At 48.1% G+C, this 72,089-nt stretch overlaps 1 protein-coding gene across 2 annotated transcripts; it reads right to left on the minus strand.

The window, feature by feature from the left end:
- Positions 1-4,441: 4,441 nt before the first annotated feature.
- LOC142311118 (uncharacterized) lies at positions 4,442-35,320 on the minus strand. 2 transcript variants are annotated; one of them, XM_075349244.1, is made up of 8 exons: positions 35,224-35,320; positions 32,558-32,681; positions 30,785-30,952; positions 30,624-30,705; positions 29,390-29,475; positions 29,166-29,283; positions 10,855-11,373; positions 4,442-6,959 (listed from the first exon to the last, which is right to left on the minus strand). In XM_075349244.1, the coding sequence occupies exons 2-8, from the start codon at positions 32,633-32,635 to the stop codon at positions 6,283-6,285; spliced, it is 1,728 nt and encodes a 575-aa protein (XP_075205359.1). In that variant the 5' UTR covers positions 32,636-32,681; positions 35,224-35,320; the 3' UTR covers positions 4,442-6,282. The 2 variants fall into 2 exon arrangements, with proteins under 2 accessions (XP_075205359.1, XP_075205358.1); XM_075349243.1 differs by having other exon boundaries at positions 35,217-35,319.
- Between the last annotated feature and the right edge of the window lie 36,769 nt (positions 35,321-72,089).

Genomic DNA, 72,089 nt, shown 5'->3' on the forward strand with positions numbered 1-72,089 from the left:
GAAGGGAGGACTCTGTCTGAGTCCAAGTCCCCTGAGCCCTGTGGTGGAGAAAGACCGCTCCCCACCCTGACAGGCTCGTGTCCGTCGTGACCACCGCCCAGGATGGGGGCAGGAAGGATTTCCCCTTCGACAGAGAAGTGGGGAGGAGCCACCACTGAAGGGAAGCTTTGGCTGCCCGAGAAAGGGAGACGTTCCTGTCGAGGGACGTCGACTTCCTGTCCCATTTGCGGAGAATGTCCCATTGAAGAGGGCGCAGATGAAACTGCGCAAAAGGAACTGCCTCCATTGCTGCCACCATCTTCCCTAGGAAGTGCATGAGGCGCCTCAGGGGGTGTGACTGACCATGAAGGAGAGATTGCACCCCTGTCTGTAGTGAACGCTGTTTGTTCAGCGGAAGCTTCACTATCGCTGAGAGAGTATGAAACTCCATGCCAAGATATGTCAGTGATTGGGCCGGTGTCAGATTTGACTTTGGAAAATTGATGATCCACCCGAAACTCTGGAGAGATTCCAGAGCAATGTTCAGGCTGTGTTGGCATGCCCCTTGAGAGGGTGCCTTGACAAGGAGATCGTCTAAGTAAGGGATCACCGAGTGTCCCTGAGAGTGTAGGATTGCCACCACTGTTGCCATGACCTTGGTGAAGACCCGTGGGGCTGTCGCCAGGCCAAAAGGCAGTGCCACGAACTGAAGGTGTTCGTCCCCTATGGCGAAGCGCAGGAAGCGCTGATGCTCTGGTGCAATCGGTACGTGGAGATAAGCATCTTTGATGTCTATTGATGCCAGGAAATCTCCTTGGGACATTGAGGCGATGACGGAGCGGAGCGATTCCATCCGGAACCGCCTGGTTTTCACATGCTTGTTGAGCAGTTTTAGGTCCAGAACGGGACGGAAGGATCCGTCCTTTTTTGGCACCACGAACAAGTTGGAGTAAAAACCGTGACCCCGTTGCTGAAGAGGAACAGGGATCACCACTCCTTCCGCCTTCAGGGTGCCCACCGCCTGCATAAGAGCCTCGGCTCTGTCGGGGGGCGGAGGTGTTCTGAAGAAACGAATCGGAGGACGAGAGCTGAACTCTATCCTGTAACCGTGAGATAGAATGTCTCTCACCCATCGGTCTTTTACTTGTGGCAGCCAGGTGTCGCAAAAGCGGGAGAGCCTGCCACCGACCGAGGATGCGGTTTGAGGAGGCCGAAAGTCATGAGGAGGCCGCTTTGGGAGCGGTTCCTCCGGCGGTCTTTTTAGGACGTGACTTAGACCGCCATGCATCGGAGTTCCTCTGACCTTTCTGAGGCCTTTTGGGCGAGGAAAATTGAGACCTGCCCGCGGTCCGAAAGGACCGAAACCTCGATTGTACCTTCCGTGGTTGAGGTCTGTTTGGTTTGGACTGGGGTAAGGATGAATCCTTTCCCTTGGATTGTTTAATGATTTCATCCAATCGCTCACCAAACAAGCGGTCGCCAGACAATGGCAAACCGGTTAAGAACTTTTTGGAAGCAGAGTCTGCCTTCCATTCACGTAGCCACATGGCCCTGCGGAGTACCACCGAATTGGCGGATGCCACCGCCGTACGGCTCACCGAGTCCAGGATAGCATTAATGGCGTAGGACGCAAACGCCGACGCCTGATTGGTTAAGGACACCACTTGCGGGGCAGATGTACGTGTTACAGCATTAATCTGCGCCTGACAAGCTGAGATAGCTTGGAGCGCCCATACGGCTGCGAATGCTGGAGCAAAAGACGCGCCTATAGCTTCATAGATGGATTTCAACCATAGTTCCATCTGTCTGTCAGTGGCATCTTTGAGTGAAGCCCCATCTTCCACTGCAACTATGGATCTAGCCGCCAGTCTGGAGATTGGAGGATCCACCTTAGGACACTGAGTCCAGCCCTTAACAACCTCGGGGGGGGGGAAGGGATAACGTGTGTCCTTAAGGCGCTTGGAAAAACGCTTGTCTGGACAGTCTCGGTTTTTCTGGATTGCCTCTCTGAAGTCAGAGTGATCCAGAAACATATTTAATGTACGCTTTGGAAACCTGAAACGGAATTTCTCCTGAGAAGCAGACTCCTCAATTGGGGGAGCTGGGGGAGAAATATCCAACACCTGATTGATGGTCGCTATAAGGTCATTCACTACTGCGTCACCTTCAGGTGTATCTAGGTTGAGAGCGGCTTCAGGATCAGAATCCTGATCTGATACCTCCGCTTCATCCTCCAGAGAGTCCCCCTGCTGGGACCCTGAACAGTGTGATGAAGTGGAGGGAATTTCCCAGCGACCCCGCTTGGGCGGCCTGGGACTGCGGTCCGTGTCAGAGACCTCACCCTGTGACCTATGGGTTACCCCAGGGGCACTTTGCTGTTCCAAATGAGGGGGACCAGGGGTCAAGGATTGGACAGTGCCCGGGGCCTGAATCACCGGTCTGGACTGCAATGCTTCCAGTATTTTAGCAGACCATTTATCCATACTCTCAGACAGTTTGTCAGCAAAGGCTGCAAACTCCGTCCCTGTCACCTGGACAGTGGTAGCAGGTGGTTCCACCTGGGCCACCTGTAGCAGAGGCTCCGGCTGAGTAAGTGCCACAGGGGCCGAGCATTGCACACAATGAGGGTCAGTGGAACCTGCCGGTAGTACAGCTGTACAAGAGGTACAGGTTGCAAAGTACGCCTGTGCTTTGGCACCCTTGCTTTTTGCGGATGACATGTTGTCTCCTCTGAGAACAACCAGGAGGGTATATAGCCAAAAATAAACAGAGCGACCGTACAGTGCAAATGTATAGCCTATAAGCCTATATATATATATATATATATATATATATATATATATATATATATATATATATATATATATATATATATATATATATATATATATATATATATATATATATATATACACACTTCGGTACTCAGTGGGGCCAGCACCAGAGGTGCTGCTTACCGACCGCTGAGAGCGGTTGTGTGATCACCAGATTCCCTGCCTGGGTCTCCCTGTGTTGTCTCTCCTCTCCAGCATCTGAATCGCTGACAGGAATGGCTGCCGGCGTTCTGTGGGGAGGAGGGGACCGTGGGCGTGCCCAAGAAAAGTGCGGGAATCTAGTGCCCCAGTGTACTGAGTGAGGAGGGAGGAGGATACAAATGTATGCTCCAGCCCTCGGCGCTGGCGATCTGTGTAGCGTCCCGCCCTTCCCCTGACTGGCAGGCCTGTGGGCGGGAATAAACGACACTAGGCCGCAGAAGCCGGGGACTAAAGTTATAAGCGCGGCCGGCAATAAGCGCGGCCGCGCGGTAGTCCCCCGGCGCACTAACACCTCCAGCAGTGCTGGAAAGTGTCTGGCACAAGCACTCCATGTCCGGCGCACTAACACACCCAGCCGTGCTGGAAAGTGTCTGGCCCAAGCGCTCCATGCCCGGCGCACTAACACACCCAGCAGTGCTGGAAAGTGTCTGGCACAAGCGCTCCATGTCCGGCGCACTAACACACCCAGCCGAGCTGGAAAGTGTATGGCACAAGCGCTCCATGCGCGATAGTCCCCGGCGCACTAACACACCCAGCAGTGCTGCAATGTGTGTGGCACCAGCGCTCCATGCGCTGTCCCCACGGAGACACAGAGTACCTCACAGTAGCAGGGCCTTGTCCCTGACGATACCCGTCTCCTATCCAGCAGATTCCCAGGGGCTGCGGAGGGAGCACGGTCCCAGTGCCTGGAGACCGATCCAAGCCCACTTCACCCAGAGCCCATTAAGGGATGGGGAAGGAAAACAGCATGTGGCTCCTGCCTGTGTACCCGCAATGGGTACCTCAACCTTAACAACACCGCCGACAAAGTGGGGTGAGAAGGGAGCATGCTGGGGGCCCTGTTATGGGCCCTCTTTTCTTCCATCCGACCTAGTCAGCAGCTGCTGCTGACTAAGCTGTGGAGCTATGCGTGGATGTCTGCCTCCTTCGCACAAAGCATAAAAACTGAGGAGCCCGTGAGCACGGGGGGTGTATAGGCAGAAGGGGAGGGGCTTTACACTTTTAGTGTAATACTTTGTGTGGCCTCCGGAGGCATAGCTATACACCCAATTGTCTGGGTCTCCCAATGGAGCGACAAAGAAAGTTGATTTTTTCCAAAAAGGTATAAATGTAATCAGTATTACAGCCATATCTTTACATTACAAAATTTTGCTGACAGGTTCTGTTTAAATGCCACTGTCAGATATTACCACTGCTGGCCCGGTCATTAACTGCTCTATTCTGTGACGGAACACATTCATCATAAAGAAAACAGTACTTGGTTCTTACAAAAAGCAAAGTTCTGTCTGTATAATGTACAAATGTGCTCCGGAGAGATGGACCACTCACCCTGCTGACCAATAGAGGACCACCCTAAACAACAAACCCCCACTTTATTGCTTCAGAATTCCCTCATAGTAAGCTTACTAAAGCACACACCCACACTATTGTATTAATAAACGTTTATTGAATATATGTGTATGTATATCATGTCTCCCATTAAGTATACATACAAAACACTATTTCTCGTCAATGCACTAAACATATTTAAAACATCATATTATAGTCAATACTAACTTATGCTGCTTCATTTTTTGTTGTGATGTGTCGAACCTGCATCGAACCTGCAATTTAATTAGCATTAAAAAAAAAAAACAATAAAAACTGCTGAAATACTAAATAAAAGGATTTTCCAGGTTTACAATATCAATGACCAAAGAAGTACATAACATCAATATCAGATCTGTGGGTGTAGTGGTCAATCTCAGGTACTGCAGCTAGTGAAGAGGATAGATAGATACATGGATAGATACATGGATGGATAGATAGATAGATAGATAGATAGAGCTGCAGGATGCAGGAATGGTTACTACACAGTGAATGGAGCCGACCTGTTTACTGTTTTCATCTGTCCAAAACAGCTCATTAATAGGTGTTCGATCTCCACTGATCTGATATTGATGACCCATCTTCAGAATCAGTCATCAATAGAATACCCCCGGAAAATCACTTTAAATGTTCCTAAAATTCTTAATAAATATTAAACACAATCAGCAGTTGAAAATCTATGATGGTAATTGGAGTGAAGAGTGAATGGAACAACTAGAAAATAAAGACAAAGTCATCTATTACATATATTTAACACATTATTGATAAAATCAGATCATTAAAGGATAGGGACATCTTTAGATGCTTTTTTTTAACCTAAAATGCATGTATTTTTGAAGAAAAATAATTTTGCAATTGGATTTTAAAAAACCTTTTAGACAATGTTCCTTCTGTAAACGCGTTGCTGTAATGTCAATGGCTGGCTGCAGAATAATTTTTCAGAGAATCCATTAGTGATCCAGCTCTTTCTTCAAAACTGCAACATACCTTCGGCATAATATTGCTTTGGTCATGTTATGACAATTTCTCCTTAAATCCCCTCTATTTTTTCCTCTGCATGCATTATTGGATTCTTTTATGATGCGATTGTGCATAAAATAACGTGTTGTAATTGCAAAATCTTGAAATCACATGATTCACTACTTGTAATAATAGCACAACTAGAAAAATAAAAAAAGGGTAATAAAATACATTATTGTTTTAGTAAAGTGTTAAACACACACACACAAAAAAAACAAAACTGCAGTAAACATACATGTAAAATGGCAGCAGTTTTTACATGCATGCATTTTGAGACCAGAGAACACTGCCAAAAAAAGAATAAACTTGATGTAATAGTTATTAATAAATAATAAAATTGCTTTGACATGGGAAAAAATGTTAGATCTCCATCAGTAAATATTAGTCTTAATAAAAAAATAAATACAAATCTAATGCCCGTCATACACATTAGCTGGCTAGGTTAGGAAGGATCATGAACTACTCTCACATATAGAAGAAAGCTCGTTCGACTGAGCGTGATTGTGTTCTCCATAAAAATAAGCCATCACCATACATGTCTGGCTCCAGGAACGCAAAGTGATTAGTAATCCAAAATCAGTCAGCTGCTGGCCCCAGACACATTAGACTGTCAACTGAACCTATCAATATTGGCGGGTTCAGGTGATAGTCTAATGTGTCTGGGGGTGTTAAAAATCATAGCTTTGTTACAGGTTTACCATGACAGTGTGTCCAGACTCTTCCCTATACTAGTGTAAATTAAAATGGCATAGTTTTCCAATAACTAATCAGATTCTGTAATCTCCGTATTATAGGATCATTTGGAAAGTAAAAGCAGTTTTTTGTTTGTCAACATCAGTAAGTCTGGCCTAAGGTGTTCCACTTGGGAATCATTTTATGCTTATTCCTGTGCTGTGCTGTTGTCGGTCCGGTTACTATGTGGTCCGCATTGTTCCTGGCTGTGAAGTTTCTGATGGCTATTAAAACCAGATCTGTGCATAAAGCGTTTCCCACATACTAAACATACAAATGGTTTTTCCCCGGTGTGGAATTTCATGTGTCTTAAAAGAGCAGAATTCTGGGTGAAACATTTGTCGCATAGAAGACAGTGAAACGGCTTCTCCCCTGTGTGAATTCGCAGGTGTTTAATGAGATCGGCTTTCCGTGTGAAGCCTTTGCTGCATTCGGAGCAGATGAACCGTTTCTCACCGGAGTGGATTCTCTCATGCTGAATAAGGTTGGATTTTTCAGTAAAGCTTTTCCCGCAGCAGGAACATGAAAATGGTTTCTCTCCTGTGTGACTTCTCTGATGAATCAAGAGTTTGGTATACTGCGTGAACGATTTATCACACTCCAAACAGGGGAATACTTTGTCACTTTTAGGAGCTCCGCTGCCAAGGAAATCTGATAGATCAGAAGAAGGGTCCTTAGAAGGATTACTATTTATATCTGTGTCCTGAAGGACTGGATGTATATTTACAAAACTGGCATTTTCTCTTGAGACAGGATTATCTTCTACTTTAGAATTTGAAGAGAACATATATAGATCTTCTGTGGTATTCTTGATCATGCGTCCATCTGCAGGGAATAAAGAGAAACAATGACAACTGGCATACATACTAAATTTATCTAGCTCCTTCAATCCTCAGCCTCTTTTCACCTTCCTGACCATCCCAAAAGATACATTTCTGACCAGTGCTATTTTAACTCTGAAAACGCTTCAACGTATCCAGTTATTCGGAGATTGTGTTATTTTGTGAAACATTTTACTTCATTTTAGTGGTAAATTTTGTTCGATATGATTTGCATTTATTTAAGATAATATAGAAAATTTAACAAAAAAAAATAAAAAATTACAGTACATTGTAGTGCCCAGGGCATGCTTCTGGAAACATAGACCCAGTAAATTAAGCAGGCTCTCATCGCTATAGAACTGACAAATATATGGACGCTATTTGGTACCATTTTCGAGCTCATAGCATTTTGGGTGGCAGAATAAACAAAAAAACAGCAATCCAGGAATTATTTATTTTTTTTAAAGGGAACCTGTCAGGTGTAATATGTACCCAGAACCACGAGCAGTTCTGGGTGTATATTGCTAATCCCTGCCTAACCGTCCCTGTATACACTGGCATAGAGAAAGGTACCTTTAGAAATAGGATTTCTAAATCTCTTTTTACTAATGAGGCCAAGGACTAGTCCCCTGGGCGTTAGTCTCCCCGGCCAGTTGCCCCTCATTAGCATGTTAGTATACTCCTCTGGGCGTGCTATCATGCTAATGAATACACAGAGTCACAGGATGATCTCACTCACCTCTCCGTCGCCATTGCGTCCGATGGGGGATTTCGGCTCAGTGCGCATAACCGCGCACTTTCAGTCATGCGCACTACTTCAGTTTGAAGCGAGGACGCGTACACCCAGCTTCATAGTGCGCATGACCGAACCTTCGGGGTCATGTGTATTGAGCCGAAATCCCCCGACTGAGGAAAAAATTAATAAAATATATATGTTTTGCGCTTTTACACAAATAAATTTTATAGAAAAAAAAAGTTGTTTTTGACTGCAATATTGTGAGAACTAGAGCTTTTATACCTCCCTGCTGACAGAGCTGTGCAGTGGCTTGTTATTTTGCACAGTATGAGAGCATTTTCAGTGGTACCATTTTTATTTACATTCAACTTTTTGAATGTGTTTTATTCTACTTTTTTCCTGCCTTATGATGAAAAAGCAGATTTTGTCCCTTTTTTACCAAATAGTTTTTATAGGTTAGCTCATTCTCTACGCGGTGATAAAGATGTGTACTTTGTTTATTGTTGTTTTTACATAAATACATTCACTTATTGGCATATTTTTTTCATTTGTTTTATTTACTAGTATTTTGGAGGGGGAGGGGGGGGGGGGGAGTTGAAATATCAACAACTTTACATTTTTATTTTTTTTACTTGGTCCTTCCATGATACTTTAACTTTTATTACTCTGATCACTGGTGTAATGCAGTGCAATGCACATGTACCTGTAACGCCTGTCAGCGATTCACTGACAGAATACCTTTTAGCTGGCCACCATCATAACTAGCAACTAGTCATTGTTTGACCTCCAGTTGCCTTGGTTACCATTGATAGCCCACAATTTAATGGCGGGGGTGCCGTCTGGGTGGAAGAGAAAGCCTCTTCCCTCTCCTAAAGGCAGCGATCGCTATTGATTGTAGCATTTAGGGGGTTAAGCAGCAGGAGGCAGTACGGGCTTCACCCTCGCTGCTGGAGCTTGGCGATCACTTGAATAGAGCTCCTGGTGGCAATGATGTGGGCACAGCTTATGTGCCCGTAAGATTGCCATGATGAAACTGGACATCAATTTGGCGGAACCCTTTCCTGATCATGGCGTACAGTTATATCTGATGTCGTAAAAGGGTTACAAAAAATATATAATGTTATAACGGTCATGGTCTCTTTCTCTGGTATGAGCAGACTTAAAGGAACAGCTCCATTCTTTCACATGTGTTGTGTCTACTATTACCAGTCAGCCTCTTTTGAATTAAGGGGAAATGGTCACAGGGCTTTTGCTGTCCCATCAGAGAGCAGCATGATGTAGTTGTAGAGACCCAGATTCCAGCAATGTATCAACTACTTTACTGGATATTGCAGTTTTTATTAAAAACAAATCAATCTGCTGCAGATCTACCAAATTTCTGAACATTGAGCTGAGTATAACCCCGCCAACACCACTGATTGTCTGCTTCCTGTGTACACGGTGCATAAGCAGAACGCAGCAGATCAGTGGTGGTGACGTGGATAGACTACTTGGCAGCAGGTTTACTAGTCCTATAGTGATAATCTCCTGTTAATAAAACAGTGATTTTATAAAAAAAAAAACTACACTAAGCAGCCCAGTAAGTGACACACAGCTGGAGTCCGGGTCTCTACCACTACATTACGCCAATCTCACATTAGGTAGAAAAAAACTCTAGTGACAGATTTTTAAGGGTAGTTGCTTTATTTTACGATTGTCTTAAACCTTATCAGAACATACAGGACGCACACACAAAGATGGTGCAAATGGAATAAAAAATGGACAAGAAAAAAAAATGCACGGTGCCCAAAAATGACAAAATAACACTTATATACAGCATTCCAGAATACTGTATATAAGAGCCCAGGTCGCACTGTATAATGTAAAAAAAAAAACCCACCTTTATTATACTCACATAGGGGGCGGTCCGGTCCAATGGGTGTCACTAGTCTCGGTCCAGCACCACCTCAATCTTGTCCGATCGCCATCCTCCTTCTGACACCCGTGTGGATGACGTGTCCTATGTCAACAACACAGACTAGCATTGCGGTACTGCGCAGAAACAGATCAAAATATGCCTGTGCAGAGTCACAGTGCTGGCCTGCGTGGATGACATAGGACACGGCATTCACACAGCCTCAGAAGGAGGACGGCGAACTGACAAGATGGACTAGGCGCTGGATCAAGACTAGCGACACCCACCAGACCGGACCCTCCTGTAAGCTTTTTTTTATGTTCTACACAGCGGCCTGGGCTCTTATATACAGCATTCCAGAATACTGTATATAAGAGCCCAGTGGTGGTGGCCGCAGATTATAAGGGAAAAACATGGTGACAGGTTCCCTTTAAATCAATATCCCATGCATGTGACTAGGGTTTCCACAACTCAGTTATGCATACTAGAAAAAAATGTGCAGAGATATAGCTACTTATTTAGATCAGATGCCACATGGAAAACACAAGTATCAGCCCTATTAATCCTGCTGTTCTCTTCGGTCAAAAATGACGGAATTTGAAGTCTAAGTTTGTTCTAAATGTTCAATATGTGGTTCTGAAACTTGTGGTTGATTGACTTTCCCTCATTTGAGGGGTTCTTTCTATTGGGTGGTATTTTTTTGTTTTTGGTTTACTTTTTTAAAAAATAACCGGAACATAAAAGTGTATAGTAAACCTGAACAGAACAGCATGGTTAAATAACACCAGGCTGAACCACGCGCAGATTCCTGGAGGTACAAACGCCAAATCTGGGGCAAGTGTCAGATTTCAATCCATCATGTAATACTCACCCAAAGTACGGCTTCAGACCTAGCTATTATTTATTTTTTTTTTTTTAAGCGTTTTTAACACCTTAATATCCACCGTACATGTATAGCAAATGTCAGGTGGGTGTGTATGGAGCAGACTTAGGGGCTACACCTGCACCATGACCGGCAAATGCTGGCTGTACTATACAGCCAGCATCTGCACCAGGATCTGATAGGAGGGTTATATAGAACAAGCAGACAGTTGTAGGTCCAATACCCTAACCTAAAAGAAATAAAAAAATGTAAGGAATTAACTCATTATAAATATAAAGATGTTTAAAAAAAATATATAGATATAGTTTGTATCATCAAAGGTCCAATCAAAATAAGAATTATGTAACCCATAGGCTCCCCATCATGGCACGGTAACAGGTTCTCACCTGAGTGGAATCTCCGATGTCTTATTAGAGCAGATATCTGGGTAAAACATCTCCCGCACGCTTTACAAGGAAAAGGCTTCTCGCCAGTGTGGATTCTCTGGTGTTTCACGAGATCAGCTTTTCGGGTAAAACTTTTCCCACAATCAGAGCAGAGGAAAGGTTTCTCCCCCGTGTGGATTTTCTGGTGCTGCATAAGGTTTGATTTCTTTTTGAAACACTTTCCACAGCTGGAGCACAGATAAGACTTCTCCTCCACATGACTTCTCTGGTGTACTAATAGCGCGTCATGCTCGCTGAAACATTTGCCACACTCCGCACAGGTGAAAATTTTGTCATCGTGAGCTGTTGCACAAGGAGGAAGAGTGGATTTATCTGAAGTCTCTTCCCCATCATCGATTTCCTGAAGTGCTGGATGTCTGTTTTGGAAAAATTGTTGTTCTGGGGAATTTTCCACATCATTGGCGTCGTCTTCTTCTTCTTCCCAATATGGAGAGGAATTCCTGATGTTGTGGGCATTGGCTGAAAATAGAAACAGCAGTTCTTAAAAATTATGAAAACTATTATATATATCCCCCGTTGCTTGCTGCTCAGAAGTATGCAAAGTAATTGGACTGAAGTGAAAGCACATAAGTATATTTATATAGCAGTAATGGAGTCTACATTTCACATACTCAATGTCTGCCTACATCCTAGTACACACAGTGGTTGCTGCTGTTTGGTTTGTATATGATACAGTCACACTGGCTTCATTGTGTTAGGGGGTGCTGATCAGTTTTTTCGTTTCTTTGCAATACACTCGGGGGTAATGACTGCCTCCTTAGTTAGCGGAGCCCTACTCCCATCAGTCTAAGGGCTCATTCATACAGTCATTTTTCATGAACGCAAAAAAAACTGTACAACTGTCATCAGTGTTTGGTCAGGGTGTGAATTCCTCCAATAAGTTTTCATCAGTGATTTTCATGTACGGAAAAATAAAATGCCAAACTTCTCCTATACATTAGAGCACATGGACTGTAAACTGTTGCCAACTGTGAGCTGTACGTGATTTTCACGGACCCATAAACTTGTATTGGTATGTTTCGTCCTTAATGACAAAAATCAGATGTCGCCATATGTGAACAGTACCATAAACCATAATAAGTTTGTGTTCTATCCCGAAAACCATAGAAACTGTACAAGAAAAATGGACATCCAAACAAGGCTTAAGGTGGGTTTAATTAGCATTAGAAGCTACATGCCCTTTAACCCCTCAATGCAATATCGTGTACAAATATAATGGTGCGTAGAGAAAGCTCAGGTTCTGATATTAAATAACCTGTATCTGTCTTGAATAACTCTGGCTGGACATGGCTGTTAACTATTTACATGCTGCTGTCAGTATGTGACCTATAAGACAATCTATGTGCAGCACTTGGAAGGAGACCAAGATTTACACTATATACTGTAGTATCTGGAATAAATAAGAGCTGGTCCAAGTCCCATGTGGGAGTTGAAAAAAAAATAATGATTTAAAAAGAAAAAGGTTTTGAAAATATAGAAATAAATAATATAAAATTCACTGTCCACCTTTCTCCCCTCATTTAAAATAAGGTGAATCTTTACCTTCTGGCAAGTCATCAGGGCCAGATGGGTATACAGGGGATTCTATAAAGACATGGCCCAACAGATAACCCCACTTTGACGAGATGGTACAACGAATTGTTGCAGGGTAACACATTGTTAGAAGGCTCTAATCTAGCTTATATTACCATAGTTTTCGGACTATAAGACACACCGGACCATAAGACGCACCCTGGTTTTAGAGGAGGAAAACAAAATTTTAAGCAAAACGTGTGATCATGACACACTGTTGTGGGGCGAGGATCTACTGCTGACACTGTTATGGGGGTAATGTCCCCAAATTCTCTACTAAGGTTCCCCAGCCTGGAAATGATCCTCCTGCCTTGTATATGATCCCCATCCTTATATACAGACCAAAAGTGTGGACACATCTCATTCAAAAAGCAAAAGTTGGCTACTTTGAAGAACCTAGAATATAAGACATATTTTCAGTTGTTTCACACTTTTTTGTTAAGTATTTCATTCCACATGTGTTAATTCATAGTTTTGATGCCTTCAATGTGAAATTACATGTCATGAAATTAAAGAAAACTCTTTGGATGAGAACGTGTGTCCAAACTTTAGGTCTGTACTGTATATTTGTCCCTCATCCTGGTATAGCCCCCATCTTGCTATATACCGCCATCCTGGTATGGCCCCCATCCTGCTACATAGCGCCATCCTGGTATATGCCCTCATCCTGCTATATACCCCATACTGGTATAAGCCCGGCATCCTGTGGTACACAAAAAAATAAACGTTTTATACTCACCTTTACTCACTGCAGCAGCATCGCTCGTCTTCCTGTCAGTGCCAGCAGCAGCGCTGCTGACCTGTGTGAAGCCGGTCACCGTTCACTGCAGCATCACGATGTCCTCCTGTCTGCCGGCCCGCTGATGTGTGTGGAGAGTGGTGCGCACAGGGATGACGTCATCGCTGTGCGCACCGCTCTCCACACACATTAGCGGGCAGGAAGACAGGAGGACATTGCGATGCTGCATTCAACGGTGACGGGTGAGTATACTTCTTCACTGCGCCCCGCACTGATAATGATGTGCGGGGGGCAGTGATTACAGCACATGATCACTCCAGGCTGTAGTTGCCAGGGGTGATCACGCGGGCCGGCTGTTAATTATGCGCACATCCCCCGCCCATCACCCCGTCTACCTGTCAGCGCCGGCTTCATCGCTGAGAGATGATGGGCGGGAGGAGGCATGCATATGAAATGAGCGGGCCCACGTGGTTACGGCAGGCGCTGCTACAGCCGATGACCCGCTCCACTGCAGCAGCCTCATTCCCCGCAGCTATGCCCTACATTCAGACTATAAGATCCCCCCCCCCCACTTTCCCCCAACATTTGGGGGGGGAGTGTATCTTATAGTCCGAAAAATACGGTAATTTACTACCAAAAGAGGGGAAAGATCCAAAAGATTCGCCGTCTTTTAGACCAATATCCCTAATTAATCAGGACATCAATATAGTCTCGAAAATCATGGCGAATCGTCTAGCGGAGGTGCTGCCCACAATAATAACCCCGGCACACGTAGGATTCATCAAACTGAGGAGTGCAGTTACCAATATCAGGCGAACGTTGCTGGCAATAGATGCTGTGAGCAAGTTAATGGGAGTGGTAGACCGGCGTTGGTGACCCTGGAGAAGGCATTCGACTACGTCAAGTGGAGGTGGATGGAACAGATGTTGGACAAGGTGGAATTGAGAGGTTCGTTTAGAAACTACTAAAATGATCTAGACTGATCCCTTTGGAAAGAATACAAATACTGGGACATTTGTCGGATGCCTTCTCACTGCAAAAGGGAACACGCCAGGGGTGCCCATTGTCACTAATGCTCTTTGACCTGGCATTGAAGCCACTGGCTCAATATTTGGAACAACACGAGTCATTTGAGGGGGTAATATAAAAGTCTGAAAGCGGCATATTTTGCTGATGACATTCTGTATACGGGAAAGTGGATCGAAACTTACCAAGGATATTGGGGATTTGAGAAATTCGGGGAATTCTAGGGGTTTGCATTGAACAAAACTAAATGTGAAATTCTCTACCTTAGGGACAGAGGTAGGCCTGGCAGTGGAGGAGACAGCCTGAATGGGATCCCAATAGCTAAAATGAGCATAAAATACTTAGGAATCAGACTAGGGCGCAGAATGGACCTGGTATATAGCTTGAATTTCCCACCGGTCATAGCAAAAATAGTGGCGGAGCTGGAAAGGTGGCAGACCCTGCCCTTAAGTCTTTTGGGTACAGTACATTTATTAAAAATGATGAGCTTTTCTAAATGATACCTCTCGAAAAAAATCCCAATGCTGCTAAAGCATATGGAGAAAACCTACAGTTTTGACCACCAATCAAAGAAAGAGACCATAGTAACAAAAGAACAACCAGGTAGTTGCTCAGTGGTAAATTAATGCCTATAAAACTACCCAGAATAAAATCCATAGGATTTTAAATCAAAATAAATCTTTATTACAAAAAATAGAAAAAAAAAATACACAAATACACAGCATTTTAGATTGTAGAAATAAGTATATGGCACATGAAAAAATTGAAAGTCATACTATTGTATGCCCTTGGAAAAAGCCCCGGCGAAACGCGCCAGTGTGTCTCATTGGTGAGGTTTTATTAGTATGTAGCAGTGTGATACTATCATCTATTGGCATTTGGCAGTTTAGCTACTTTTGTATGAGGTCTTTCCTGACATATCTATTTTTTTTTCATCTGCCATCTTATTGATTCTTACATTGTTTCACATTGCTCTCATATTATGCCTATGTCATCTTACTATGTAGGTTTCACCATTCATTTTTTTGGCACGTGTAATATCTGATATGTTCATTATTCCCACTGTTGGGTGATTGTAAATATTTTTTGCACACTGTCAACTTCCATATAATAATTACTTCTGATGGTGTAAAATTTACGCTGGCAGCTGTGCATATTGTGTGACTATCAATTTTTTTCATGTGCCATATACTTATTTCTACATTCTAAAATGCTGTGTATTTGTGTATTTTTTTTTATAAAGATTTATTTTGATTTAAAATCATTTGGATTTTCTTCTGGGTAGTTTTATAGGCATTAAAGCATATGGACATTAAAAAAGTCAACGCTGCTGTGAGAAAATGTATTTGGAAGGGAAAACGCCCTCGCAAAATCTGCAGACACTTATGATGGCCAGAGAGGAGTGGAACGAATATGCCGGATGTGCGGGGATATAACCTGGTGTGCATAGCAAGACATATAATAGACTGGCTAAAAAATATCAGTTGGTACTCAGACATGGGGCTAGAAAAAGCATTTGCCCATCCATGGGACATAATATCATTACTACATACCCCGCATGGCCTCCTCCCAAGATTAAACATACGGTGGTGTTCAGGGACACAATCACGGCCTAGAAAGAACTGAGAAGGAAGAAGGGAATTTTGTTTACTTACCGTAAATTCCTTTTCTTCTAGCTCCAATTGGGAGACCCAGACACTTGGTGTATAGCTACTGCCTCCGGAGGCCACACAAAGTATTACACTAAAAGTGTAAAGCCCCTCCCCTTCTGCCTATACACCCCCCGTGCATCACGGGCTCCTCAGTTTTGGTGCAAAAGCAAGGAGGAAAAAATTATAAATTGGTTTAAAGTAAATTCAATCCGAAGGAATATCGGAGAACTGAAACCATTCAACATGAACAACATGTGTACACAAAGAACAACAGCCCGAAGGGAACAGGGGCGGGTGCTGGGTCTCCCAATTGGAGCTAGAAGAAAAGGAATTTACGGTAAGTAAACAAAATTCCCTTCTTCTTTGTCGCTCCATTGGGAGACCCAGACACTTGGGACGTCCAAAAGCAGTCCCTGGGTGGGTAAATAATACCTCATAATAGAGCCGTAAACGGCTCCGTCCTAAAGGTGGGCAACCGCCGCCTGAAGGACACGCCTACCTAGGCTGGCATCTGCCGAAGCATAGGTATGCACCTGATAGTGTTTCGTGAAAGTGTGCAGGCTCGACCAGGTAGCCGCCTGACACACCTGCTGAGCCATAGCCTGGTGCCGCAAGGCCCAGGACGCCCCCACGGACCTGGTAGAATGGGCCCTGAGGGAACCGGAAGCCCCGAGGAACGATAAGCTTCGAGAATTGGTTCCTTGATCCACCGAGCCAGGGTTGATTTGGAAGCTTGTGACCCTTTACGCTGGCCAGCGACAAGGACAAAGAGTGCATCCGAGCGGCGCAGGGGCGCCGTACGAGAAATGTAGAATCTGAGTGCTCTCACCAGATCTAACAAGTGTAAATCCTTTTCACATTGGTGAACTGGATGAGGACAAAAAGAGGGTAAGGAGATATCCTGATTGAGATGAAAGGGGGATACCACCTTAGGGAGAAATTCCGGAACCGGACGCAGAACCACCTTGTCCTGGTGAAACACCAGGAAAGGGGCTTTGCACGACAACGCTGCTAGCTCAGACACTCTCCGAAGTGAAGTGACTGCTACTAGGAAGACCACTTTCTGCGAAAGGCGTGAGAGAGAAATATCCCTCATTGGCTCGAACGGTGGTTTCTGAAGAGCCATCAGTACCCTGTTCAGATCCCAGGGTTCTAACGGACGCTTGTAAGGAGGGACGATGTGACAAACCCCCTGCAGGAACGTGCGTACCTGTGGAAGTCTGGCTAGGCGCTTCTGAAAAAACACAGAGAGCGCAGAGACTTGTCCCTTAAGGGAGCCGAGCGACAAACCCTTTTCCAATCCGGATTGAAGGAAGGACAGAAAAGTGGGCAAGGTAAATGGCCAGGGAGAAAAACCCTGAGCAGAGCACTACGACAGGAATATCTTCCACGTCCTGTGGTAGATCTTGGCGGACGTTGGTTTCCTAGCCTGTCTCATAGTGGCAATGACCTCTTGGGATAACCCCGAAGACGCTAGGATCCAGGACTCAATGGCCACACAGTCAGGTTGAGGGCCGCAGAATTCAGATGGAAAAACGGCCCTTGAGACAGCAAGTCTGGTCGGTCTGGTAGTGCCCACGGTTGGCCGACCGTGAGATGCCACAGATCCGGGTACCACGACCTCCTCGGCCAGTCTGGAGCGACGAGGATGGCGCGGCGGCAGTCGGCCCTGATCTTGCGTAACACTCTGGGCAACAGTGCCAGAGGAGGAAACACATAAGGGAGTTGAAACTGCGACCAATCCTGAACTAAGGCGTCTGTCGCCAGAGCTCTGTGATCTTGAGACCGTGCCATGAATGCCGGGACCTTGTTGTTGTGCCGGGACGCCATTAGGTCGACGTCCGGCATGCCCCAGCGGCAACAGATCTCCTGAAACACGTCCGGGTGAAGGGACCATTCCCCTGCGTCCATGCCCTGGCGACTGAGAAAGTCTGCTTCCTAGTTTTCTACGCCCGGAATGTGAACTGCGGATATGGTGGAGGCTGTGGCTTCCACCCACAGCAGAATCCGCCGGACTTCCTGGAAGGCTTGCCGACTGCGTGTCCCGCCTTGGTGGTTGATGTATGCCATCGCTGTGGAGTTGTCCGACTGAATTCGGATCTGTTTGCCTTCCAGCCACGGCTGGAACGCCTTTAGGGCAAGATACACTGCCCTTATCTCCAGAACATTGATCTGAAGGGAGGACTCTGTCTGAGTCCAAGTACCCTGAGCCCTGTGGTGGAGAAAGACCGCTCCCCACCCTGACAGGCTCGCGTCCGTCGTGACCACCGCCCAGGATGGGGGCAGGAAGGATTTCCCCTTCGACAGAGAAGTGGGGAGAAGCCACCACTGAAGGGAAGCCTTGGCTGCCCGCGAAAGGGAGACGTTCCTGTCGAGGGACGTCGACTTCCTGTCCCATTTGCGGAGAATGTCCCATTGAAGTGGGCGCAGGTGAAACTGCGCAAAAGGAACTGCCTCCATTGCTGCTACCATCTTCCCTAGGAAGTGCATGAGGCGCCTCAGGGGGTGTGACTGGCCTTGAAGGAGTGATTGCACCCCTGTCTGTAGTGAACGCTGTTTGTTCAGCGGAAGCTTCACTATCGCTGAGAGAGTATGAAACTCCATGCCAAGATATGTCAGTGATTGGGCCGGTGTCAGATTTGACTTTGGAAAATTGATGATCCACCCGAAACTCTGGAGAGTCTCCAGAGCAATGTTCAGGCTGTGTTGGCATGCCCCTTGAGAGGGTGCCTTGACAAGCAGATCGTCTAAGTAAGGGATCACCGAGTGTCCCTGAGAGTGTAGGATTGCCACCACTGTTGCCATAACCTTGGTGAAGACCCGTGGGGCTGTCGCCAGGCCAAAAGGCAGTGCCACGAACTGAAGGTGTTCGTCCCCTATGGCGAAACGCAGGAAGCGCTGATGCTCTGGTGCAATCGGTACGTGGAGATAAGCATCTTTGATGTCGATTGATGCCAGGAAATCTCCTTGGGACATTGAGGCGATGACAGAGCGGAGCGATTCCATCCGGAACCGCCTGGTTTTCACATGCTTGTTGAGCAGTTTTAGGTCCAGAACAGGACGGAAGGATCCGTCCTTTTTCGGCACCACGAACAAGTTGGAGTAAAAACCGTGACCCCGTTGCTGAAGAGGAACAGGGATCACCACTCCTTCCGCCTTCAGAGTGCACACCGCCTGCAGAAGAGCATCGGCTCTTTCGGGGGGCGGAGATGTTCTGAAGAAACGAGTTGGAGGACGAGAGCTGAACTCTATCCTGTAACCTTGAGATAGAATGTCTCTCACCCATCGGTCTTTTACCTGTGGCAGCCAGGCGTCGCAAAAGCGGGAGAGCCTGCCACCGACCGAGGATGCGGTTTGAGGAGGCCGAAAGTCATGAGGAGGCCGCTTTGGGAGCGGTTCCCCCGGCAGTCTTTTTAGGACGTGACTTAGACCGCCATGAATCGGAGTTCCTCTGATCTTTCTGAGGCCTTTTGGATGAGGAGAATTGAGACCTGCCCGCGGTCCGAAAGGACCGAAACCTCGATTGTACCTTCCGTGGTTGAGGTCTGTTTGGTTTGGACTGGGGTAAGGATGAGTCCTTTCCCTTGGATTGTTTAATGATTTCATCCAATCGCTCGCCAAACAAGCGGTCACCAGACAATGGCAAACCGGTTAAGAACTTTTTGGAAGCAGAGTCTGCCTTCCATTCACGTAGCCACATGGCCCTGCGGACTACCACCGAATTGGCGGATGCTACCGCCGTACGGCTCGCAGAGTCCAGGATAGCATTAATGGCGTAGGACGCAAACGCCGACGCCTGAGAGGTTAAGGACACCACTTGCGGGGCAGATGTACGTGTGACTGTATTAATCTGCGCCTGACAAGCTGAGATAGCTTGGAGTGCCCATACGGCTGCGAATGCTGGAGCAAAAGACGCGCCGATAGCTTCATAGATGGATTTCAACCATAGTTCCATCTGTCTGTCAGTGGCATCTTTGAGCGAAGCCCCATCTTCCACTGCAACTATGGATCTAGCTGCCAGTCTGGAGATTGGAGGATCCACCTTAGGACACTGAGTCCAGCCCTTGACAACATCAGGGGGGAAGGGATAACGTGTATCCTTAAGGCGCTTGGAAAAACGCTTGTCTGGACAGTCTCGGTTTTTCTGGACTGCCTCTCTGAAGTCAGAGTGATCCAGAAACGTACTCAATGTACGCTTGGGACACCTGAAACGGAATTTCTCCTGAGAAGCTGACTCCTCAATTGTAGGAGCAGGGGGAGAAATATCCAACACCTGATTGATGGTCGCTATAAGGTCATTCACTACGGCGTCACCTTCAGGTGTATCAAGGTTGAGAGCGGCTTCAGGATCAGAATCCTGATCTGTTACCTCCGCTTCATCCTCCAGAGAGTCCTCCTGCTGAGACCCTGAACAGTGTGATGAGGTGGAGAGAATTTCCCAGTGACCCCGCTTGGGCGGCCTGGGACTGCGGTCCGTGTCAGAGACCTCATCCTGGGACCTATGGGTCACCCCAGGGGCACTTTGCTGTTCCAATTGAGGGGGACCAGGGGTCAAAGATTGAACAGAGCCCGGGGCCTGAATCACCGGTCTGGACTGTAAGGCTTCTAGTATTTTAGCAGACCATTTATCCATACTCTCAGACAGTTTGTCAGCAAAAGCTGCAAACTCCGTCCCTGTCACCTGGATAGCAGTGGTAGCAGGTGGTTCTACCTGGGCCACCAGTAGCAGAGGCTCCGGCTGAGTAAGTGCCACAGGGGACGAGCATTGCACACAATGAGGGTCAGTGGAACCTGCCGGTAGTATGGCTGCACATGAGGTACAGGTTGCAAAGTACGCCTGTGCTTTGGCACCCTTGCTTTTTGCAGACGGCATGCTGTTGTCTCCTCTGAGAACAATCCAGGAGGGTATATAGCCAAAAATCAACAGAGCGACCGTACAGTGCAAATGTATAGCCTATAAGCCTATATATATACACTTCGGTACTCAGTGGGGCCAGCACCACAGGTGCTGCTTACCGACCGCTCAGAGCGGTTGTGTGATCACCAGATTCCCTGCCTGGGTCTCCCTGTGTTGTCTCTCCTCTCCAGCGTCTGAATCGCTGACAGGAATGGCTGCCGGCGTTCTGTGGGGAGGAGGGGACCGTGGGCGTGCCCAAGAAAGTGCGGGAATCTAGTGCCCCAGTATACTGAGTGAGGGGGGAGGAGGATACTAATGTATGCTCCAGCCCTCAGCGCTGACGATCTGTGCAGCGTCCCGCCCTTCCCCTGGCTGGCAGGCCTGTGGGCGGGAATATGCGATACTAGGCCGCAGAAGCCGGGGACTAAAGTTATAAGCGCGGCCGGCAATAAGCGCGGCCGCGCGGTAGTCCCCGGCGCACTAACACACCCAGCAGTGCTGCAATGTGTATTGGCACAAGCGCTCCATGCACGGTCCCCACGGGGACACAGAGTACCTCACAGTAGCAGGGCCTTGTCCCTGACGATACCCAGCTCCTAGCCAGCAGATTCCCAGGGGCTGCGGAGGGAGCACGGTCCCAGTGCCTGGAGACCGATCAGGATCCCACTTCACCCAGAGCCCATTAAGGGATGGGGAAGGAAAACAGCATGTGGCTCCTGCCTGTGTACCCGCAATGGGTACCTCAACCTTAACAACACCGCCGACAAAGTGGGGTGAGAAGGGAGCATGCTGGGGGCCCTGTTATGGGCCCTCTTTTCTTCCATCCGACCTAGTCAGCAGCTGCTGCTGACTAAGCTGTGGAGCTATGCGTGGATGTCAGCCTCCTTCGCACAAAGCATAAAAACTGAGGAGCCCGTGATGCACGGGGGGTGTATAGGCAGAAGGGGAGGGGCTTTACACTTTTAGTGTAATACTTTGTGTGGCCTCCGGAGGCATAGCTATACACCAAGTGTCTGGGTCTCCCAATGGAGCGACAAAGAAACTAAGTTTGCCGTGGAGTTTCTAAATATCTGCCATTATGGGGAAGCCCAGCCTTTCCAAATATAGGAGATAATAGCCTGCTACTAGAATGGAGACGAAAGGGGATCCATAAGGTGGCGCACTTGCTACATGCAGAGGAGCACAGGTGGTTGAGAAGGGAAGAGATAATAGACTGATATGGACTAAAGCCAACAAACATTACAGAAGGGGCAGATTAAAGGGTCTATAATGTCACTATTGGTGTGGGTGGAGGAAGAGACAAGGTGTAATAGCATGGACAAATTCCTTCTCCGATCAATGGACAAATCGACGATCACATCACTTTACAGAGAAAACAGGGAGGTGTTTATTCAGAAAGAACCAGATCTGCTTTTATAGTGGATGGGTAAAGCAGTTGGGAGCTATGGGAGCGGAGATCGGAGAGAAGATACTGAGCGGGTAGAGAGTATTGAGGAAAAACGTGCTGAGCGAGGTGTGGAGAGACTCATAGTTTTGCATTATGCATAGAGCAATCATAACTTTCAATAAACCAATCTCAGCAGCTATCAGGGATAGGAAAATACACTGCCCGAAATGCAAGCTGAGGGACGCAGACCTTCTACATGGGCTCTGGGAGTGTGCGTCAGTAAGGGAACGGTGGGACAGCGTGAGACGGATGATGAATAACTTATGGAAGAGGGATCTGCCTCTGAACCCCGCTATACCTATTCCACTATGCAGAAGAGAAGAAGAAAGACTGTTAGAGATAGGAGAGTCCGTACCAATCTTGTTCCATGCTATGTGCATCATGGTCAATAGGAATATACTGAGACTCTGGCTAAAGGACCTGATTCCCAGAGTGGGAGCGATTGTGACTCAATGCTCAAGTTAGACTGGCTAGAGGCAGAACGAAATAGAGATAAGGGAATAAAGCCGTTTATAGTGAAATGGAAAGCATTTCTGCTGTGCTACAACACCGAGCAGGGAATAGTGACCTACATGAAGCCCTTTACACTGAGTGGTATCTCTTGGAGGACATAAGCGGCACACTTAGGAAACTGAAGGTGCCGGTGAGCCACTAACATATAGTAAAACCCAACACAGTGGTGAGGAGATGCAGCTGTAGGGGAAGCGTACACGCAGCAAAGCTTCTGCATAACTGTGCTATAGTATCAAGTATAAGTGCGCGGAGAGGGGCGTTTCAATGTATATACTACTACTGAGCTATGGGGCTTGGATTTGTAACGATTTATGTTTTCAAGAAGTTCCTATGTGAGGAGCCTGATCTGTAATTGCCATAATGTTTTGGTTTATAATTAAATGAATGAAAACATTTAGAAAAAATAAATAAAAAATAAACATATCTGGTATTGTCCTGTTTAGAGAGGAGCGGACCCGTGGTAGTTCGGGTTCAGCCGGGCTTTAGATAAAGTTCAAGACCCGAACCCCATTGGAAGGCACTGATTGGGCAGCTCGGCTTTCTGCATATATACAGCCAGCCATAAAACACAATGTTTACAGGGGAGGGTGGGTTTGGTTTTTATTCTTTTTCTGCATGCTACAGCCAATAACGCTGATATTACCCCAGTGGGAGCCGATCAAACACTGCAAGTGGCTGACGCTGGGCTGAGAGTACCCGAGCACTGCGATGTTCACTCAAGTGGTTTGCATATGGAAAGGACCCGAACTCGGACACTGATCTTTTTGTAAAGACTGTACAGCACAAACACATAACTTTACTGTTTAAGTCCACTTATCTCTAGTCATGTTCATAAAAATAAGATCAAAATATAACAATCTGATTTGTAAAAGCTGTATAAAAAAAATAAAAATCTCATTTCTTGAACTACATGTGGTTCGGTCACCACGCCACTAAAATGCAATAAAAGTTAATCATAACAACATTGAACAAAAATATTAAAACAGTTTTTTGTTCCCATTTTTAATGAGCTGAACGCCAAGATCTAAGACTTTTTTTTATGTCCACAAAAGGCCTTTTACTCTCAACTATTGGTCTCAAATTTGTCTAAATTTGAGTACTTCCTACTAACCAAGGCAAAAATTAAGAAACTAGAACAGAAAATGTAATAATCGAGGCCGTTGAGAACAAAGGCAGTGTATGTGGACAGAACTATCAATTACTGATCGTTCTGGGTGCATATAACTTGTGGTCTGTGTCTAAACAGGCTTTTATATGACTGCCAATCAGCAAAAACGTAGCCGCTCAACAATGGCTTAACGCCGCTGGTCAAGTAGTGTAAACATGGCCGTACCATAGGAACCACTATAATTTCACTGTCAACAGAAATGTATATATATATATATATATATATATATATATATATATATATATATATATATATATATATAATTGCCTTATTCTGTCTGTCTGTCTGTCTGTCTGTCTTGCTCCAAAATTGTGTCCTTACAGTGACACAAAGCTGATTGGCCACTGGGCTCGCCATGGCCCCGCCCCCCCGCACGGATTGGCCGCTCGCCTCGCCTCGGCTCCGCCCCCCACGGATTGGTCGCTCGCCTCGGCCTGGCCCCGCCCTCCGCATGGATTGGCTGCTCGCCCCGGCCCTCCGCACGCATCGCCAGACATAACCTTGCGCTGCTGGGATCGTGACGGAGCCGGTGAACGCTGGTAACCATTATACACATCGGGTAACTAAGGTCCCTTGGTTACCCGATGTGTATCATAGTTACCAGTGTACACCGGCTCCGTCAGGATCGCAGCAGCGCCAGACATACCCTTGCTATGCTGGGATCGTGACGGAGCCGGTGAACGCTGGTAACCATTATACACATCGGGTAACTAAGGTCCCTTAGTTACCCGATGTGTATCATAGTTACCAGTGTACACCGGCTCCGTCACGATCCCAGCAACGTCAGACATAACCTTGCGATGCTGGGATCTTGACGGAGCCGGTGAACGCTGGTAACCATTATACACATCGGGTAACTAAGGTCCCTTAGTTACCCGATGTGTATCATAGTTACCAGCATACACCGGCTCCCGGTACACATGTGCAGGGAGCCGGCATTATACTCCTCTCCCCCCAGGACTACTCCTCCTATTATAGTCCTCCTATTATACTCCTCTCTGAGTATAATAGGAGAACTATTATAGCATGGGGGATGTAGCACGATGGGGAGTGCGCAGCATGGGGGATGTAGCACGATGGGGAGTGCGCAGCATGGCGATGGAGCACGATGGGGAGTGCGCAGCATGGCGGATGGAGCACGATGGGGGGTGCGCAGCATGGGGGATATAGCACAATGGGGAGTGCGCAGCATGGCGGATGGAGCACGATGGGGAGTGCGCAGCATGGGGGATGGAGCACGATGGGGAGTGCGCAGCATGGGGGATGGAGCACGATGGGGAGTGCGCAGCATGGGGGATGGAGCACGATGGGGAGTGCGCAGCATGGAGGATGGAGCACGATGGGGAGTGCGCAGCATGGGGGATGGAGCACGATGGGGAGTGCGCAGCATGGGGGATGGAGCACGATGGGGAGTGCGCAGCATGGGGGATGGAGCACGATGGGGGGTGGGCAGCATGGGGGATGGAGCACGATGGGGAGTGCGCAGCATGGAGGATGGAGCACGATGGGGAGTGCGCAGCATGGGGGATGGAGCACGATGGGGAGTGCGCAGCATGGGGGATGGAGCACGATGGGGAGTGCGCAGCATGGGGGATGGAGCACGATGGGGAGTGCGCAGCATGGGGGATGGAGCACGATGGGGAGTGCGCAGCATGGGGGATGGAGCACGATGGGGAGTGCGCAGCATGGGGGATGGAGCACGATGGGGAGTGCGCAGCATGGGGGATGGAGCACGATGGGGAGTGCGCAGCATGGGGGATGGAGCACGATGGGGAGTGCGCAGCATGGGGGATGGAGCACGATGGGGAGTGCGCAGCATGGGGGATGGAGCACGATGGGGAGTGCGCAGCATGGGGGATGGAGCACGATGGGGAGTGCGCAGCATGGGGGATGGAGCACGATGGGGAGTGCGCAGCATGGGGGATGGAGCACGATGGGGAGTGCGCAGCATGGGGGATGGAGCACGATGGGGAGTGCGCAGCATGGGGGATGGAGCACGATGGGGAGTGCGCAGCATGGGGGATGGAGCACGATGGGGAGTGCGCAGCATGGGGGATGGAGCACGATGGGGAGTGCGCAGCATGGGGGATGGAGCACGATGGGGAGTGCGCAGCATGGGGGATGGAGCACGATGGGGAGTGCGCAGCATGGGGGATGGAGCACGATGGGGAGTGCGCAGCATGGGGGATGGAGCACGATGGGGGGTGGGCAGCATGGGGGATGGAGCACGATGGGGGGTGGGCAGCATGGGGGATGGAGCACGATGGGAGGTGCACACCTCCCCCCAACACACACACACACACACACACACACTGGGAACCACAAACACCGCCATACACAGACACCCACACACACAGACAACGCCGCACACACACACACAACACCCAACACACAAACACCGCGGCATACATAAATATACGCACATACCGCACGAAACACACATTGCACAAAACATACCTCCCCCCAAAACACACCACACCCACACAAACCGCGCAACAGACACAACGCTAGAGACACACAGCGCTCCACAAACAACGCAACACACGCAACACACATACAACACCGCTCTCACCCCCCGTCACACCCAGAACATGTACAGCGCCCTACATAAACACTTGGTAACTATACACAACAACATCTATATATATAACAAAAATCATACATGAACTACACAATACGTAAATTCTCGAATACCCGATGCGTAGAATCGGGCCATCTTCTAGTCTATATATATTTGCCCTATTCTGTCTGTCCAGGAAATGACGTCATACGCTGAAACCGCCTAAACCACGCCCACACAGCTCCAACAGACCAAACCCCCCACACACACCCACCCCTCACTCCACCTCACACAATCAGCAGCGGCCCTGTATCACATCCCCCACACCTTACTCTACCCACACCCAATCAGCAGCGACGACCACTCAATTAGGACACACCCACTCGCTGAAACCCTGACAATGCCATGACGCAGCCGGCGGACAAGTACAAGGGACACCGCCATGGAAGCTCCCTACACCCGACGCGACGGATTATAGTAAGCCCCGACCCACAGGATGCCACAAAGCGCAGGTCAGTGACCCAACTATGCCACAGAGGGACGGGGACCGGAGGAGACGCAGCTGCGGCATCGCAGGGCTTCCCCACGCCACAGAAACACATAGAGGGACGGGGACTTCCCCACGGCTTCCCCACGCCAAAGAGACACAGAGGATGGACGAGGACCGGAGGAGACGCAGCTGCGGCATCGCAGGGCTTCCCCGCCCCATAGAGACACAGAGGATGGATGAGGACCGGAGGAGACGCAGCTGCGGCATCACAGGGCTTCCCCACGCCACAGAGACACACAGAGAGACGGGGACCCAAGGAGACGCAGCTGCGGCATCGCAGGGCTTCCCCACGCCACAGAAACGCATAGAGGGACGGGGACAGGAGGAGACGCAGCTGTGGCGCACTAGGAACCCAGCACTCCGGGACGCAGCTCTCCCACTAACCAATGATAAATGCAGGGGAAGCACATGGCTACTTAAACATTAACACTGTAGTTAATGTTAAGTAGCCAGCATTCAGGAAATTAAGCCACACACACACACACACACACACACACACACACCCCCAACACAAACCACCACGCACACAGACACACACACCAACCCCGCTCATATCAAACGCGCCCCCCCCCCCCACACACACACACACACACCGCTCCACAATCACACGCCCCCACTCACACAGACAAATACACACACACACACACACCGCACAAAACACCCCCCCACAACACACACACATCGCCCCACATACGCACCGCAACACACACAACGTGCAACACAAACACAGCCCTACACAGACACCCACATACCAGGATGGGGGTCATACAAGGATGGAGACTATACCAGGATGGGACACAGACCAGGATGCTGCATACACAAGGATCCTGCCTATACCCCAATGGGGCCACATACCAGCATCAACCCACATACCAGGATGGGGGCCATACAAGGAAGGAGACTATACCCGGATGGGACACAGACCAGGATTATGCATACACAAGGATTCTGCCTATACCACGATGGGGGCACATACCAGGATGGCGGCAATCACAGGATGGGGCAACATCATAGCATCAGCCCACATACCAGGAAGGGGGCCATACCAGGATGGGGGCCATACCAGGATAGAGACTATACCAGGATGGGACACAGACCAGGATGCTGCCTGCCTACACCAGATTGTGCACTCAGAACAGGATGGGGGCACATGTCAGGATGGTGGCTACACCATGATGGGGGCACATAACAGCATGGGGCCACATCACAGCATCAGCCCACATACCAGGCCAACCTACACTTCTCAACACCACAACCTGAAACTCACCGCCGGCCACTGTGGAAAAGCAGAGCGGATGCCGCACAGGAGCGAGCAGCCGGTGGACAGGTACAAGGGACACCTTAGGAAACATTCTGGATGGTGCCTATACCGGGAGGCTGCCTACACCAGATTGCGCACACAGACCAGGATGGGGGCACATGTCAGGTTGGTGGTTGCACCACGATGGGGGTGCATACCAGCATGGGGCCAAATCAAAGAATCAGCCCACATAACAAGGATGAGGGCCAGACGAGGATGGAGACTATACCAGGATGGGCACAGACCTGGATGCTGCATACACAAGGATCCTGCCCATACCACGATGGGGGCACATACCAGGATGGCAACAATCACAGGATGGGGCCACATACTCCGTGCCATTGCCCTGACTTCTTTCTTTGACTCTACTTGATTATTTGTTAACATTTAGCCTTCCAGCCTTACAAGGGCTCCTAAAAGAAAAAACGCAACCCAGCAGCACAACAATCCAGCAGCAGGAAGAAGCCAACAACAACATCACAAGAAACACAATGCTACAAAGGAAGAGCAGACAACCACACGAGCACGAACATCCCACACAACCTCAAGAAGAAGCCACACTACAACACAAGAACTCCTTACTAACCCCGGAAGCAGAATCTCAGACACAACAGCCAGAAGAAGAGAACAAAAAATATATTGTGTCTTCCTTCAATTATTAGTCAAAAATTATACATTAACTACACAATAAATTCTAGAATACCCGATGCGTTAGAATCGGGCCACCATCTAGTATATATATTTTATATAGAAATAATACTTTTCTGTTTTCTATAAAACTATTTTCCAAACCAACAAATACTCTTTAATGTGACTTTATTACTCACTTGTAGAAATGTCTACAGGGATTTCCTCCTTCTTACACTGCACATCACTGACACCGTACAACTCCTTATTATCTTCTTCCTCCACAACTTCTACTTTAATCTGAAATGATTCTTCTTCCTGGTAAAGTTTGATGATATGTAACAAAATAAGAGTTAGTTTCTCCACACATCTACAAGTACAGCGGCATTTCAGTGTGACATTTTCAGCTGTGTGCCTCACATACCTGTTGATCACTTTGCTCTTCATCAGTATAATCTGGATAGAGAGGACTGGAAAGTCTTTGTGCTTTGTTTCTGTCACTGGATCCTTCTGTGGGGAACACACTCAAAGACTTACATTGTTTATTTGTGATGACCAGACTACTGAAAAATCTACTTCACCCTCAGGCTATGTGCCCACGCTGCGAAAAATTTGCAGAATTTGCCGCGATTTTTTCGCGGAAATTCCGTGGATTTCTCAAATCTGCAGTACAGCAAGTCCCCAGCAATTTCTAAAGCATTTTGGAAGTGCCCATGCTGCGTTTTTTTCCGCAGCGGAAATAATGCGGATTTCCCTGCGGAAACATCTGCAGCGTGCCAGTTATTCCTGCGGATTTTTCTCGCGATCCTATGCGTACCTGCCTTGTTTGAAGACACCAGAGTCACTTCCTCCGGTGCAGAGGAGCCAGGAGTAGGAGGGCAGGGCCTGCACGAGCTCCGGTCATGTGACAGCCGGAGCTAGTTCAGGCCAACCCAACTTCTCCTGCAAAGTACAGACAGACATGGCCAGAAAGTGAAGTGCTGCATGATGGATGCAGTGCCGAAGCCATGGTACTGTATCCTCAATGCAGAATGCCCGCAGCATATCCGCAGGACATTCCGCAATAAAACCGCAGCACAAAACAGACAAAGTTGTGCTGCGGATTTATGGGAGATCCTGCGGAATGTCCTGCGGATATATTCGGCCCTGTCACACACAGATAAATCTGCGACAGATCTGTGGTTGCAGTGAAATTGTGGACAATCAGTGCCAGGTTTGTGGCTGTGCACAAATGGAACAATATGTCCATGATTTCACTGCAACCACAGATCTGCCAAAGATTTATCTCTGTGTGTGACGGGGCCTTTAAGCCGGCCACACACATTAAGTTTGGCTGCTCATTCAATGCCATTATGGCCGTCTTTTCTAAGCACAGGATTACTTGTTCTGTCGAACAATGCTGTGTTCTCTATATTAAAGCCATAAACAGACATCTTGGCTTACAGCTTATCTCTTGAAGAACAAATCGATCGGCAGTCCAAAATAGGACATGCCTAATAGAGATCTCACCTGACGATCAATTGGCTGGCAACCCTGCACCCATTAGTGTTGGCTGAACCCACTGATATCTGCAGATGCAGCCAATATTGGTCTAATGTGCGTGAGGGGGGGCTTTTAAAACTGCTTTCTCCTTTCTAACAAATAAAGTCTCTCCTTACCTGGAGACGAGAAGGGCTCGTTATTCTCCATATCATCCTCATCCAGGTCTTTGGGTTCTTCTAAATATTGCTCAGTGGGAACCTGAGAAAAACCATGATACAGCCATTATCCACATACATCACCCCTTGGTATTACAGTATACACCCCCAGCAGCGCTCACCTCTCCAGTCAGCAGCTCAATGATTTTGTCTGCGAGTTCCAGGATCATCTTCTCACTGTCTCTCTCAAGCTGCCAAGATTGAGGCATCTCAATGGGGCTCTGAGGCTTGGTCCTTCTTCCTGATGCCTGGTGCAGCTCGCCATATGTTTTTTTCACTACTGTGTAATTCTGTAGATTTAGAATAAATTCATACAACATAACTATCCAGGTTTCACAGGAGACATTACTAAGAAAAGCTGAGAGTGACAACTTATGGTGTTGCATTGAGCCTCTATAAAGAGGACCAATCACCAGGATTTTCCTATATAAATTAAAGGGAACCTGTCAGCAGAAATTTCCCCTAAAACCTCACAGATTCCCCCTCTGCAGCTCCTGGGCTGCATTCTAGAAAGGTCCCTGTTAGTATTGTGCCCCCTTTCTGACCAAAAAAAAGAGTTTATAAAGAAGTACCTTTTTGGCTTCGGATTCTATAAATCTGACACGGGGGCGGGCAGCCTGATGGCCGTTATTCTGCCCCCTGGTCCTGTATGCCGCCCCCATCGCTGATTTCCATACTTTTGGACGCCGCCCACTGCTCCAGCCATCCCCGCGCATGCCCAGTGCCAGTCTCACGGGACTGAGCACTGTGACTGCTGGTGACGTGTGCGCAGGCAAGTGATTATGGGCGGGACTGTGACTGTTATCAGCAAGTACCCGCCCATAATCTCGTGAGCGCGCAAACCTCTCCAGCGTCACACTGTGCTCAGTGTAGATGCTAGACTGTATGGGCTGCTTTCAGGTATGACATCCCTTTGTCACGTGATAGTATTTTGAACACACCCCTATCACGTGACAAAGGGACGTCATCCCTGGAAGCACCCCATACAGTCTAGCATCTACACTGAGCACAGTGTGACGCTGGAGAGGTTTGCGCGCTCACGAGATTATGGGCGGGTACTTGCTGATAACAGTCACAGTCCCGCCCATAATCACTTGCCTGCGCACACGTCACCAGCAGTCACACTGCTCAGTCCCGTGAGACTGGCACTGGGCATGCGCGGGGATGGCTGGAGCAGTGGGCGGCGTCCAAAAGTATGGAAATCAGCGATGGGGGCGGCATACAGGACCAGGGGGCAGAATAACGGCCATCAGGCAGCCCGCCCCCGTGTCTGATTTATAGAATCCGAAGCCAAAAAGGTACCTCTTTATAAACTCTTTTTTTTGGTCAGAAAGGGGGCCCAATAATAACAGGGACCTTTCTAGAATGCAGCCCAGGAGCTGCAGAGGGGGAATCTGTTAGGTTTTAGGGGAAATTTCTGCTGACAGGTTCCCTTTAAAGCCAGGGCTATATTGGTCTCATCATGCTAATTCTAAATATACCTTAAGTTGTGAGATCGGATGTACACTTTCTGAAATACAGGCAAGTAAAGATTGTGAAATACACTTATTTGATGAGAGATACAATGGAATATCTAATAGGTGGGTCAGGGTTTGCTAGTAATTCCCATCCCTGGTCTGTCTTTTCCCCTGCCTCTGTTATTACATGCAGAGGAAGGACAGACAGGGGCGGGAATAACTAGCAACCCCTGACCCACCTGGGAAACTGATCAGAAACCCACAATTGTGTTACAAAGGGTGCTGGTGGCTATGAAGTGTCCGCCGCCATCTTGAAGACTTGTAAATGTGGTCATTATGCTTGACAGTGACATTTAAGAAATTAAACTGATGTGATGGAAGCTAGATCTACCCACGTCAGTTAGTGTTGGGTGCCAGCGATGTAAGAGAATCCCTCACCTCTCCGGTCAGCAGGTGGATAATCTCCAGGGTGAGCTTTAATATACTCTCAGCTTTCAGACTCTTGTCTTGATCCATCTTCAAGTGGTTAAAATAAATTGTCTATACAACACACAATGTCCTGCTACAATGCGGAGAGAGAACAGAATGTGAATACACAAAGCACTGATAAAAATCAACATACATAATGTACAGAATTACAGCCAATATACATAATGTACAGAATTACAGCCAATATACATAATGTAATAGTCTTATTATATAGGTAATGTACAGCCACAAACCCTGCTCTGTTTACACCAGATTGTGGTCCTGCAGCAAGTATAAGCAAAACACGTGTGGAATAAAAACAAGGTCACTGATTTTGGCACGGATTAGCATGTAATTTAGTTCCACGGACGTTAAATGGAACTTTACAGTGTGGTATCCATATGAACAGAGCATGGCGCAGAATATGTAATCCAGCACTCTCGCATTATTCGACACGGACTGTGTTCGGGAGCTTGTGAATGGGGTAAATAATTACAATGTCCCCGGATGTGTCCAGAATCAGACCCTGAATCCATAAGATGAACATGTCCCCAGAGTGGTTTCCTTATGAAGTATACAGTTATCGCTGGGCTCACAGATTCTTGATAGGGGGATGTTCCCACAGATTGTGGACGTAGCAGATCATCTATGCAGTACAGTACCGGCATCCTACAAACTGATCCACACGAGGGCAGAACGTGGCTGGCATTGCACCGCCACCATCTGCTGCTTGTCACTGTAAGCTCGATATTGTCACTATGAATTTCACCTTTTCAAATGCAAACAGTTGAAATCTTAAGTAAATCTCCAGCAAAATCCCCATTATGTGGTGCTAATTTTCCCAATATGTCCATGGGAAATACTAGGTTATGCGCACACGTCTTATTTAAGGTAAGATTTTCAGGAGGAAGATGCTTCAGGAAATATCTGCATTTTTTCTCCTTTCCTGAAGCATCCTTTGTGAGTACGTGCCCACGATGGACATGCTGCCTCCTGGATGTAGCATATCCTCTCCTGTGGGGGCCGCGAGTGCTCTGTGCAGGAGACCGCACCTGCCCGTGCCCATGATCAGGTTTCGGGACCCTGCAGTCTTTTTCTCTGTAACAATAAATTGACATTCGCTCGGGAAGCTGCACCATATGTTAGTTTATGCTGTGGGAAAAACAAGCACAGTGGGCATGAGATTTCTAGAACCATCCACTGTGCTTGTACTGTACACCGTGTTTTGGATGCAGTGAGAACGCTCTACGTCCAATGCCCTTTGAACCCTAATCATGGGCACGCAGCCTATGGCGGGCTTTGCACACTACGACATCGCAGGTGCGATGTCGGTCGGGTCAAATTGAAAATGACGTACTTCCGGCATTGCATGCGACATCGTAGTGTGTAAAGGCTTGATGATACGATTAACGAGCGCAAAAGCGTCGTAATCGTATCATCGGTGCAGCGTCTGCGTAATCCATAATTACGCTGACGCGACGGTCCGATGTTGTTCCTCGTTCCTGCGGCAGCACACATTGCTCTGTGTGAAGTCGCAGGAGCGAGGAACATCTCCTACCGGCATCACTGCGGTTTCCGTAGGATATGCGGAAGGAAAAAGGTGGGCGGGATGTTTACATCCCGCTCATCTCCGCCCCTCCGCTCCTATTGGCCGCCTGCCGTGTGACGTCGCAGTGACGCCATACGACCCGCCCCCTTAATAAGGAGGCGGGTCGCCGGCCAGAGCGACGGTCGCAGGGCAGGTGAGTCCATGTGAAGCTGCCGTAGCGATAATGTTCGCTACGCCAGCTATCACAAGGATATCGCAGCTGCGACGGGGGTGGGGACTATCGCGCTCGGCATCGCAGCATCGGCCTGCGATGTCGTAGTGTGCAAAGTGCCCCTATGTGTTTGGTTTTTTTGGTTGCATCTTGTATTGATATTTTTCCAGACCTTTTTTTTTTCCCAACTCTAAATCAATAATGAAGAAACCGCTAGCAATTTTTTAAAGCAAAATCCCCCGGCAAATGCTCAATAATACACCTGGACATCTTTCCTACGCCTGTCGAGCCTTGCCACTGACATCTTGTAAAGTAGAGCATCCTCTGGACAGAAAACGCCTGAAGCATGGTCAGATTACTTCATAGAACTGCCTGGAAACCTGAGCTGGCTACAACCCGCTGAAAAGACTCAACATATGAACAGCAAGCCGCTATTATAAGTGCTCCTAATGTGGAGGGTCTCTGAGCAAAACGGTGTGTGCGCAGGGGAATAGCACAGTGCCAACCATGAAGCGCCAACCATGAAGCGCCAACCATGAAGCGCCAACCATGAAGCGCTCTACACTAACGTGTAGGCATTATTAATATACACTGATCACCAGAAGCCTGCCGTCATTAGTCACCAGCACGAAAACAGGAAGACTCCAAAACCATATTATTACTAATCCAGGCTAATATTTACATATACAAGAGACACAGGCCCATATTACACCGCAGAGACAAGAATCCACTCACACACTGCTCCATAACACAGTGCTTGGACTATGTACCACAGGTCCTGTAATAACCCTGGAGAGCAGCTGTCCAGAGACCGCAGGCACAGAATCCGCACAGTGTGTATTATCCTCACCATATATCACATTTATTACCTCTCACCGAACACAGGAATAAAGAGTTTCTACATCTGCCTCACAGGAAATACAGGATTATCGGGGATTAGGGAAGTAGAACTCGTGCAGCAGGGCATTGTGGGGGCCACAACAACATGGCCGACACGCCCTATACCAGACGACCTGCTTGCTAGTGCGGATACAGTGTGGGGGCGTGGCTATGACGTAAGGTGAGTCATCTGCGCCAGATAGAGAGTCCGCAGGTGAAGCGCCTTCACATTGGCCGGCCGCGTCTGTGGTGGCGGGGACTACAAGGAGGCTGTGCTGCCGCAGTCTAGTCCTCTCACTGCAATGTCGGCTTATTTATGGGGATTGTCACTTCACAAATTCTTGTTGTCACTGCACAGTTTGTAAAATCCCCGTGCTTTACCACCATCCTCGGGTCCAGCATTGGCGCTGACGTAAGTCTATAGCTGAGCTCGATTGTGCGGCTCTCCCCTATACTGTACACGGGAGCAGGGCCGCTGAGCTCACTAGTGTCTGTGCCACCGCCAATGCTCGGCAGCGGGGGCTGGGGACGGTGCATAAAGACTTGTTTATGAAAAGGTGACAACCCCTTTAATGTCCAATGTTCCTAATTAGGGAATGTGCTACACAATGTTTCTAAGCATCAATCGTATGACCATTCTAGACACCATGTCATCCCTCCTGCGGAGACGAGAGAGTCCCCCGTGAGAGAACGCAGCCTCTGTGCCCAAGATCGGGCTTCTGGACCCAGAACGCAGCCTCTGTGCCCAAGATCGGGCTTCTGGACCCAGAACGCAGCTTCTGTGCCCAAGATCGGGCTTCTGGACCCAGAACGCAGCTTCTGTGCCCAAGATCGGGCTTCTGGACCCAGAACGCAGCCTCTGTGCCCAAGATCGGGCTTCTGGACCCAGAACGCAGCCTCTGTGCCCAAGATCGGGCTTCTGGACCCAGAACGCAGCCTCTGTGCCCAAGATCGGGCTTCTGGACCCAGAACGCAGCCTCGGTGCCCAAGATCGGGCTTCTGGACACAGAACGCAGCCTCGGTGCCCAAGATCGGGCTTCTGGACACAGATCGCAGCCTCGGTGCCCAAGATCGGGCTTCTGGACACAGATCGCAGCCTCGGTGCCCAAGATCGGGCTTCTGGACACAGAACGCAGCCTCCGTGCCCAAGATCGGGCTTCTGGACACAGAACGCAGCCTCGGTGCCCAAGATCGGGCTTCTGGACACAGAACGCAGCCTCCGTGCCCAAGATCGGGCTTCTGGACCCAGAACGCAGCCTCTGTGCCCAAGATCGGGCTTCTGGACCCAGAACGCAGCCTCGGTGCCCAAGATCGGGCTTCTGGACACAGAACGCAGCCTCGGTGCCCAAGATCGGGCTTCTGGACACAGATCGCAGCCTCGGTGCCCAAGATCGGGCTTCTGGACACAGATCGCAGCCTCGGTGCCCAAGATCGGGCTTCTGGACACAGAACGCAGCCTCCGTGCCCAAGATCGGGCTTCTGGACACAGAACGCAGCCTCCGTGCCCAAGATCGGGCTTCTGGACACAGAACGCAGCCTCCGTGCCCAAGATCGGGCTTCTGGACACAAAACGCAGCCTCCGTGCCCAAGATCGGGCTTCTGGACACAGATCGCAGCCTCGGTGCCCAAGATCGGGCTTCTGGACACAGATCGCAGCCTCGGTGCCCAAGATCGGGCTTCTGGACACAGAACGCAGCCTCGGTGCCCAAGATCGGGCTTCTGGACACAGAACGCAACCTCGGTGCCCAAGATCGGGCTTCTGGACACAGAACGCAGCCTCGGTGCCCAAGATCGGGCTTCTGGACACAGAACGCAGCCTCGGTGCCCAAGATCGGGCTTCTGGACACAGAACGCAGCCTCGGTGCCCAAGATCGGGCTTCTGGACACAGAACGCAGCCTCGGTTCCCAAGATCGGGCTTCTGGACACAGAACGCAGCCTCAGTTCCCAAGATCGGGCTTCTGGACACAGAACGCAGCCTCGGTGCCCAAGATCGGGCTTCTGGACACAGAACGCAGCCTCGGTGCCCAAGATCGGGCTTCTGGACACAGAACGCAGCCTCGGTTCCCAAGATCGGGCTTCTGGACACAGAACGCAGCCTCAGTTCCCAAGATCGGGCTTCTGGACACAGAACGCAGCCTCGGTGCCCAAGATCGGGCTTCTGGACACAGAACGCAGCCTCGGTGCCCAAGATCGGGCTTCTGGACACAGAACGCAGCCTCCGTGCCCAAGATCGGGCTTCTGGACACAGAACGCAGCCTCCGTGCCCAAGATTGGGCTTCTGGACAGTCTTTCCTGCGGGGCCGCGAGTGTTTCCCATAGGAGACCACATCAGCCCCTGCCGATCACAGTTTGGCCGCTGCAGGCTTTCGCCCTGTTCTCACACAGTTTCTATAAATCCATTCACTGTGCCAGTACAACGCAGCTTTTTGGACGCAGTGAAAATACATCCAAAACACTGCATAGACTGATCGTGTGGACGTATCTGAACACACTGACATATCAGAAGGTTAATGGTAACTTTTTTTTTTTAGTCCCCATAGGGGACTATAAGGATCATCTGTCTGATTGCTCATTCTTTTCTGTTGATCACAGCTACATAGCTGTGAACACCAGAAATAATCATCTCCTGTCTCACAGAGCACTCGGCCGTGTGAAATAGGAAGTGCGCCATGATAGCTACAGGAGTCATCACATGACCCTGTGCTACCATGGCATCCATCGGATCTATGTGATCATGTCATGTGACTTCTGATGGCGGTCGGTGAGTAAAGTTTTACCGCGATCGCCATTAAAATGGCGCTGTCACATTTTGACAGCGCCATTTAAGGGGTTAACAGGTAAGGGCGGAATGCAACTCCACTCGTGCCTGTGAGGCACACATCAGCCGATGTGTGTGGATCCCCCCGGCGGAGATTAACACTATGACCGCTAGGACATCATTTTACTGCTAATGGTCATTAAGGGGTTAAAGTTAGGTTTTGGACCTGAACTTCATTGAAGTCACTCATTGTCAGTTCGGTTCTCTGCCCACATGCAGCTAGCCATAAACAGAACACTTCCAGTGGAAGTTTGGCAGAATTATTTCCTTTTTTTTTCTTTGTTTGGTGCACACTACATCTGATCATCCTGTTGTTACCCCCAGTGTGAGCTGATGAAACACTGAAAGCCGCTCATACTGGCCAAACACTGTGCATACCCATACAAGTGGTTTGCTTTTGTAAAGCACCCAGACTCCGAATCCAAACTTTGTTTTCTTGGAAAAGTCTGAGTTCACACCAAACACCGAACTTCAGGTTCGCTCTTCTCAACTTGTCATCTCTGAAGTCAGCTCTGATGAATTTCAAAAGCTTGTCCCAGCATATTTTACTATGGTGGTCAGTGACAAATATTGGTGTTTGTATCAATCCAATATTGATAAATTTTCAGCTTTTTGAGGTATGTCGATGTCGGTCAATCTCTATCTCTGTCAGTCTATCTCTTTCTGTCTCCCTGTAGTCGGTCTCTCTCTCTCTCTGTCGGTCTATCCCTCTCCCCCCCTCTCTCATTATCACCGATCCCCGATCACGGGTGCGGCACTGCACAGCTGTCACAAAGCTTCAGCGTCTTTTCCTCTTTTGAAAAAGCCGGACACTCATTATTCTATTTAGTATTCACTGCTTTCCCTGCCCACCGGCGCCTATGATTGGTTGCAGTTAGACACGCCCCCACGCTGAGTGACAGCTGTCTCACTGCAAGCAATCACAGCTGCCGGTGGGCAGGTCTATATCGTGCAGTAAATTAAATAAATAAATCATTTTAAAAAACGGCGTGCGGTTCCCCCCAATTTTCATACCAGCCAGGGTAAAGCCATATGGCAGGAGGCTGGTATTGTCAAGATGGGGAGCGCCACGTTATGGGGAGCCCCCCAGCCTAACAATATCAGCCAGCAGCCGCCCGGAATTGCTGCATCCACTAGATCCGACAGTCCCGGGACTGTACCCGGCTCATCCCGAATTGCCCTGGTGTGGTAGCAATCGAGGTAATAAGGAGTTAATGGCAGCAGCCCATAGCTGCCACTAAGTCCTAGGTTAATCATGGCAGGCGTCTCCCCAAGATACCATCCATGATTAACCTGTAAGTTAAAGAAAATAAAGACACACACCAAAAAATCCTTTATTTGAAATAAATGACAAAAAAACCTCACCATCTTTCACCACTTTATTCAAGTCCCCAAATACCCCTCCAGGTCTGAAGTAATCCACAGAGGTCCCACGACGCTTTCAGCTCTGCTAGATTGGAAGCTGACAGAGAGCGGCCACAGACCATGACCGCTCTCTGTGAGCTCCCCGCAGCGACTGAAGTGAGACGTGCTATCAGCGATGACGTCACTCAGGTTACCGGCGGCCACAGATCTCAGCGGGAGGACTTCTGCTGTGGCCGCGGGTAGCCTCAGTGACAGCACCGCTGATCACGCAGATCACTTTTGTCACTTAGGGGATTTGCAGTAACCGGTGAGTCCTTCACCGGTGACCGAAAATCAGGCCATGACACACAGACAGAGCTGCGGGATGACAATGAAGTCGGGTGAAGTTCATCCGACTTCATTCTAATCGCAAGGCTGTGTCTGCTGTCAGCGGCCATTCAGCTCTGCTACATGGCTCTGTCTGTGGCTGCTGTCAGCGGCCATGTAGCAGAGCTGAATGGCAGATGACAGCTGCTGAGAATAAAAACGGATCACACGGATTGCACATGGACTACAATCATGAGAAAAATCACAGAATCGCATTGCAGTTGCATTGCACACGTATCAACACTCGGACAGAGCTCATGCTACTTTCTAGCATGAGACTCGGTCCGATTTTACACTCGCAAGTGTGATTCCAGACTTAATGTTATAAAATTCTGTGAAGCACCTGTGAGTTCAAGGTGCTCACTAAACATCTAGATAAGTTCCTTGAGGGGTCTCAGGTGGTCTTCAAATGTGACATGGCGTCCGCTAAAAATTGCAGACAATTTTGCACTCTAAAATTCAAATGGCGCTTGTTCCCTTCCAAGCCCTGCCGTGCACCCAAACAGTACATTTCCACCACACAAGGAGTATCAGCGTAGTCAGATGAGAAATTGCACAACAAACTGTAAGGTGCATTTTCTTCTGTTACTCTTGTGAAAATGCAAAATTTTGGGCTGAAGTAAAAAAAAAAAATTTGGAAAAAAGTAAAATTTTCATTTTTTTTCTTTTCGCATTGCTTTAGTTCCTGTGAAGCACCTGAAGGATTAATAAACTTCTTAGGGCTCATTCACATGACCGTTCTGTTTGTCCTGGTCAGTTCCTGTTTTTTTTGTGGACCCACGGACAGGACCATCTTTTCAATATCTTTTGTGTAGGATTGGATGGCACATGGTAGCACTTCCGTGTACATCCGATCCTACAAAAAAAACACATCAGATGCTGTATGTCCGTTCCCTTATTATCGAACATGTCCTATTCTGTTCCTTGATAATGGACCGTGACTCAATACAAGTCAATGGGCCCTCAAAATCCCCAAAAGCCACACGAAAGCACTTCCGCGTGACGTCCGTCGGGTGCCCGTGCAGTCTGTGTCCTGCTCCAGCCCCGCAGCTGCTCGCACTGCATTGTGTCCGCAAATGTCCGCACTGCAGTGTGTCAGGCTAAGGCTGCTTTCACACATCAGTTTTTTTAGGCATCAGGCACAATCCGGCGAAAAAACTGATGCGACGGTTCCGGTGAAAAAACGGATCAGTTGCACCAGTTTTTTCCATCAGTTCCTTTCGTTTTTTGACAGGTCCGGTGTGATTCTGAGCGTCCGGATCCGTTTTTTACTGCATTATAGTCTATAGGCTTCCATTATAAAACACGCCGTACGGCGCCGGCACTTCAACGTTTCATCCGACTGCCGTATATGTAAATTTTGCCGGATCCAGCAAAAAACGGATGAAACGCAAGGCCATCTGGCACAATCCGGCACTAATGAAAGTCTATGGAGAAAAAAACGGGTCCGGCGGCAACAGACGCCGGATTCCTTTTTTCATGTTTTTGCCGGATTGTGCCTGATGGCAAAAAACTGATGTGTGAAAGCAGCCTGCACACATCCGGTTTTTGCCGTCAGGCAGAATCCGGCGTGTGAGTCCCGCAACGGATCCGGCAAAATTTGTGAAAAACCGGATGCGCTGGACCATTTTATCCGGATCCGGCATATTGGATCCGGCAAAAACCGGATCCGGCGCATCCGGTTTTTCATCCGGCACATCCTTGTTTTCTGTCCATTTTTTGCTGGAATCTTTTTGGTGATTTTTTTTAACCCTAAACCTATACATGTTTGGTGTCTACGAACTCGCACTGACCTGAGGCATCACAGCGACACATCAGTTTTACCATATAGTGAACACAGTGAATAAAATATCTCAAAAACAATAGTGCTATCGCACTTTTTTTGCCATTTTTCTGCATTTGGAATTTTTGGTCCGTTTTCCAGTACACTATATGGTAAAACTTATGGTTTCATTTAAAAGTACAGCTCGTTCCGCACAAAATGAGCCCTCACATGACCATATTGATTGAAAAATAAAAAAGATACGTCTCTTAGAAGAAGAATGTCGAAAAAAAAACGGAAAGCAAAAAATCGGCCGGTCGTGAAGGGGTTAAATCCCTCAATCCCCCCTTTTATTACATGTATAACACATATGTAAGGTTTAAAAAACCCTTAATTTAAAAAAAAACAAAAAAAACATTTTTCCCCATTTGTATACACCATGTTTTTTTAAACAAAGACCCCCAAAGTACCATAGGTGCTTTCCTTTCAGAAATAACCCAATCATGTAAAGTTACCTTAAAATGACACCAAATACAACGGCTTTGGAACAAGTTCGATATTTCTTTTTTTAATCTTTTTTTTTTTCTGCAATGGAGGAGCTACATAGCTCTTTATTAAAATACAAGCACAATAATAGTGCAAAACAAACGTGCCTCAAAAATGGGGACCTCCTGGCTGGCGGATGGCTGGCTGCAGGCGGATGGCTGGCAGGGTTTCAGCAGGCTGGCAGGGTTGGGCAGCAGGCAGTGTTGGTCTTGGTCGGCAGGCAGTCATCACAGTGAGGAGTGAGGGCTTTATATAGCTGTGTTGTTCCAGTTTGACCATGCTCAGTTTAAAAAACCGGATCCGTCCATGTATTCCGGTTTTTGCCGGATCTGGTGTCCATAGATAGCCATTATACATTACGCCGCATCGCGCCGGATCCAGCAGGATGCGATTTTTCTCATGAGACAAAAAACTTCTAGATCGGCGTTTTTTCCGGCCGCCGGATCGGACAATTAAGCCGGATCCGTCAAAAACTAGAGAGAACACACGGCCATGCGGCACAGTCCGGTGCTAATAAAAGTCTATGGGGGAAAAAACGGATCCGGCGACAGCTGTCGCTGCATCTGGTTTTTCAGAAATGTGCCGGATTGTGCCACACAGCAAAAAACTGATATGTGTACATACCCTCAGAAGCTGCCCGCACTGCAGTGTCAGCATATGCCCGCACTGCAGTGTCAGCAGCTGCCTGCACTGCAGTGTCAGCATATGCCCGCACTGCAATGTCAGCATATGCCAACACTGCAGTGCGAGCTGCCGCGAGGATGATGAGCGCTGCCGTCAGGAGGTTAGTAAAGTTCATTACCTGCGGTGATGAACTCCTGCACTTCTGACGTCATCGCTCGTCACTGACAGCCGCGTTCTTACATCACCTCTTGCGGCCGGCCCGAGACTGACTAGCGGTGATGTCACGGGCCTCTCGCGAGAGGTGATCTGAGAACGCGGCAGACATAGAAGTCAGTGACCAGCGCTGACATCAGAAGTGGAGCGGCTTCCATCACCGCAGGTAATGTATCTAGCTAACCTCCTGAAGTCAATTAAGAAAAAGAGGATATGAGGGCACCACGACTCAATGTGCGGGATCAATCCAAAAGTACACACCTATATAATATAAGCCAAGACAAAGAAAAAGAGGGTGTGTAACAAATGGGACCACCAAATATTTCACAAAATAGAAAATATTTTATTGACAAAAAACACCAAAAAATATGTTAAAAACATTTTAAACACTCCAAAAGTGAACAAGCATACTGGGGTTTGCATACAATAAGACATAATAAACCCCAGAGTTCCTCCTTAAAGAAATGTCATACTACCTGGTAGGAAATGCACCATACACAATAAAAAAACAGCAATATAGCAAGCATGAAGCAAAAAAAAAAAATGTATAGAAAGTGACCATAACATAAAGCAGCAAATATGGCTGCATGCAGTATAACCGCACTCTGGAAAATGCTAAGCAGCAAACACAATTAAATATACAGGTACAATACATTGCAAGCACAAATCAGATGGAAATTAGAAAATATTAATTCTGTAAAGATCAGATGGAAGTGTACCAATCCAGAGCAAGTCCCAGGTGTAAGGTAGAATAACCATCACAAAGGAGGAAACCAAAACAACCCCCCCAATGCGTATCGCTACCCTAGTGGCAGCTTCCTCAGGGAAAAATGACCCATTTTTCCCTGAGGAAGCTGCCAATAGGGTAGCGATACGCGTTGGGGGGTTGTTTTGGTTTCCTCCTTTATTCAATAATCTTTCAATTAAAAATACGTTTGTAGTCTATTTTTTTTTATTACTGACTGACGTTGTGACATCAGTAACCCCAGGGCTTGATGCCAGGTAACATTACACAGTTGTTTCAACCCCATATATTACCCCATTTGCCAACGCACCAGGGCATCGGGATGAGCTGGGAAAAGCACCAGGGCATCGGGATGAGCTGGGAAAAGCACCAGGATTGGCACATCTAATGGATGTGCCACTTCTGAGGTGGCTGTGGCCTGCTATTTTTAGGCTGGGGAAGGTCCAAGAACCGCGGACCTCCCTAGTCTGAGAATACCAGACCACAGCTGTCCGCTTTACCTTGGCTGGTGATCCAATTTGGGGGGGACTCCATGTTTTTTGTTTTAAATTATTTACTTAATTTAAAATAACAGTGTTGGGTGCCCTCTGTTTTGGATTACCAGCCAAGGTGAAGCTGCCAGCTGTAGTCTGCAGGCTGCAGCCATCTGCTTTACCCGAGCTGACTACAAAAAATAGGGGACCCCACGTGGTTTTTTTAAAATTATTTATTTATTTTTTGGCTAAATACAAGGCTAAGCACCCTTTAGTGCCACATGAAAGGCACTAAAGGGTGCAAGATTACAAAATGCAGGAGAGTGGGACATTATATGTTTTTTTCATGTATTATCTATCTATTCCTCTAGCTATCCCTCTATCTATCCCTCCATTCATTCATCCCTCTATTTATCCCTCTATCTATCTGTCTCTTTATCTATCCCTCTATCTATCCATCTATCTATATCTAGCTACAGTTAGGTCCAGAAATATTTGGACAGTGACACAAGTTTTGTTATTTTAGCTGTTTACAAAAACATGTTCAGAAATACAATTATATATATAATATGGGCTGAAAGTGCACACTCCCAGCTGCAATATGAGAGTTTTCACATCCAAATCGGAGAAAGGGTTTAGGAATCATAGCTCTGTAATGCATAGCCTCCTCTTTTTCAAGGGACCAAAAGTAATTGGACAAGGGACTCTAAGGGCTGCAATTAACTCTGAAGGCGTCTCCCTCGTTAACCTGTAATCAATGAAGTAGTTAAAAGGTCTGGGGTTGATTACAGGTGTGTGGTTTTGCATTTGGAAGCTGTTGCTGTGACCAGACAACATGCGGTCTAAGGAACTCTCAATTGAGGTGAAGCAGAACATCCTGAGGCTGAAAAAAAAGAAAAAATCCATCAGAGAGATAGCAGACATGCTTGGAGTAGCAAAATCAACAGTCGGGTACATTCTGAGAAAAAAGGAATTGACTGGTGAGCTTGGGAACTCAAAAAGGCCTGGGCGTCCACGGATGACAACAGTGGTGGATGATCGCCGCATACTTTCTTTGGTGAAGAAGAACCCATTCACAACATCAACTGAAGTCCAGAACACTCTCAGTGAAGTAGGTGTATCTGTCTCTAAGTCAACAGTAAAGAGAAGACTCCATAAAAGTAAATACAAAGGGTTCACATCTAGATGCAAACCATTCATCAATTCCAAAAATAGACAGGCCAGAGTTAAATTTGCTGAAAAACACCTCATGAAGCCAGCTCAGTTCTGGAAAAGTATTCTATGGACAGATGAGACCAAGATCAACCTGTACCAGAATGATGGGAAGAAAAAAGTTTGGAGAAGAAAGGGAACGGCACATGATCCAAGGCACACCACATCCTCTGTAAAACATGGTGGAGGCAACGTGATGGCATGGGCATGCATGGCTTTCAATGGCACTGGGTCACTTGTGTTTATTGATGACATAACAGCAGACAAGAGTAGCCGGATGAATTCTGAAGTGTACCGGGATATACTTTCAGCCCAGATTCAGCCAAATGCTGCAAAGTTGATCGGACGGCGCTTCATAGTACAGATGGACAATGACCCCAAGCATACAGCCAAAGCTACCCAGGAGTTCATGAGTGCAAAAAAGTGGAACATTCTGCAATGGCCAAGTCAATCACCAGATCTTAACCCAATTGAGCATGCATTTCACTTGCTCAAATCCAGACTTAAGACGGAAAGACCCACAAACAAGCAAGACCTGAAGGCTGCGGCTGTAAAGGCCTGGCAAAGCATTAAGAAGGAGGAAACCCAGCGTTTGGTGATGTCCATGGGTTCTAGACTTAAGGCAGTGATTGCCTCCAAAGGATTCGCAACAAAATATTGAAAATAAAATTTTTTTTTTGGGTTTGGTTTATTTGTCCAATTACTTTTGACCTCCTAAAATGTGGAGTGTTTGTAAAGAAATGTGTACAATTCCTACAATTTCTATCAGATATTTTTGTTCAAACCTTCAAATTAAACGTTACAATCTGCACTTGAATTCTGTTGTAGAGGTTTCATTTCAAATCCAATGTGGTGGCATGCAGAGCCCAACTCGCGAAAATTGTGTCACTGTCCAAATATTTCTGGACCTAACTGTATCCATCTATTTATCTATCTAGCTACTTCTGTGTTTTTCGGTCCGCAAAAAAAAACCGTAAGGCACATGGATGACAGACGGATGACATACGGCCTGTATACGTAACGGAACGGATGTCACACGGATGCCATACGGATGCATCCGTGAAAAAAACGGATCATCTTTTGCGGACCGTAAAAACGGAACGGTCATGTGAATGAGCCCTTAGATGTGGTTTTGAGCAGTGTGGGGGTGCAGTTTTTATAAAGGTGTTACTTTTGGGTATTTTCTGTCACCTAGGCCTCTCAAAGTCACTTCAAATATGATGTGGGCCCTAAAAAAAATGGATTTGTAAATTTTGTTGGAAAAAGGAGAAATTGCTGATGAAGTTTGACCCCTTATAACTTCCTAACAAGAAAAATTGTTTAAAAAAATTATGCTGATGTAAAGTAGACAAGTGGGAAATATTCTTAACTATTTTTTGTGACATAATTCTCTGATTTAAGGGCATAAAAATTAAAGTTTGGAAAATTGCGAAATATTCAATATATTTGCCATATTTCAGATATTTTCATAAATAAATGCAAGAAATATTGTCCCATTTAAACCACTAACGTGAAGTACAATATGTCACAAAAAAACATTCTCAGAATCACCGGGATCCGTTGAAACGTGCTAGAGTAATACCCTGTCAAAGTGACACTGGCCAGAAATGAAAAAATTGGTCTGGTCAGGAAGGTGAAAACAGGCCGGGGATGAAGGGATTAATTCCTGTGACACACCTGAAGGGTTAATACACTTCTTGACTGTGGTTTAGAGCAGTGTGAGAGTGCAGTTTTCAAAATGGTGTCACATTTGGGTATGTTCTGTCACCTAGAACCCCCAGTCATTTCAAATGTGATGTGCTCCCTAAAAAAAATTGTTTTTGTAAATTGTGTTGGAAAAAAAAATGAGAAATTGCTGATGAACAAAAACTAACATGAAGTACAATATATCACAAAAAAAACAATCTCAGAATCACTGGGATCCATTGAAGCGTTCCAGAGTTATAACCTTATAAAGTGACACTGAATTGTAAAATGTGAGCTGGTCAGGAAGGTGAAAACAGGGTGGGTGGTGAAGGGGTTAATAACCCCAAATCTTTCATTTTCACAAGTGTAAAAAGAGAAAATGCAGTCTACAATTTGTTTGTGCAGTGTTTCTTGTTACTTTTTTTTTATTATTTTTTCAGCTTAACGTTTTAAAATTCTGTAAAGCACCTGTAGGTTGAAGGTGCTCCCTAAGCATCTAGATAGATTCTTGAGACCTCGTATGTATGAATCGTTAGCGGACGCCATGTCGTGTTTGGAGAGCCCCTGATGTGCCTAAACAGTAGAGCTCCACCACAAGTGACATTTTTGAAACTAGACTCTTAGTCAGTTAGTAATTTATATAGATCAGACCTGGGCAAGGGGCGGCCCGCGCGCCGGATGCGGTCCACCTACTGTCTGTGACCGGCCCACCCGTCTTAGCTGAGAGTTGGAGGCGTGGCCTGATCTACGATTTTATGCCTCAACCTCGCTCTCACTGCCAGGAGCTCTGTATCCCGCAGTGCAGTGATAAGCAGCTGCCACGCTCCCACTCTGCCGGTCACGCCCCCTCTTGCTGCCAGTCATGCCCCCTCTGGATGCTGGTCACAGTCTTTGGATGCCTTCCATGGCATCTATGGTGCTAGCCACGCCCCTTTTGCTGTCATCCACGCCCCCTCAATGCTGGACACACACTCCTCGGATGCTTTCCTTGTCCCCTCTTGCTGCTCTCTATGCTGGCAACGCCCTCTTTGCCTGCCCCTTCTACCCAGGATCCTCACATGTGATCAGCTCATCTCCACAGCGGCCACTTCAAAAATGTCTGTTCTGCAACTGAGGAAATGTGAACCAGTAGCAGCAGGGACAGTGCAGAGTGCCTGCAGGAGGGGAGAGCAGGGGAGCAGCACTTGTGTCTTCTCAAAATAAGCAGACACACAGGGGACTCAGAAGGCAGCCAGAGGAGCCCTTAGGCTCTGCTGCTCCAGTGCTACCAGCCTGTGCCCTCACTACCCCCAGGAACAGTATGTATGCCCAACAGGCCACCACTGTCAGTATGTATGCCCAACAGCCACCACTGTCAGTATGTATGCCCCACAGGCCACCAGGGCCAGTATGTATGCCCCACAGGCCACCAGGGCCAGTATGTATGACCCACAGGCCACCAGTATCAGTATGTATGCTCCACAGGCCACCAGGGCCAGTATGTATGACCCACAGGCCACCAGTGTCAGTATGTATGCTCCACAGGCCACCAGTGTCAGTATGTGTGCTCCACAGGCTACCAGGGCCAGTATGTGTGCTCCACAAGCCACCAGGGCCAGTATGTATGCTCCACAGTCCACCAGGGCCAATATATATGCTCCACAGGCCACCAGGGCCAGTATGTATGCTCCACAGGCCACCAGCGCCCGTATGTATGCTCCACAGGCCACCAAGGCCAGTATGTATGCTCCACAGGCCACCAGGGCCAGTATGTATGCCCCACGGGCCATCACGGTCGGTAAGTATGCTCCACTGGCCACCAATCTCTGTATGTATGCTCCACTGGCCACCACTGTCAGTATGTATGCTCCACAGGCCACCAGTGTCAGTATGTATGCTCCACAGGCCACCAGGGCCAGTATATATGCTCCACAGGCCACCAGGGCCAGTATGTACACTCCACAGGTCACCAGGGCCAGTATGTACACTCCACAGGCCACCAGGGCCAGTATGTACACTCCACAGGCCACCAGGGCCAGTATGTACACTACACAGGCCACCAGGGCCAGTATGTATGCTCCACAGGCCACCAGGGCCAGTATGTACACTACACAGGCCACCAGGGCCAGTATGTATGCTCCACAGGCCACCATGGCCAGTATGTACACTACACAGGCCACCAGGGCCAGTATGTACACTCCACAGGCCACCAGGGCCAGTATGTATGCTCCACAGGCCACCAGGGCCAGTATGTACACTTCACAGGCCACCAGGGCCAGTATGTATGCTCCACAGGCCCCAGTAATGTGTATGCCCCCCACTGACCTCCATATTTTCATTGAATGTTTGTCTTGTTTAATCAAAATGAGGGAGCCAGCACGATTTCTAAACTGTACTTATTAATAAATAGAGATTTTTGGCAAAACATTGCAATATTTTGAGCTACCCCGCCACTCCACGGCAAATCTCAAGGGGCAGTCCTACACTAATATTTTATTTTATCTGAAGGGTGCCATGCGGCCTCACACATTTAAAAGCAAAATATTGCAATGTTATGCCAAAAATCTCCATTTATTAATAAGTACAGTTTAGAAATTGTGCTGGCTCCCTCATTTTGATGTTTGTCTTGTTTAACTTACTGTTTGTTTATGAAGGGATAGTATATATACAGTATTGGGTAGAACTGAGTTAATTTTATTAGTCTGGCCCTCTAAAACCATCCCAATTTCTCATGCGGCCCCATGGGAAAATTAATTGCCCACCCCTGCTCTAGATATTTAGTGAGCACCTTGAACCCCAGGTGCTTCACAGACATTTATAAAATGCTGTGTACAAACAAGCGCAATAGGGTATTATCCAAATATAAGGGAAAATACAGTGTTGGTAATGTGCTCCCCTTACAAGGTTGTGACACCCACAACCGTCAACCATAGTAAAGGTAAAAACAGCTGCTGCAGGATCTACATGCCCAGAGGCTGAAGCAGTATTCAGGAACCAAGAAAAAACATGGATTAAAACTGCGCTGCTATAGATGAAAGAAGACCCAAATCGCTGGATAGTAGACAGGGGTACTTTATTCAATGCGTTTCGAAGTAAAACTCTACTTTTTCATCAGGAAATGCACCAAATTACAAAACATTGGCAGTTAGCTAGTTTAAATAATACAAATATTCAATAAAGAGCACAATGTGAACAGATGACATTAGGCCAGGGTTCAAAGTGCCTGTAATGCCCATAACAGGCATAGAATTTGTTGTAGAATTTCTCTGAGTAAGCCGATACCTCATATGTGGTGGTAATCTACTGTTTGGGCGCATGGCAGGGCTCGGAAGAGAGGAAGCGCCATTTGACTTTTTGAACGCCATATTTTGTCTGGAATTGTTAGCGGACATCTTTTCACATTTGGAGAGCCCCTGATATGCCTAAATAGTGGATCTCCCCCACAAGTGACCCCATTTTGGAAACAAGACCCTTCAATGAATTTATCTAGATGTTTAGTGAGCATCCGGAATCCCCAGGTGTTTTACAGAATTTTATAACGTTGAGCCGGGAAAATAAAAAAAATACATTTTTACTACAACAATGTTGCTTTAACCCCCAATAACTCAATACACAGTGTAACCTCGTTACCAGTGTCCCTGCACTGTTCTGCGCCCTGCACTCTCCCCCGGCAGGGATGCCAGCTCACTCACTCTCCCAGCCGCTCAGCAGTCGCAGCTCCGTCTCCGGTGCCTAATGCCAGCTCACAGGACCTGTGGGTGCCGCACAGGTCTCCTGGGAGCACACTTAGGGTGTGTGAGCGCACCTATTCTTAAAGAACCAGAGCGCCCTAAGCTGGAAGTGCCTCATAGCCCAGTGCCACTAGGTATTTAAAGCGCCTTACCCCCTTATGAGAGGTGCCTGGCAATGTGGTCTATCTGTTAGAGATGCGTTTCAAGTTGTCAGTTACCTTGTGCTGCTGCAACTATATTGCTGTGTGCTGTATTGCTAATACCTGTCTGTGTTTCAGTACCTGAAGCATCTGCTGCTGCACCTATCCATACCAGCTGTACCTGTCGTACGGAGCGTTGTATGCCATATATTTCCACACCCTGTCCTCCGAACTGGGCTTGGATTATGAGGCACTGTTGGCTGCATTCTGGGTCCGGTAGGATCATTTATAAGCTGGCCAGCCGTGATATGCCTTGTTCCCTGGATGACCTGGTATCTCTGGCTCTCCACATTGACCTCAGGTTCCAATAACGATCCAGAGAGACGAACAAAGAGAGGAGGTTCATCATTCTCCATCTCCACCTGTCTCCATCATTCCAGAGACCAATCATGCCGCGACCCGTGGTTTCTGAGACTCTTCCTAAGTCCATGGAGGTGGATCAGGTGCATCCGTCAAAGCTCTGAAGAGAGGTCCACAGCACCAGAGAGGGGTGATTCTACTGTGGAAGTCCTACTCACTTCATCCATTTCTGTCCTTGAAAGCTGTGAAACTTCCAAGCCTAGGGTCTGTAAGAAAAGCTACCCTAGGTAAGAGCAAGTCCCCTTCATCCTTATCCATATCATGTTGCAACATCCGATTCACCAACTTGGCGTTTCTGGACTCTGGTTCCGCCGGAAACATCATACAGCAGGCCGTTGTGGATCGGTACTGGATTCCTGTCCATCGACTAGCAGCAGGGCTGCGATCAGGTCATTACTAGTGTGACTCCTGTATCGGGCCCGGTGTAAAGAGGGGGGCCCGGCTGACAGCCCGGGCTCCTCCCCTTTCATTCCCCTGCTCTCCGGGCCCCATGGGCAGGGGGCGGGGACGTTGCACTGGCAGACATATCGCGGTGCAGCATCTGCAGTCGTACAGGGGCCCGAAGCGGGAGCGGGCCCCTAGATCCTGAAAACGTGTTAACCCCTTAGCGAGCTATGACGTGCTGGGTACGTCATGACTCCCTGGTACTTAAGGACCCATGACGTACCCAGTACGTCATGGCGAGATCGTGGCCCCGGAGCCCCGGTGGATGCGATTGCTGCAAGTATCTTAGATTCGGGGAGGAGGGGCCCTCTGCCTGACCTCAGGAGGGGTGGTGTCTCCTCCCCAGACCTAAGGAGGCTGTGATTGGCTGACAAACACCGCACAGCCAATCACAGCCACTGTAATGTTTAAGCCATTGAAATGGTTGAAACATTGAAATCCAGCCATCATCAGTGCAGCTATAGCACCGATCATTGGCTGGAGCTGGGTGACCTCTGCTTCACCCGCCCCCAGCACTCATTGGAGAGACCGGCCTTGTGACCGATCTGTCCGATCTGGGGCCAAAGACCGCTCCCCTCACCTTCACTCTGGCGTCTGTGGAAGCAGATGGGAGCGATCGGTAAGTTATAGACACTGTCTCCTTTCAGCCGCCGTCCCTCACCCGCTGTCTGCAGAAGTCACTGCCCCAATCCACCGCCACTGAACCCATCTGCTGTCTCCCCTCCAGCTGCCACCGCTCTCCCCCATCAGCCGCTGCCCCCCTCCCTCATCTGCTGCCCCCTCTCACCTTCCTTCACCTGCTGTGAGCGCCCTCACCTGCTGTGAGCCCCCTCACCTGCTGTGACACCCCCACCTGCTGTGAGACCCCCCACCTGCAGTGATCCCCCCACCTGCTGTGATCCCTCCACCTGCTGTGACCCCCCACACCTGCTGTGATCACCCCCCGCCTGCTGTGATCACCCCCCCGTCTGCTGTGACCCCCTTGCCTGCTGTGACCCCCCTGCCTGCTGTGACCCCCCTGCCTGTTGTGACCCCCCCGCCTGCTGTTACCCCCCCGCCTGCTGTGACCCCCCCCCACCTGCTGTGACCCCTCCCACCTGCTGTGATCCCCACTATCTATCTATCCGTCCATTCCTCTCTCTATCTCTCTGTTCCTCTATCTATCTATTATTTTATCTGTCTATTTATCTCCTATCTGTAGCACCCACGGCGCAGGTGTTAAATGTTACTCGTCGCCAGGCCGGTAATGTCGGGTCAGGGATGTCACAGGTGGCCCTGCCCGGCTTCGCGGCCCCGAGGTGTACAATAAAAGGGGATTTGGATGATGGTGGGGAATGATGAGGATGATAGTCTTGTGACGCCACCTGTGGTATGTGGCCAGGGATTAGCCACATCTGCTGTCGCTGTCCTTCGGGGCGGATGGTGTTGCAACAAGGATGGTTCTGCTCCCCACAGGTGGAGCGAGGCCCCGGAGAGGATGATGAGGAGGGTAGTGGCCATTGGCGCCGAAGCGCGGGGCGAGGGAAATCAAAAGGCTGAATCACCTGCTGTGGTTCCAGCCGTGATGGGCCCCAGCCGATCTCGGATCCGTTGGAGGTTAGAACCAGTACGGTGGTCGATGGGCCCTTCCTTGTTGCGCCTTTAAAGATGGATCCCCATGGCCTGAAGCTGCTTGGGGACCCTGGTTTGTGTAGTGTTAGCTCCTGTCCCATGTGTAGGTAACGCGGGGCCTGTGCTGTTTCTATTTCTTAGTTAAAACTGTTATTTCATGTTTTTCATGCTTGTCTCTGCTGCCATCTACTGGTCAGACCTTTCAGCTCCTCTGTTTCTTTTGCCCAGCCCATGGGAGTGTCTGATGACCCTCTTGCATCACATCCTGGTATGTTCATTCCAAACCAGAGTTTGTGAGAACAACATCCCTTATTGGATTGGAGCTACTAGGAGCAAAGTCTTCTGACCACGTAGTAGCTTCAGAGGCAAGCATCGCAGGAGAATTACAATGCCAAGTACTTGGATTACTGCACTCTGCATGTCCTAACCTTTGGAGAAAATAAACCACCATTGTTTCATCTCAGCATGTGCATGTTTCACTCTGGAGCGCTCTGGTCCTGTCTGCCTCACCTATAGGAAAAACGAAGGTAAGATTCTCACAACCTCTCACAACTATGCACCTTCCATCGCCTTTAAAGAAGTTGTCCAGTTACCAAACTGATTTTTTTTTTTCTGATAAATCTTGCTAATATGTGCCCCTCAACACATCTATTATGTTTTTTCAGCAAAATTACCTTTTATTGTGCACTAGCAGCACATGCTCATTGCTGGCTCCAGCTCTGATGGGGTTAATCTCTCCTCTGACTTCCTGTGTTCAGTTCCTACAAGTCCCAGAATTCTTTGTGGCTCTAGGGCGGTGTCTAGCTTATCTAACACACCCATTGTGTCTAATACACCCACTCTGCTCCCACCCAAACCCTCCTCCCTGCCTCTTCCCAGTGGATGTGCACTGAGAGCAATCACACAGAGACAGCAGCAGCTCTACACAGCCAGGGGAAGAAAGTGTGTGTGCGCGTATATACAGTGTATGTGTATGTGTGCGCGTATATACAGTGTGTGTGTATATACAGTGAGTGTGCGTATATACAGTGTGTGTGTGTATATATACAGTGTGTGTGTGAGTGTGTATGTGTGTGTGTATGTCATACTCACCTGTCTGCAGTGTCCCGGTGCCATGCCCGCTTCCAGCCCCTGTCTCGGTCCCGCCACTCTGGCTGTGTGCAGTCTCCCCGGGGCACGTACGAAGCTTGCAGGACCTGGCGGTGGATCACCTGATGCAGTCACCTGACGCATCAGCTGATCGATTCTCGTGGTGTCGCCGGCTTTTTCGCGCCCGGCCGGTATCAGCTGATCCTGCCGTCAGGGGACTTCATCAGCTGATTACCGGCAGCTCCTGCAGTGATGGGACAGGATCAGACTCCCCTGCAGGAGCTGCGGGTAATCAGCACATAAGTGAGTATGTATTTATTTATTTTTTTTCTACTGATGCATCAGCTGATTGTATAATCGGCTTTTATACAATCAGCTGATGCGTGATGTGATTCACATCCTTTATCCTGACACAACATCTGATCGCTTTGCCTTCCAGCAAACCGATCAGATGATATTGGATCCGGATTGGACGGCGCGGGACCCTGACCCAGGATTACTGCGGAGGGGGGTTCTTTATTTCAATAAAGATGGACTCACTAATTGTGTTGTGTTTTATTTCTAATAAAAATATTTTTCTGGTTGTTGTGTTTTTTTTTTTATCATTACTAGAAATTCATGGTGGCCATGTCTAATATTGGCGTGACACCATGAATTTCGGGCTTAGGGCTAGCTGATAATATACAGCTAGCCCTAACTCCATTATTACCCAGCTAGCCACCCGGCATCAGGGCAGCTGGAAGAGTTGGATACAGCGCCAGAAGATGGCGCTTCTATGAAAGCGCCATTTTCTGGGGTGGCTGCGGACTGCAATTCGCAGTGGGGGTGCCCAGAAAGCTTGGGTACCCTTCACTGTGGATTCCAATCCCCAGCTGCCTAGTTGTACCTGGCTGGACACCAAAATTAGGCGAAGCTTACGTCATTTTTTTTTTAAATTATTTCATGAAATTCATGAAATAATTAAAAAAAAAAGGGCTTCTCTATATTTTTGGTTCCCAGCCGGCTACAAATAGGCAGCTGGGGGTTGGGGGCAGCCCGTACCTGCCTGCTGTACCCGGCTAGCATACAAATATATGGCGAAGCCCATGTCATTTTTTTTTTCTTTTTGGGTAAAAAACTGCATACAGTCCTGGATGGAGGATGCTGAGCCTTGTAGTTCTGCAGCTGCTGTCTGCTCTCCTGCATACACTAGTGAATGGAGGATGCTGAGCCTTGTAGTTCTGCAGCTGCTGTCTGCTCTCCTGCATACACTAGTGAATGGAGGATGCTGAGCCTTGTAGTTCTGCAGCTGCTGTCTGCTCTCCTGCATACACTAGTGAATGGAGGATGCTGAGCCTTGTAGTTCTGCAGCTGCTGTCTGCTCTCCTGCATACACTAGTGAATGGAGGATGCTGAGCCTTGTAGTTCTGCAGCTGCTGTCTGCTCTCCTGCATACAATGAACATTTTGAATAAGGAAATGACATCAGACCTTTTTTTTTTTTTTCATCAACAATCTTTAATGGCATTGTGCACTGATTAAAAACGCAGTGAGCAAAAACGCAGCAAAAAACGCACCAAATCGCGGCAAAAACGTGACATGCAGCACCGCAGGTGACAGAGCAGAGCAAGTTGGTGACATGCTCTGCTCTGACACAGTGTGCTGCATGTCACTGTATCCACTCTGGGACTTGTTGTGCAGGTGACCGGATGATACATGTCACTAACTTGCTCCACTCTGTGACTTCTGCTGCATTGTTCCAACTGTATACACTCTCACCTGAACAAGTCTCAGAGTGGGGCAGTTAGTGACATGTATCATCCGGTCACCTGCACAACAAGTCCCAGAGTGGTGAAAGATAGTGACATGCAGCACACTATGTGTCAGAGCAGAGCATGTCACTGTCTCCACTCTGGGACTTGTTGTGCAGGTGACCGGATGATACATGTCACTAACTGCCCCACTCTGTGATTTCTGCTGCATAGTACCAACTGTATACACTCTCACCTGCACAACAAGTCCCATAGTGGAGACAGTTAGTGACATGTATCATCCGGTCACCTGCACAACAAGTACCAGAGTGGAGAAAGATAGTGACATGCAGCACACTATGTGTCAGAGCAGAGCATATCACTGTCTCCACTCCGCTGACCTCACAGCCCGTACACGCTGCAATGGATGCAGGGGGACACAGAACAAGTAATCAGCCGACACTGGAGTCATCTGATTACTTGGGATGAATGAGAAGTAAAATGCTCTGGTGCTCGATGGGCGAAGCCCATGCCGATTTTTTTTAAAAAAAATTCATTAAAAATAAAAAAACAAAAAAATCACATTGTTTGTGGGCTCCCGCTGCATTTTCTATTGCTAAGGGTAACCAAAGCAGCTACTGGCTGCTAGCCCCCGCTGCTTGGTGTTACTTTCACTGGCAATAGAAATGCAGGGAAGCATTTTTTTTTTTATAAAGGTTTTTCCCTGAAAACGTTTTTAAGAAAATGACGTGGGCTTCGCCATATTTTTGTATGCTAGCCAGGTACAGCAGGAAGCTACGGGCTGCCCCCAACCCCCAGCTGCCTAGTTGTACCCGGCTGGGAACCAAAAATAGAGAAGCCCTTTTTTTTTCATGAATTTCATGAAATAATTAAAAAAAAAATGATGTGGGCTTCGCCAAATTTTTGAGTCCAGCCAGGTACAACTAGGCAGCTGGGGATTGGAATCCACAGTGCAGGGTGCCCAAACTTTCTGGGCCCCCCACTGCGAATTGCAGTCCACAGCTGCCCCAGAAAATGGCGCTTTCATAGAAGCGCCATCTTCAGGCGCTGTATCCAACTCTACCAGTGGCCCTGGTGGCAGGTGGCACGCTGGGTAATAAGGGGTTAATACCAGCTATGTTTTACCAGCTGGTATAAAGCCCGAGATTCTTAATGTCAGGCCAAGTTTAACCTGGCCATTAAGAATCTCCAACAAAGGGTTTAAAAAAAAAAAAAAGACATCACACAGAGAAAAATACTTTATTAGAAATAAATACACAGACACAGTAGGGACTCCATGTTTATTACTCCCTCTCACCCCTCCACGATGGAGAGATTTCTGTACTGACCATGCCAGGAGAGAGCGAGGAAAAAGAGCAAGCGGGGGGGAGGAAAAGAGAGCGAGCGGGGGGGGCGGAGAAGAGAGCGAGGGGGGGAGGAGAAGAGAGCGAGGGGGGGAGAAGAGTGCGAGGGGGGAGAAGAGAGCGAGGGGGGGAGAAGAGAGAGAGGGGGGAGAAGAGAGAGAGGGGGGGAGAAGAGAGAGAGGGGGGGAGAAGAGAGAGGGGGGGAGAAGAGAGAGAGGGGGAGAAGAGAGAGGAGGGGGGAGAAGAGAGAGAGGGGGAGAAGAGAGAGGGGGGGGAGAAGAGAGAGGGGGGAAGAAGAGAGAGAGGGGGGAGAAGAGAGAGAGAGGGGGGAAAAGAGAGAGAGGGAGGGAGAGAGAGGGAGGGAGAGAGAGGGGGGGAGAGGTGGGGGAGAAGAGAGAGAGGGGGCAGAAGAGAGAGAGGGGGAGAAGAGAGAGAGGGGGAGAAGAGAGAGAGGGGGGTGAAGAGAGAGAGGGGGGGAGAAGAGAGAGGGGGGAGAAGAGAGAGGGGGGGAGAAGAGAGAGAGGGGGGAGAAGAGAGAGAGGGGGGGAGAAGAGCGAGAGGGGGGGAGAAGAGCGAGAGGGGGGGAGAAGAGAGAGAGGGGGAGAAGAGAGAGAGGGGGGGAGAAGAGAGAGGGGGGAGAAGAGAGAGAGGGGGGGAGAAGAGAGGGAGGGAGAGAGAGGGGGGAAGAGAGAGGGGGGGAGAGAGAGGGGGGGGGAAAGAGGTGGGGGAGAAGAGAGAGAGGGGGCAGAAGAGAGAGAGGGGGAGAAGAGAGAGAGGGGGAGAAGAGAGAGAGGGGGGAGAAGATAGAGGGGGGGAGAAGAGAGCGAGGGGGGGAAAAGAAAGCGAGGGGGGGAAGAGAGCGAGGGGGGGGAGAAGAGAGCGAGGGGGGGGAGAGAGAGGGGGGGAGAGAGAGGGGGGGAGAGAGAGGGGGAGGAAAAGAGAGCGCGGGGGAGGAAAGAGAGCGAGGGGGGAAGAGCGAGGGGGAGGAAAGAGAGCGAGGGGGGGAGGAAAAGAGAGCGCGGGGGGGAGGAAAAGAGAGCGAGGGGGGAAGAGAACGAGGGAAAAGAGAGGAGAGAGGGATAAGAGGGGGGCAGAGAAGAGGGGGAAGAGGGGAGTGGGAGAAGAGTGGGGGGAGAGAAGAGAGTGGGGAAAGAATGGGGGGGGCAGAGGTGCTCTGTCACCAACTGTCTCCACTCTGTGACTTGTGGTGCAGGTGACAGAGTGCAGACAGTTGGTCCCATGCAGCAGGACAGATGGCAGAGCACAGCGGTGACATGCCTGTCAGTGTCTTGCTGCTGGGAGGAGCAGATGATCACACTGCCCGACACCGGCCGCTCTCCTGACATCGCAGCAGAGCGGGCGGGTGGGGAGTGTGATCAGATACTTACGTGCAGGGGGGGATTCAGCTGAAGAACCCCCCCCCCTGTACTGCACACTGGCGCCCCGTGCCTCACCATCTGCAGGACGCCGGCTCCACACTGACGTCCTCTGGATCCTCCCCTCGATACTGGGCTGTGATGTGCGGTAGTCACCGCCCACAGCCCTGTCACTCAATCTGAGTGGTGCCAGCCTCCTCTGACGTACCCGTCCAGTTTGAGAGCCCGGAAATGCCGGGACGTCAGAGGATGCTGGCGGCCACAGCTCCAGGGGGTCATGTGACCGGCACTGAGCGTGCAGGATAGTGCCGCTCAGTGCCAGAACTGGAAACAGAAGCCAAAGGAGAAAACGCCTAGAAAGGTAAGTAGAACTCATACAGAAAATAAAAAAAATGGGTGAACCACCCCTTTAAGTGGGGACAGAACAGTCAGAAGACTGCTTAAGAGCCCAAAGCAAAAACTTCCCTAAGAACCCTGTAACTTCCCCTGTAATCTGTCTAGCAACAAGCCTTGTGCACTAGTCTGCCTGCACAGTGCATGCCTGGACAAGCCTAAGGGGAAGCTTTCCCATCTGCCACGTCCTGTGTCACCTCTGCTTGCATTGTAAAGGGACAGTTTATGCACCTGCTGTTTCCCTTTAGCCATACCACTTCTATAGACTTGCGGTACATTATACCTCATTACTGCACATCGCTGCACTGCGAACCCCAAGTTTTGCTAAAGACACCTTGGGAATCTCATCAGGGAGTCCTTGTAGAGCTGCACAACGATTTTTGGACCCCTATTCAAAAGTCAAGTTTCTTAAAGAAAACTAAATTAGGAGAGAAAAGGCGCAATAGGGTATTACCCGATTTACTGGGTAAAGGGTATAAGGAAATGGTGCACTCACCTGGTCGGGTTGTGCCAGTCACAACCCCTTTAGTGGCATAAGTGAGTGCTAAGGTGGTCCAGCAGCAGCCCTGTTGTACAAGCAAGACATCAAATTCGGGACTGGAGGAAAACAGGTTTAACACCGCGCTTGAAGACCACGGACATCAGTGTTGAACACACAATTCTTTTATTTTATTTCATCCCTACGCGTTTCGGAGACCACAACTGCCTCCTTCTTCAGGGAAAAGAATTTTTCCCTGAAGAAGGAGGCAGTTGTGGTCTCCGAAACGCGTAGGAATGAAATAAAATAAAAGAATTGTGTGTTCAACACTGATGTCCGTGGTCTTCAAGCGCGGTGTTAAACCTGTTTTCCTCCAGTCCCGAATTTGAAGTTTCTTAAAGAGACAGTACACCTTAAATCAAAATGGCCGAAAAAGACCTTGGACAGTCCCCCACTGCTGAAACAGACCAAATACAACCTGATACTGTCCATTATGAAGCCCAGGAGGCAGAGCCCACGCTTTCAGCAGAACAAGTTGTCCGACCGAAGCGCTCTTCCAAACCCACGATAAAAGTCACTGAAAACTATCACACTATGAATGATGAGTCATGTGAACACCTGGAAGAACAGTGGGAACGAGTCACCTATTACATGTCAAGACTTGAATCCTCATCAGGTGATGTAGCATGCTTACAAGCCGCTCTGGAACGGCTGAACACAGCTCATGAAAGATACAAGAGACTGTCAACAAGGTACATTACCTTTCTAAAAGACTCTAAAATTGATGAAGCTCTTTCAGACCTGAGCAAGGCAGAAGAGGTAGACAAGGAAAGAGATGCCAAGGTGCAAGATGCCATAGAAAAGGCCGAACACCGTATCTCTCACCAGCAAGAAACCAGATCACACCGATCAACCTCATCTAGACGTTCCTCTCGGTCATCCGGGTCATCATCCTCAAGAAGCTCAGCCCTGAGCGACAGGATACTAGAGGCCCGCATAACAGCAGAGGAATCCAAGGTGAGACGTTCCTTCACAGAAAGAGAAGTAGAGGAAGAAGCCAAAAGGACAGAAGCAGAAGCCAAAAGGGTAGAAGCAGAAGCCAAAAGGGCAGAAGCAGAAGCCCTTGCAAAAGCAGAAGCTGCTAAAGCGGAAGCCAAAAGGGCAGAAGCAGAAGCCCTTGCAAAAGCAGAAGCCACTAAAGCAGAAGCCACAAGGGCAGAAGCGGAGGCTCGGATAAAGATTCTTCGGTCACAGATGGAAGAGGAAGTTGCGCTAGCTAAAGTGAGACTACTTGAGCAAGCATTGATCCAAGGTCCTGATCCAGCTGACTCGCCACCACTGGAAGCAGACAATCCAGTTGATCGCACAAGAGACTATGTACTGAATCAGTTACCTGTAGCAACCCCAGTTTGCAGTACCGTCCAAGCCGACAACACCGAAACCTCCAACTTACCTCTAGCAGTGCCAGTGCCACCTAAAGCACCCGAGCAAATTAATAACAGTCACCAAGAGGTGCCCTCTCAAACACAGTCACCACGGCAAGATAGCAACCAAGTGTTTCCTGACCCACTTCCACAGCTCAAGCAGCGGTCATCAGAATCTACAGAGGCTAAACCACAGCTCAACCCTGCAGCAACGTCATTTTACCCGGGAACATCTCATCCATTCACGCCAGACAGCCCATACGCCCCAGGGGCATCACGAGCCGTCGTGGCAACAAGTGGTGAGAAATCAGATATGTCTGAGTTTGCCAGGTTCATGGTGAGCAGAGAGCTAATCAACACTAGTCTCACGAAATTTGATGATCGTGCAGAGAGCTACAGGGCCTGGAAAGCAACTTTCAAGGCAGCCATCGCCAATCTCAACTTCACTGCAGAACAGGAGCACGATCTCCTGATCAAGTGGTTGGGCCCAGGCTCTACAAACCGTATCAAGAGCCTCAGAACCGTCTATGTGGAACAAGCAGAAGCAGGTCTCGCTGCTGCATGGCAGAGACTAGAACGCACCTTTGGCAGCGCAGAAGCAATAGAGAAAGCCCTATTCAAGAGACTGCAGGACATCCCAAAGATCAACCTTAAAGAAGTCCACAAGCTTCAAGACCTAAGTGATCTGCTCATGGAGCTAGAGCTCGCCAAAAGAGATCCTCGTCTGTCTGGGCTGTGCTACCTGGATACAGCCCATGGAGTGAACCCAATCGTGGTGAAGCTACCATACAGTCTGCAGGAGAAATAGGCAACGTCAGTCTCAAGGTACAAAAGAATGCATGATGTCACCTTTCCCCCATTTATTCAGTTCTGCAAGTTCATCGACGAGCAGGCCCAGATGAGGAACGACCCCAGCCTCGACTTCCTAGAGTTCAACACTTCGGCAGCTGCAACATCATCATCAAGGTATGAAGGTGCCATACACAAACGCAGAGACATTAAGAACACTGTGAGTGTTAGGAAGACTGAGCTACCATCACCTGCAGCACGCACAGATAAACAGAACACCATCTCATCACGAGATAAGTCTTTCAATCAAGAATGTCCCATCCATAAAAAACCACATTCACTGAACAAGTGCAGAGGGTTTAGATCCAAAACCCTACAGGAGCGCAAGAAAGTCCTCACAGAGCTTGGGATTTGTTTCAAATGCTGCGCATCACTTGAGCACATGGCCAAGGACTGTAAATCCATCGTCAAATGTGAGGAGTGTCATAGTGAAAAACACGTTTCAGCCATGCACCCAACCCAGCTAGCTAGAGACACACCGGCTGAAGTCACCACCACTCCCACTCCAAGTCATGGCGGGGAGTCCAAGAATCAGACTGACACCACCACAGCCATCTCCTGCTCATGCTCAGAGGTATGTGGAGAGGGCCAAATGCAGAAATGTTGTGCCCGAATATGCCTCATCAAGGTTTATCCCGAGGGACATCCAGAAAAGGCAATGAAGGTGTATGCCATCATAGACGACCAAAGCAAACCGGTCCCTGGCAGGAACCAAATTCTTTGAAACCTTCGGAATTAATGGACCATCAGAACCCTACACCTTGAACACCTGCTCGGGTCGCATAGAGACTAGCGGCAGAAGAGCCCAGGGATTCATTGCTTCTCCAATCAATGGGAAGACTGAAATACCTCTACCAACGCTCGTTGAATGTGATCAAATACCCAGCCACAGGAATGAAATTCCTACCCCAGAAGCTGCATTTCATCAACCACACCTAAGACACCTCGCTAGTGTTATCCCACCTCTGGACAATAACGCAGAGATTCTACTCCTGCTCGGAAGAGACAATCTAAGGGTACACAAGGTGCGACAACAGTGTAATGGGCCTGACTATGCACCATACGCCCAGAGACTGGACTTGGGATGGGTAGTCATAGGAAATGCGTGCGTTGATCGATCAGAAATTGACTCCTTCAAGACTTATGTGCATGGAGATGGGCGCACAACCTGCTTAAAGCCATGTCCTCATCACTATGGAGTGAAAGAGAAGTCTCCAGACACAACACAGCTACCTGACATCACTTCTCTGCATATCGACAGCTTGGGAAGAACAGTCTTTCTCACAACCAAGGACGACGATAAAGTAGCCTTGTCAGTAGAGGACAGAGAATTCATCGGAATAATGGACTGTGAGTTTTCTAAAGACAAAACCAACCACTGGGTCTCTCCATTACCCTTCTGATCTACCAGGGTAAGACTCCCAAACAACCGAGCTCAAGCTCAGACCAGATTTAACTCTCTTCAGCGTTCTATGAACAGCAAGCTTGCAATGAGAGAACACAGCGTCGCCTTTATGGACAAGGAAGTCTGCAACAACCTAGCAGAACCTGTACCGGCTGAACTGAATCCAGCAGATCACGCAACTAGACCTACGTCTATAAGTTCTTTTGCTAACTCTTCTTGGCTTAGGCTGCTTTCACACTACGTCTTTTTAACATGCGTCCTGAACGTTTTTTTTGCTGCAAAAGCGGATCCTGCTTTTACAGCAAAAAATGCATGCAAACGCATGTCTTATTTTGCAGGATCCTGTCACTGGATGTTTAGGGGCGGGCATTGGAGTCATGTGATCGGGAGTGAGGGGAACTAAACGTGCCAGACTAGGAGCCGACATCTGACAGCTGTGGAGGATCGTAACCAAGGTAAACATCGGGTATACTTGCTTGGATACCCGATATTTACTTTGGTTACAAGCGTCTGCAGCTGCTAGGAGCCGGGCTCCCTGCACACGTTACCAACGTAAACATCGGGTAACTAAGATAAGTGGTTACCCGATATTTACCTTGGTTACGAGTGTCCGCAGCTCTCAGGTGGAGGAGAGGGAGGGGGAGAGACAGAGAGGGAGTGAGGAGAGAGAGGGGGAGAGAGACAGAAGGAGGAGAGAGACTGATCATGGAGGCTGGCTTCTGGGCATGCTCAGTAGAGCAAGCAGGATCCTGCCTATCAGCACGCCAGCGTTCACATGCGTTTGCATGCTGTTTAGTCAGGATCCAGCAATTTGCAGAAGTTGGACGCAGCTCAAAAACGCTACAAGTAGCGTTTTTGAAAGATGTTAAAAAACTGCAAGTTGCTGGATCCTCACTATAACGCACGCAAACGCAGGTGAACGCATGTTAACGCGAGTCCATTGCAAATGCATTGAAATGAAAACGCATTTGCACTGGATCCGTTTCTGCGTTAAAAAAACGTTCAGGACGCATGTTAAAAAGACGTAGTGTGAAAGCAGCCTTACAGGTCCAGAGTTCCTGCTGAGACAGTCAGAATAAGGTGTCCAGGAAGCCTTCAGCATCCTAGATCCAGACAATGATCCAGATGTCCAAGCTGAAGTCAATACCCTGGCCACCAGTGCAGAAAAAACTTCCAACCTCGGTTGCCAACGTTTTGAACGTTTCTCCAGCTGGATGAGGCTCGTCAGGACTGTCGCTAGGTTAGTGCACATTGCCAGATGCTATCATACGGACCTTAAAAACAAAGACTGTCATCGCTGGCATGTCTGCCACAAACCCCTTTCTGCTGAGGACATCTCCCATAGCGAGTCCCTCATAATACGCCACCTCCAACAGAGTGAATTCGCCATATAATGGAAGTGTTTATACAACAAACAGCAGATTCCATTAAAAAGTCCTCTCGCCAATTTAAACCCAGTCATCGACAGTTTTGGCTTACTGAGAGTTGGCGGTCATTTGAACCAGGCTCATCTTGGAGTTGCAGAACAAAATCCTCTCATCATTCCCAACAAACACCATTGTTACGCTCACCGAGGAGCGGCGAACGTCCGGAGGTGGACCCACTGGACCGTGCACCGGACTCCCCTGAGAAGACGGCCAGCAGCGAACCCCTATACAGGGACTGTGCGGCGCCTCCCCAGAAGGCCTAAATGCACGGCAGCCAGGGACCGGAGGTAGGAGTCTCTGTACGGCCAGGCGTGGCTCGGGTACGATGTCCGCGGCAGGCGGAATACGGAAGTGGCACCGGAGATGTTTCACAGCAGGTGACGTCCACGGTAGGAATAGGTGGTGATGTCCACAGCCGGTACGGTACAGATAGTGTCCACGGCAGGTATGGCACGGTGACGTCCACGGTAGGAATAGGTGGTGACGTCCACAGCCGGTACGGTACAGATAGTGTCCACGGCAGGTATGGCACGGTGACGTCCACGGTAGGAATAGGTGGTGACGTCCACAGCCGGAATGGTATAGATGGCACTACGGTGAGACACAGGATTAGAATCAGGAAACAAATGTACGGATCATAAACAATAGCATAAACAGGTTAGGACACTGGCAATGCACTAATAGAGGCGTTGCTCGGGCGCCTGCTGCCGGGGGAAGTGAACTTAAATACCTATTAGGCAGCAGGTGACCTCTGAGATCACTTCCAGGATTTGGGGCATGCCACTTTAAGAAAGGGGGCGTGGCCTCGCACGCAGCCTAGAATCACCTACAGCAATTCTATGTGAGGAGGGAACTGCAGCAGGCCTAGGAGTGGGAGCAACGTCTGCAGAGCCCTGGGGCCGGTAAGTGGAAGGCCTTCTCTGCCTGGGAGTGGGGGCAGGAGTGCATGTGGGAGCCATGCTGGGACTGGGCAGATGTGAGGGAGAGCTCCCCCCTCGGGGTCTGGTGGGACCAGGCGTTACAACCATGTTACAGTCTTGCTGATCCGACACCACCATGGAAAGACTGAACACCAAGGCAGGCAAATTACAGAAGGTGCTTTACGGTCTGCAGGCCTCTGGATTATTGTAATGAAGAGACGTGTAGCACAAATACTACACGATTGTGTGCACTGTCGTAAAGCGAGAGGAAAACAACTGTACCAGCAAATGGCTGACTTGCCTACAGACAGACGTTCTACAGAGCCACCTTTCACCTACGTGGGCCTAGACGTTTTCGGACCATGGATGGTGTCCACACGCAGAACTCGCGGAGGCCAAGCAAACAGCAAGCGGTGGGCTGTGTTATTCACCTGCATGAGTGTTCGAGCCGTTCACATTGAGGTGTTAGAGTCCATGGATACCTCCAGCCTAATCAACGCGTTGAGAAGGTTCCTTGCCATCAGAGGACCAGTGAAACAGCTGAGGTCTGACCGTGGAAGCAACTTCGTCGGTGCATGTAGAGAACTGAACATCGACACCAAGCCTATCCAAGATCAGCTGGCAGAGAAAGGTTGCACCTGGAACTTCAATCCCCCTCACAGTTCTCACATGGGAGGCTCCTGGGAGAGGATGATCGGGATTTCACGCAACATCTTGAACTCCATGCTAATGGACGTTAATTCCTCAAGACTCACACATGAGACTCTAGTCACTCTTTTAGCTGAAGTCTCAGCCATTATCAATTCAAGACCCATTGTGCCGGTGACCATGGATGCAGAAACACCAACCATATTAACTCCTACTATTCTCATTACCCAAAAAACTGACAACGCGGTAATGCCCAGCGGAGAGGTCACCCACGCTAACACTTATCAAAAATACTGGAAACGGGTTCAATACTTGGCTGATTACTTCTGGAACCGATGGAGGAAGGAATACCTCACCATTCTTCAAGGAAGAAAGAAGTGGCGACATCCCAAGCCGAACCTCAAGGAAGGAGACCTAGTCCTCATGAAAGATCAGACCACAGAAAGGACTGACTGGCCTATGGGACTATTTACTAGGATACTGCCTAGTCAGGACGGCAATATTCGGAAGGTGGAGCTAAAGGTCATCAGGAAAGGTGAGACGAAGACCTTTGCAAGGCCAATCCACGAACTTGTTCTGCTTTGCCCATAGAGAGCGTCCCTACAGGATGAAAGCTACCGGACCTGAACTTTGAGCCATCGTTCTTGTTTTGGACTCAATTGAGCTTGTTTGTGCATTTAACATGCCTTTCCTTTCAGGTTGTATTATGGACTTAATAGTGAAATCCCCAAAGTGAATTTCAGACGGGGAGTGTGCTGTTTCTATTTGTCTTAGTTAAAACTATTATTTAATGTTTTTCATGCTTGTCTCTGCTGCCATCTACTGGTCAGACCTTTCAGCTCCTCTGTTTATTTTGCCCAGCCCATGGGAGTGTCTGATGACCCTCTTGCATCACATCCTGGTATGTTCATTCCAAACCAGAGTTTGTGAGAACAACATCCCTTATTGGATTGGAGCTACTAGGAGCAAAGTCTTCTGACCACGTAGTAGCTTCAGAGGCAAGCATCGCAGGAGAATTACAATGCAAAGTACTTGGATTACTGCACTCTGCATGTCCTAACCTTTGGAGAAAATAAACCACCATTGTTTCATCTCAGCATGTGCATGTTTCACTCTGGAGTGCTCTGGTCCTGTCTGCCCCACCTACAGGAAAAACGAAGGTAAGATTCTCACAACCTCACACAACTACACACCTTCCATCGCCTTTAAGTGGGGACAGAACAGGGCCGCTGTGGGGCTTGACTGTAATCACGACTCCGGACCCTATGTGGCACTGTGCTCCGGGATATCGTGGTAGTCAGAGGGACATGCAATCCCCCTGTCCTGCAGATTCTGGTGATACAATGTGAAGTCTGTTCCACCCTAATGCTCTGCACACTGAAGCGCACCGCTCCCGCTCCTGTTCTATCCTGCTGGAGAACACTCTAACTGTTGTGTAAGCTCCTAACTCCCCCTGGTGGCTGGTCCTCCCCTGGTTCCCTGTCACTAGTGGGTGGCTGCCTCCCATGTTTGGTGACTACCTTAAGACCCGACCCTAGCCTGGTCCCCAATGGGGAGAGCAACCTGGTTGTGTGTATGAGTTTGTGTTGTGGAACTGGTACTGACCTCCTCTGGATCCAAGATGAGTACTGCACCTTAAGTGAGGCGCAGTACCCTGTGGTGACTGAAGCCACAGGGGTGCCACATATCAATCTATCTATCTATCTATGATTCTATCTATCTATCTATCTATCTATCTATCTATCTGCTGAAAGAGCCTTAAAGTGAATCTGTCAGCATTTTGTTGCTCCCCCATCTGAGGGCAGCATAATGTAGAGACAGAGACCCTGATTCCAGTGATGTGTCACTTACTGGGCTGTTTGCTTTCATTGTGATAAAATCAATGTTTTCTCTGCTGCAGATCTAGCAATTATACAGACCTCATGAATATGCTGGACTACCTGCAGCATGACAAGTAGCCCTGTAATGATAATCTCCTGCTGATTAACCAGTGATGTTATCAAAACTACACTAAGCAGCCCAATAAGTGACAATCGCTGGAATCAGGATCTTTTCCCCTATGTTATGCTGCGCTCAGATTAAGTGTCAAAAACCTGGTGACAGATTCCCTTTGAAGGGGTTGTCAGGTCAAAATCCACAAGTCAATTATTATTACAATTTGGTTTCAATTCGTTTAAAAACTGTATGTGACACATTCACTTAAAGAAAAAAAATAGATATACCAAAAATAAATATATAACAAAGAAGTTAGATTTAAAAAAAAAAGTAAAGTAAAGTAGGGCCCGGCCAAAAGAGTCTACCTTGTTGTGGTGGCAGGCTTAACAAAATCTTTTGGCCAAAACAAAATCTGATGGCTGCGTGTGTGATACAGTGTTCAGTGTGAAGGGTTAATGTGTGATTGGTGAGGTTGTAGTGCAGAAGTGAAGTTTTTCCAAGAGTGGCAGTGAGACTGTGGAAGATTGGCAGAGCTGGGGTGGAGGCGGAGCTGGGGCGAAGGCGGAGCTGGGGCGGAGCCTCAAGGGGGCCCTGAACTTTTGCCAGTATGGGGCCCTGAAATTCCTAGTGGCAGCCCTGACTAGCAGTGTCGTCTGTGGATGGAAAGCCCTTGGTTGAGGCTATCCAGATAGTCTCCAAGCAGTTTGAGCTTTTGGTGGGAATTCTGCACACTTTCTATGTGCTAACAGGGATGTCACACTCTCTGCTATTGGGTCTTCAGAGACATGACCCTGTCTTGGACTGGACATCCAGAGATATGCTCAGATGGGGCAGAGCTGTAGCGAAAAATATAGATATGTTTCTAGGAATAAAACATATATGTGAATATCAAAAATTAATAAAGTAATCCCAAAATTAGGGAAATTTAAATGGGAACTATATACAGTGCCTACAAGTAGTATTCAACCCCCTGCAGATTTAGCAGGTTTGATAAGATGCAAATAAGTTAGAGCCTGCAAACTTCAAACAAGAGCAGGATTTATTAACAGATGCATAAATCTTACAAACCAACAAGTTATGTTGCTCAGTTAAATTTTAATAAATTTTCAACATAAAAGTGTGGGTCAATTATTATTCAACCCCTAGGTTTAATATTTTGTGGAATAACCCTTGTTTGCAATTACAGCTAATAATCGTCTTTTATAAGACCTGATTAGGCCGGCACAGGTCTCTGGAGTTATCTTGGTCCACTCCTCCATGCAGATCTTCTCCAAGTTATCTAGGTTCTTTGGGTGTCTCATGTGGACTTTAATCTTGAGCTCCTTCCACAAGTTTTCAATTGGGTTAAGGTCAGGAGACTGACTAGGCCACTGCAACACCTTGATTTTTTCCCTCTTGAACCAGGCCTTGGTTTTCTTGGCTGTGTGCTTTGGGTCGTTGTCTTGTTGGAAGATGAAATGATGACCCATCTTAAGATCCTTGATGGAGGAGCGGAGGTTCTTGGCCAAAATCTCCAGGTAGGCCGTGCTATCCATCTTCCCATGGATGCGGACCAGATGGCCAGGTCCCTTGGCTGAGAAAAAGCCCCACAGCATGATGCTGCCACCACCATGCTTGACTGTAGGGATGGTATTCTTGGGGTCGTATGCAGTGCCATCCAGTCTCCAAACGTCACGTGTGTGGTTGGCACCAAAGATCTCGATCTTGGTCTCATCAGACCAAAGAACCTTGAACCAGTCTGTCTCAGAGTCCTCCAAGTGATCATGAGCAAACTGTAGACGAGCCTTGACATGACGCTTTGAAAGTAAAGGTACCTTACGGGCTCGTCTGGAACGGAGACCATTGCGGTGGAGTACGTTACTTATGGTATTGACTGAAACCAATGTCCCCACTGCCATGAGATCTTCCCGGAGCTCCTTCCTTGTTGTCCTTGGGTTAGCCTTGACTCTTTGGACAAGCCTGGCCTCGGCACGGGTGGAAACTTTCAAAGGCTGTCCAGGCCTTGGAAGGCTAACAGTAGTTCCATAAGCCTTCCACTTCCGGATGATGCTCCCAACAGTGGAGACAGGTAGGCCCAACTCCTTGGAAAGGGTTTTGTACCCCTTGCCAGTCTTGTGACCCTCCACGATCTTGTCTCTGATGGCCTTGGAATGCTCCTTTGTCTTTCCCATGTTGACCAAGTATGAGTGCTGTTCACAAGTTTGGGGAGGGTCTTAATTAGTCAGAAAAGGCTGGAAAAATAGATAATTAATCCAAACATGTGAAGCTCATTGTTCTTTGTGCCTGAAATACTTCTTAATACTTTAGGGGAACAGAATTCTGGTGGTTTGAGGGGTTGAATAATAAATGACCCTCTGAATAAACTTTTCACAATTTAAAAAAAAAAAAAAAAGAAATAACATTCTTTTTTGCTGCAGTGCATTTCACACTTCCAGGCTGATCTACAGTCCAAATGTCACAATGCCAAGTTAATTCCGAATGTGTAAATCTGCTAAATCTGCAGGGGGTTGAATACTACTTGTAGGCACTGTATGTAACGGACTTGTAATACCGGTGAAGACTAATCGGTAAAGGACAAACAACAGAAGGGTACTTTAAAAGAAGAACAAAAAAAAACCTGATGTGTGGTCATAACTTAGAATAAAATAACATTTATTTATTAATGACAAGTAAAATGGTGTGGTAATGGAACAGAGCAGGAGAGGCACAAAAATGCACACGGACAGGTGCAAAAATATATTGGTACAGAAAATGATTAAAGGAACAGGACATACAATTACATGTGTGTACCAGAGTTATTAACAAAAATTGCAAGACGTGAGGTTTATATATAAAAAATATCTAAATTAGATAACCTAACCAAAAGAATTTGTGACCTCAAATACACTTGAAATAAAGTGCTAAGTGCAAAAACCGTGCAGTAAGAGATATGTAAAATAGACAATAGTCTAATGCAAAGTAGAAAAGTGTACATCAATATAAAAAACAATAATGTAGAAAATGCCAAAGTGATTATAGTGTATATAGGTACAGTGACAATATCTAATAATACACTACTGTTCAAAAGTTTGGGGTCCTGCAGACAATTTTGTCTTTTCCATGAAATATCATACTTTTATTTACCAAATGAGTTGCATATGAATAGAAAATATAGTCCAGACGTTGACGAGGTTAGAAATAATGATTGTTACTTGAAATAATAATTTTCTCCTTCACACTTTGCCTTCGTCACAGAATGCTCCTTTGCAGCAATTCCAACTTTGCAGGCCTTTGGCATTCTAGCTGTAATTTGCTGAGGTAATCTGGAGATATTTCACCCCATGCTTCCCCCCCCCCCACAAGTTGGATTGGGTTGATGGGCACTTTTTGCGTACCATACGGTCAAGCTGCTCCCACAACAGCTCTATAGGGTTGAGCTCTGGTGTCTGGGCTGGCCACTCCATTACATATAGAATATCAGCTGCTGCTTCTTCCCTAAATAGTTCATGCATAATTTGGAGGTGGCTTTGGGTCATTGTCCTGTTGTAGAATGAAATTGGCTCCAATCAAGCGCTGTCCACACGGTATGGCATGGCATTGCAAAATGGAGTGATAGCCTTCCTTATTCAAAATCCCTTTTACCTTGTACAAATCTCCCACTTTACCAGAACCAAAGCAACCCCAGACCATCACATTACCTCCACCATGTGA

This window comes from Anomaloglossus baeobatrachus, chromosome 5 (assembly GCF_048569485.1).
Source record: "Anomaloglossus baeobatrachus isolate aAnoBae1 chromosome 5, aAnoBae1.hap1, whole genome shotgun sequence".
Lineage (NCBI taxonomy): Eukaryota > Metazoa > Chordata > Amphibia > Anura > Aromobatidae > Anomaloglossus > Anomaloglossus baeobatrachus.

Excerpts from the sequence above, each read along its gene's own strand:
- LOC142311118 (XM_075349244.1), bottom strand. The coding sequence starts at position 32,635 with ATGGATCAAGACAAGAGTCTGAAAGCTGAGAGTATATTAAAGCTCACC. Across the intron at positions 29,476-30,623 it reads CGAGCCCTTCTCGTCTCCAG|AAGGATCCAGTGACAGAAAC; the intron begins GTAAGGAGAGAC and ends TGTTCCCCACAG. Across the intron at positions 29,284-29,389 it reads AAGAGCAAAGTGATCAACAG|GAAGAAGAATCATTTCAGAT; the intron begins GTATGTGAGGCA and ends AAACTTTACCAG.